Source organism: Mangifera indica, chromosome 16 (genome assembly GCF_011075055.1).
Source record: "Mangifera indica cultivar Alphonso chromosome 16, CATAS_Mindica_2.1, whole genome shotgun sequence".
In the NCBI taxonomy this organism is placed as follows: Eukaryota; Viridiplantae; Streptophyta; class Magnoliopsida; order Sapindales; family Anacardiaceae; genus Mangifera; species Mangifera indica.
The window spans coordinates 9,571,308-9,643,396 of NC_058152.1; the positions used below are offsets into that span (position 1 = coordinate 9,571,308).

Sequence of the window (72,089 nt, forward strand, 5' to 3'; positions counted from 1 at the left end):
ATCATTTTGTCTAATTTTCAAAATTGGTTAATCAAATCGAACCCATTTTTAAAAAATTGATAAAATATTAATAAAATAGCAAAAATATTTTTTAAAAATTAGAAAAAATAATAAAATGTGATAATTTTTTAAAATTCCGTTCAAAAACCAATTAATCAAAAATTTTGTTTGATAAATTGGTATTTTTTGTTCGGTTCAAAATCAATTAATCATTAAATCAATTTGGTTTTGGTTCATAATTTATTTCCAAACCGAAAATTTGATTCGGTTCAAAAAATTGGTAAACCGATTCGGTTAACCAGTTTTGAATACCCCTAAAGGTAAGGATTGACCTCATTCTTGTAAACAACTCATGTTTGAGTTGATTTAGATAATTAAGTTTTAATCAACTTCGATTGAATATAAAACTAAAAAAATTTTTAATTGAGTTTGAACTTTTTTTGGGGTAAGTTTTGAGTTTGAACTTTAATTTGTCAATCTTGAGTTGGGTCTTTAGATTCAAACTAAAATTAAGCCTCGTTTGAGCTCAATCTAGGTCAATACAACCTTTGTATGTTTACCATGTATCATTTTTATAAATTTTTCCAAGAAACAAAATTTACAAATTAATAAAAGTAGGAAATTATATTTGGGGTTTAGTTTATAAACAAACTTGGAAAAATGAAAATAAGAAATTGTATATGGCGTTTTCAAGATTTGATATATTTGTTTGTTATTATTTCTATTATAAAAACAAAAAAAACCAAAATTCAAAGATGATGTACTACTTGGGATGAAAAACTAAATTCTGAATTGGTACATGTAACATCATTGTAAAATAATTTTTCTTGAAATATGTAGCATGTTTCAAATTTTTTTTGAAAATCAAGATTTCATCTGTATTTATTAGACAAATAAATTTGAAACATAATAATTAGATTCATAACTATTACATTAGGTAAATTAAGATTTTATAAACGTGACAAAAACTCAAACTCAGACCTTCATATTGTAACATGTTTCATAAATTTTAATGCATGTTTTCTCTTAAAAATGTTTTAAATAATTTTTTATTCGAAAATTCAGAAAGCTCAAATTGGAAAAGAATTTTATTTTTATTTTTTTTAAACCACTTCATTATTTTGCAAGGAAGCTAATTGGGTCATAAATTTGGGAGAACTTTTCTTACACGGCCTCCAATTGAAAGCAACGATAGAAGTATTGAACATATGATTAAAATGTAACTTGCAAGACACTACCAATAATATAAAATGGGTATTGATAAATTATAAAAATAAATAATTTTGTGCTTTCTTTGGAATCATTGTAGAAATATATTGCTTTCTTTGGAAATTAAAATTAAATAAATAGAATTTCAACATTGAATAATAATCAACAACACTTTAGGTATCATGAAGATTTACAACAATCACTAAGTTGTTTGAACAAGTTAAAATTTGTGAAGAATACATGGCACAAATGAGACTGGAAAATATTTTTATTTATTTATTTATTTTATATTCAAGAGAAAAAGACCGATTAATGTATATAAGCAATTTATATGGTGATTTTCAATGGGTTTGTGGATTCAGAGGCACGACTCATTTAGGTTTTTTATAACCTTATTTTAATTATGTATTTAAATTAATCACTAATTTAGTATTCTATATTTTATGTGTAAACATAATTAAATCAAGTTTTAGTTTAATGTGTGATATTAGAGTAGAACACCATAGATAATATAGAGATATTAATTAAAATAGCCACTTTTTTGTCTTTTATACATATATAATTACATAAATATAGTCACTCTTTAATTTAATTTTGTCTTTAAAAGAAGAAAATCTAAGATTTGAGATTGGTTGGATGAGTTAGTCAGTCGACCATGGTTGACCAGCTAAACATATAATCAACTAATTTTTAAAAATAAATTAGTTGATTTGGTGTTTGATTGACTGACCAATCACCTAACCAACTAATTTTTTAAAAATAAATTAGTTGGCTGGGTGTTTGGTCCGCCCATCAACCATTAGACCAACCACCCGACCAACCTTCCCACCATCAAAGTCGTTGAAAAATTTTATATTTTTAACTCATATCTCAACCTTGATTGAGTGAATGTATGAGTTTTATGTCTTTATTGAGTGAGTTTATGTTTGATTGGATAAATATAAAACCTAACGATATTTTATATATTTTATGTTTTAAGCTATATATGTATAATAGGAATAAAAAATGGTTATATACATATGTAAAGGAAAAGAATAGACTATTTTAATTAGTATCCCAATAATATAATCTAAATTTTGGAACTATAATTAAGGTTTGAAATTTAATTTCAATTTTAGGGTTTTCAATTGGAAAATCAAATCCTAGAATTAAAAATCAATAATACAGAACTATACGAATTAGAAATCGAATTTCATAATAAGCATCAATTTCTAACTCAATTAAGCATCTATTGTGATTTCCCGACAACATTTGAGCTTTAGGATGGGCTATGATGTCGAAAAAATTGAATTGAAAATTTAATTAATGCTATTAGAAACAAATTAGTCACCGAAGATGTGGAACTAGACGTCAACATTTGGCAATGGCAAATTTTAGATTCTGACTAGAAGCAAATTTTAGAGAAGGAAGCGAGAATTGAGATTGTTATAGCTATGAATGATTTGGATATGACACTACTTCAAGATAATCCAATATATATTATTGATAAGAGTACCGTTAAAGAGAAAGATCTAATTGCTAAGTAAGAAAAAGATCAAACAGTTTATGTACGATGATCATAAAAAAGACTATAACTAAATATCTTTTCAATGACTGTTAGTTGATAGATTGCTAAAAAATCATTTATTGGGTTAGGAAAACTATTTCAAACCTCCAATAATGTTTAAGCTTCATTTCTTACGAGTGATTTGAATGGAATGAGGTATTTGGAGTCTGAAAATGTTAGGGATTACAAACTTAGGTTGATTTACCTTAAAAAAAAAATTAAAGAAACATTGCATCCCTTTACTTGACAGCTACATAGTTCAATCATACCTTTGATGGCTTGTCTCAATCCTTTTCCCAATTTTTTTTTTTAAAAAAAAAAACCTATAACACCATGGATGAGACCTAGACTAAATGTGTAGTCGGGGAGATTAAAATTAATAGAGAAAAGGGTGAGTTCGTTTTCTTTATTGTATAGCCAAAAGATGGTTTCAATAAGAAAATGAATAAGAAAGGTATTCGAAAAATCAATTATATATTTTTGAGTAAATGATATTTTTTATTTATACTAAAAACACTTTTTTACTTATTTAGTGTAAATAATAATTTTTTATTTAAAATCAAACTTTATTTTAAAAAAACTATAGATATAAAGGTAAAATATTAATTTTATCATCTATTAATTTTAAAAAAATAAAAAAAATAATTGTCTTCTAATAAGAATTATACGTTTTAAAAATGATAATTTAATCTTTAAAAAAGTTTAAAAACTCATAAATTAATTATTGAAATCTTTTCAAGCCCTCATATATTTTGAAAATACTATTATGGATTCAATAGTTTATAATATGATATTTACACCTCTAGTTTGTTGCATTTTGTTTAGTTTTTCGGAGGGTGTAACTATTATTTTTGAAACCTTTTAGGGGTATATTTAAATTTGAGCAATTTCAACTTTTTTTAAATGTTTGAAAACCCCCTAAAAATTTCATTAACACTTTTAATATTTTTAAAAATTACAATTTATTTTAAACATATAATTATATATCAGCGATTCCTCTATTTATAAGAAGAGAGCAAGAAGAAAGTGAGGACGAAAGGAAAGGAAAATAAATGTGTTATTATGTGATTTGACGATGAAAGGATTTATATACAAATCAATCATTGAAATGTATTAAAAACCCCATATATATTGTAAATACTATTATGGGCCTAATTGTTCTTAATATGCCTTTACATCCCTAATTTGTTGCATTTTGTTCAATTCTTTAAGGGGTATAATTATTATTTTTGAAACTATTAAAGGGTATATTAAAATTTTAAAAATTAAAAAACACCCTTGAACCTTTTTCTAAATTTCTAAAATCTCTTTTAAAATTTCATTAACACCTTTAATATTTTAAAAAATTATAATTTACCTTTAAATATACATTATTGACATCTTTATAAGGAGGGGTTGATGGTGAAAGGAAATGTAAATAAATGAGTTGTTATATAATTTGATTATTTAAAAGGGTTTATTTTACTTTTTTAATTTTGGAATTATATTATAATTTTGAAAAAAATAAATGAAATGAATAAGATTGTAATTTTACTTTTTAATACTATTTTTAATAAAAGACTTTAACTTTATTTTTTAAAAAAATGTTATTCATATCAACCATAAGAAGTGTTTTATGAGCAAACCTTGGATTGGAAAATATTATTTATTCTGAATTTTCTTTTTTTGGTCGGGAGAGATGAGGGTTTTTTCTTTTAACCAAAAAAAAGTTTATTTGTGTCAAATTATAATTAATTTTATAATTGTTTTATTAAAAAAGAAAAACTGTTTAATCATGAAATTATAAATGAGGGGGAATTGGAACTCCGTGGCTGCCACTGAAATTACCGGTGGGCGCACGAGGAGACTTTTAGTTTTAAGCTTAGAAAAAGAAGGCGAAAAGAGATTGAGTTGGTATATTTGCAGAGACGAAGATGAAGTCATAAACAGTATATTTGGTAAGTCAGAGATTTTCACAGTCATATCATCTGAAAAAGCCTGCTGCATCTGCAACATCAACATCAACATCAACATCCACACTTCTTCTCTAATTATTTTCCTTTCCGTCTGTTTTCTTCAATCAATAATATCACACCTCTCCTCTCCGATGTCTCTGCCACTTTCTAATTATGATAAACAACTATGGCCGATCAATCACTGTTTATCCTGTTATTTTAACGTCACACTTTGAATAAAAATCATTTAGTATTTTAATTAAAAAAAGCATATATATTTTTTATTTCCTATAAAATATGCATTGCATCATGGATATAATTTATTCATGTAATATTTTATATATATATCTATTTTTTGAATATATAAATAAATAAATATTTATATATTATTATATAATTAAATATTATTTTATCTTTAATTTAAAATTATCAAATCATATAATGATATGTATAAATATAAATCTATTTATATATTTAAAATAAATATATATAGTTTTATTGAATTTGTTTTATAGTATTTTTAGTGTGTATGGTTAGTACATATAGTTTTAGTTTAGTAGATATCATGTGACTAATAAAATTATATATATTTGTTTTAAATATTTGATTAATATTGAAATTATATATCATTATTTAATTATATAATTTTAAATTAAACATAAAATAATATTTAATTATATAATAATAAATTATTTAAATATATATTATTTATTCAAATTCAGTATACATAAGATTGTTCATATTAATAAAAGTATCATTATAAAAAATATTTTATCTTTTTAATTTATTGTAAACTTTAAATGGGAAATCAATAGCTTACCCAAAGTTGAGGGGTCAAAAAAAATTTACCCAAACTTTTTAAATTTAAACAGAAATGTCCTATTTTATTGTAAAGACAAAATTGCCCTTCATGACAAAAAGAAGAAAAAGACAAACTTTTCTCTTCCTAGCCACACATTTTCTCATATTTGGATGCACAAATTCATGACGCTCCGAAAAATTTTCTCAGGCAATTTTGGTGCGTTTCTAATAATGAAAATGGATGAAAAGGGTTAGTGAAACAATCTTTGTTATGTTTATATGCATTTTGGTTTATGATTTAGTTGATTTGCAACGGTATCTAGGTGTTTAAATTTAGGATTTTGATTTGAAACATTTGATGAAATCACTTGATTTGTTAGTGTTTTGGCTTAATTTTCTTAGGGTTTTTGTGCTAGATTAAGTGTAGAGTTGATTATTGATGAAATGAGATTTGAAAAACGAAGTTTGGGAGGTGAAAGCTTACTACATGAAATTGGTAGTGACCGCGTGAAATTAAAGAACACAATGACAAACTTTATATATAAAGTAACAAGTAAAATCACAAATTTTATATCAAAATGAATAAGTAAATAACAAATACAGTTATTTTTAGCATTTCTTTTTAGTTGTTGAACTTGATGGTACAAATCTAGGTATCAGAACAAGACTCTTGCAATTCTGTCTCATCTGCTGAAGTTTCTTACATCAGCTACAAATTAATTGTTCAACAACTTCACCTTATTAAGGACGCTTGTTTTTATTTGTTGGATGTCTCGTGTGATGATGATGGACGAATAATGGGTGGATAACGTGTGTCTTCTTTGCATGCAACCACTTTGGTTGACCCCCTAATGGATTAACAACCTCCAAGTAAACTGCACGGTAAAAGGCAGTGCTTTAGTAAGGATACACTCATTGAACATAAGTGGTGAGCTTTATATATCTTGTAACGGCGATGACATACGTGTAGGAAATCTGTGATAGTTAAAATTTTTAACATATACATGTCCGTTCTGCAAGGTCAACCACACTATCGCATTGGTCACTACCCAAAACCTCATATCGTTGAGATGTAATAGGATGCACCTCCAAGTTTGAAGACTTTTGCACACATTTGATAGTGCCTAAGGTGTTATCGGGTTGGTGCAAACATCTACAAATCATATAAATATAAACACATATGGTAAGTAATTAAGTATAAGTATATATAAACATATTTATAACATATTATATTATTGAATATATACTTGTATGATTTCTGCTTTCATAAAATCATCGTTGTAATGTATTTTAGATGAACTTGACAAGCATAGTAATGGGCAAACTCAAGTGTGTATGACAAGTGCATTAAATGACTCAGTGATATTGATAGTTATTATATTGTACTTATGGCCTAGGAAATATACTCTTGCCCATTGATTGTAACCCACTTCACATAGGTACGCTATTGCATCAGGGTGTATACGAGACAATGACTTCATTATCTCTTGAAATTCATACTCTGTGTATCCCTTAGCTACTTTCCAATACATCACGTGATTGTTGCATTCTTCTTGTATTTGAATTGCTTGTTACAGTGAAAATAATGACAACAACAACCATGGTGCACATCTAGAAAAACTTTAACCATTACAGAGAAGATATTGACATGATGATATGAAATTATTACTAAATGAGGTACCTCACCCAAACAATCCTTCAACTTTGTTAAAAACTAATACTATGTGTCATGATCTTTCTTAAGACTGATGCTAAAAGTAAATAGGTATATCTGATTATTACTATCCAATGCAACAACGATAAATAATTGGTCCAGATATCTACCCTTTAAGAAGGCAACGTCAATACAAATGACTGGACAAATATACTGTTGAAATGCACATATACTACAATCCAATGCCATGTGAAACTATTTAAATCGTTTCTGCTCATCCGTTAGTGTATGTGTCACAGTCCTCGGATTATAACGTACTAAATTGTAATAATACTCTGACAGCAATATAAACGACTTTTTTGCTATGCCCTATCGATGATTGAAGTACTCAATTTCTCACCCGCCATGTTGTGCATATGATATATCAATTTTTATTTCCTATAAAGTATGCATTATAACAACGCAACGAAGATATAAATAAGTGTATATTTATAATATTATTATATGATTAAATATTATTTTATCTTTAATTTAAAATTATCAAATCATATAATGACATATATAAATATATATTTATTTATGTATTTAAAATGAATATACATAATTTTATTGAATTTTTTTATAGTATTTTTAGTGTATATGCTTAGTACATATAGTTTTAGCTTAATAGATATTGTGTAACTAATAAAATTATATATACCAAGTTTTAAATATTCAATTAATATTAAAATTATATATCATTATTTAATTATATAATTTTAAATTAAGTATAAAATAATATCTCATTACATAATAATAAATTATTTAAATACATATTATTTATTCAGATTCAGTATACATAACATTGCTCATATTAATAAAAGTATCATTATAAACAATATTTTATTTTTCATTTATTGTAAACTTTAAATGGGAAATTAATTAACTTACCCAAATTGAGAGGTCAAAAAAAATTTACCCAGACTTTTTAAATTTAAACAAAATGCTTTATTTTATTGTGAAGACAAAACTACCCTTTATGAAAAAAACGAAGAAAAAGACAAACTTTTCTCTTCCCAGCCACATGTTTTCGCGTATTTGGGTGCATGGATTTGTGACACTTTGACCGATTTTCTCAGGCGATTTTGATGATGTTTCTGAGGACGAAAATATTAGTGAAACACTCTTTGTCATGTTTATATGCATTTTGGTTTATCATTTAATCGATTTGCAGTGGTATTTGGGTGTTTAAACTTAAGGTTTTGATTTGAAACATTTGATGAAATTGTTTAATTTGTTGGTGTTTTGACTTAATTTTCTTAGGGCTTTTGTGTTAGATTAAATATAAAGTTGATTATTGATGAAATGAGATTTAAAATATGAAGTTTGAGAGGTGAAATCTCACTACATGAAATCGGTAGTGACCACACGAAATTAAAAAACACAATGACAAACTTTATATATAAAGTAATAAGTACAATCATAAATTTTATATCAAAATGAACAAATTCAATCACACATGTAGCTATCTTCAGTCTTTTTTTTTTAGTTGTTAAACTTGATAGTACGGATCTAGGTATTAGAACAAAACTCTTGTAATTTTGTCTTGTATACCTAGGTTTCTAACATCGGTTATAAATTAGTTGTTTAACAATCTCACTTTATGTAAGACGTCTGTTTTTATTTGTTGGATGTCCCGTGTGATAATAATGGACGAATGATGGGTGGATAACGCGTGTCTCTTCTACATGCAACCACTCTAATTAATCCCCTTATAGATTGACAATCTTCATGTAAACTACACGGTAACAGATGGTGATGTAGTAAAGATGCACCTATTAAACACTGGTAGTGACCTTCATATATCTTGTAACAATGATGACATGTTTGTAGAGAATTTGTGATAGTTAAAATTTTTAATATGTACATGTCTGCTCTGTAATGTCAACCATACCATCGCATTGGCTATTACCCAAGATCTCGTATCGTTGAGATGTAATAGGGTGCATTTCCAAGTTTGAAGATTTTCGTACACATTTGACAATCTTCTTCTCTGTCTAAGGTGTTTTCGACTTGATATAAGCATCTACAAATCATATAAATATAAACACATATGGTAAATAATTAGGTATAAATATATATAAATACATTATAACATATTATATTATTGAATATAAACACATATGGTAAGTAATTCGCTATAATGTACCTTGGATGAACTTGACAAACATAGTAATAGCCCAACCCAAACGTGTTTGATAAGTGCATTAAACGACTTAGTGATATCGGCAGTCATTATATTGTACCTATGGCCTGAGAAATATGTCTTTCCCATCGATCATAACCCACCTCACATAAGTACGTTGTTGCATCATGGTGTATATGAGACAATGAATTTATTATATCTTAAAATTCATACTCTGTGTATGCTTTAAATGTTTTCCAATACATTCACGTGACTTTTGCATTCTTCTTTTACTTGGATCGTCTGTTACAGTTAAGGTGATGACAATAACAACCATGGTGCACATCTAAGAAGACTTCAATTATTGCAGAGAAGATACTAACATGTTGATATAAAATTATTACTAAATGAGGTATCTCACCTAGATAATCCTTCAACTTTGTTAAAAAGTAACACTATATGTTATGATCTTTTCTGAGATCGATGCAAAAAACCAATGGATATATTTGATTGTTACCATCCAATATAATAACGATAAATAATTGACCTAGATATTTATCCTTTAAAAGGACAACATCAATACAAATGACTAGACAAATATACTATTGAAATGCACGAATACTACGACCCAATGTCATGTAAAAATATTTATATCGTTCATGTTCATCCATTTGTGTATGTGTTATAGTCCCTAAATTACAACGTATTAAATTATAACAATACTCTAACAACAACATAAATGACTTTGCTGATATGCCCCTCAATGATTGAAGTGTTCAATTTCTCATCTGTCATGCTTGTGCATATGATATATTAATTTTATGTTAGTTGACGATGTCCACAATGATCTCCTTAGGTCAATACACACAATTAACCAATATAAATTTTGTGTTTAAAATTTATGCTAAAGCTCGAGCTCCCACTTATTTGTGATGAGGCAATATCTAATCTCTAAGACATATGTGTTGGCTATCCAAATAATGTAGTTTGAAACTGTCACTTTTTTCCACCTGTTTACCTGTGCACACCAATTACAATGTTGATTACGACATTTAACCTCTCATTTGATTGTGTCTGACTTATGCACTTTAAATTGATATCCCTTCTCAAGAGCATCTCAAGTTACTACATTAATGACATGTCGTTTACTTATAAATAATATACCAATTTTTGAAAAATCATTATCTATTTGCACTCTTCAGCTTGTGAATGTGGATGTGGATCGTTGGTCAGAAAATTTGGATAACCAACAAAATGCATTAATATGAACATTTTCGACATCAAAAATTGTTTGCGGGAAACTACTTGTACCTTCAATATCTTCATTAACATGTGTATTCTTTTTGAACTCCGCTTCCTCGATAGAAATATCATGCATAACCTTCCCATCAAATTTACTCCAATATGAAATTTTTTCTTCATTGCCACGAACAAAATCTTCTACATTATACAATACATCAACATGAGCATCATTTAAGTATGCAAAGTTTTTCTTATAAAACTCTTGTTTCAGATTAATCATGATATTTTGAACCCTTCCTAAACCAATCTCATGATCTTGTGGATAACAACTTGACTCACCACCTTGTAAATCCTTATTTACTTATTGAATCTCATTATTATCATTATTAAGTGTAGTTGTTACAAAAACTGTAACATATTTTTTAAAAAGGTTAAATAGAGTATTAAAAACTTTAACATCTTCATCATTTAAAATTTTAATAGAGATGTCATTGTCAAGATATCTTGGTCTCATGCTTATCTGAATGTTGTTCACTCTTCGATCTATGTTATACTTTTTACTCATCATTTGAATTAATCACTTGAATGTCATATGCTCTGTAATTTTAATCAATTTTCGATTACCTCCAATATATTTTATTACGTTATCATTCCTTTCTATCTATTCTCTCTGTCTAATTGAAACATATCTCGTTATTTGAATTAATCTTATAATGAAATATATAATCAACATAAATAATATGACCAAAAATACTATTTAAAAATTTATGTTACATTATTTTATTAATAAGTTTTAGTTTCATGATTTTAATTTTGTTGCATAATTACACCTATTCCATAATTCTACTACATATTGTGAATATACTTTGAATAATTTGATACTAATTTTTGAAAATATTACTTTACCCCTATATCATTAAATATCATTTTACCCCTAAATATTATTTAATATCTTTAACACTCTTTATTATAAAATATTATTTTACCCTCAAATATTATCTAATATCTCTAACATCCTTCACTATAAAATATCATTTTACCCTCAAATATTATTTAATATCTTTAACACTCTTTATTCTAAAATATTATTTCACCTCTTACTATTATAATTACAAAATACCCCCTATAATTTTTTATCATTTTATTTTTACACATAATTCTAAGTTATTATATAAGACACCACATATAATTGTATTATTAATAAAAATAATAATGATTGAAGTTATAGTATGTATAAATACCTTGATATTACGAATTTTTCTTCTCGCTCGAAATCATGATCACAAACTTTTTCCTCTCTCTGATAATGAGTAAAATTGTATTTGTTAATAGATAAAGAAAGAGATATGGTTTATATAAAATAAAGGAATGATAGTTTTGATCTGTTTTGGATATTTAGGAAATTTTTGTTTAACTCTTTTAAAATCTAAATATTTTTTTTAAGCCACAAAATTATTGATAAATTTTTTATAACCCCATGAAATATGGGTAATTTAATTAATTTCCTACTTTAAATCATTTGACCATAATTTAATAGATGAATTTGTAGTAGTTAGTTTGTCATGTAATACTTCAAATAAGGGTTAATTATATTCATCTACATAAATTATTACACACCCATGTAAAAATTTCCAAAACCCATAAAAGAATATAAAATAAAATTGATGAATTAAAAAATAATTATATAGGCAAGGGGATTTCTGCAGTTCTGGAAAATCTGGGAAAATCTTATGCAGGTAGGGGAGTTGTTTAAGTTTAAGAAATCAAACCTTATTATAAAACATTGTATTCTCTCTTTTATATCAATTTCTCAATACTATTCAATAATTCAATAGTGTTTCAATGAATTCTATAAAAATGGAAGAGTCAATTAAACTTTTTTCAATCTTACACCTACCACTGAAACGTCAATACCAATTAGGGCAAAACATTGAAAAATGAAACCAGGTTGTCATGTATAATTTATTTGTAATTCCAATTCCAATTCCAAATAAAGGTCAGTTTTTATCTAACTTTGGTAAAGCTATCTTTGAATTTTCCAGCAATGGGTTGAGTGTTCACGCAAGTCAGCAACCAAGAATTGAGTGGTGACTGAATTTCAGATTTTTTCTTTTTTTATAGAGGAAATAGAAAAAGGGAGTGGGGAAACCTGCCTGCAGTCAAGTCTATAAAACTTCATTATTTAAGGCTAAAGACTACTTTTCACCCTAGTCTCAGTGTAAAGACAAATATATGTAGTAAAGTTTTAAAAATCTTAACACCTATTTATAAATCAATTTATATTAAAATTTTTAGTTACGATAAAAGATAAAATTATAATTTTAATAATATTATTAAAAATATATAATTTATTATATATTTTTTTTAAGTTTTAAAAACTAATCATTTTATCTATGTTAAAATTTTTTTAATTTTAAAAAGTCGTATCCCCAAACCTAGGGTTTCATCTTTTTCTCATTTCAGCCTCCCAAACTTTTGAAAGCTTCGTTTAACCCCCCCTTCAACTTTAGATTACTTTGGTGACCTCTCCCTCCATCGATCAAGCCAATGCCGACCTTTGCTTCTCTCTAGTGCTCGAGCTATCTTTCGACAACAACACGGTGTGATGTCTCGAGACACACCCCAAAGATCTCAATAAAAAGATCTTCATGGTGTGTCTTTGTCATATCTCAGAAGCTAACCAACCATTTCGATAGTGAGAAACAACAGACTGAATAGAGGAAAAAGAGGAGTCACAAGAGACGGGTGGTGGTCAGATAGAGAAAAAAAAGAAAAATAAACACTTTTCAAAACTAGAAATGTTTATAAATAAGTAAAATTATTAGTTTTTAAAATCTTGGAAAAAAATAAAATAAAATAATATATATTTTAATAATATTATTAAAATAATAATTTTACTTTTAATCATAATAAAATTTTTTAACAAAATTTGACTTATAAATGAATATTTAGAGTTTTAAACCTTTATATGTGTATTAATATTTACTATAAAAGTTGGATAGGAAAAAGTTCGTTGGCCATTATTTAATGGAGTTTCTAGTACGAGTCTTTCTGGCCGTCATGCATTTATTTTATTTTTCTTGTGTTTGCGTATGGGAAGGTTGAAGAAAATTCAATTTGTCAAAATTTTCATTCATTATCATTTAAAGTTTCTTGGTGAGATGAATTTGGAAAATTATTATTCAATTCATAATGATGAAACAAAAATTAAAAAACCATTTAAATCTATCACTTATGTAAAAAAATCTTTATAAATTCTTCATTGTATAAGTGAATTATTAATTCGAAATAATTTAAGATATTAATTAATAATTAAGAATTCATTAAAATATATTGCACTTAAAATGGAAATTAAAAGGTTTGAGGCGTCATGAAATAGTAAGTAATTTTTGTTATAATATTTGAAATAATATTTTATTCTTTATTATTAAAGATATAAAATGTATGGTAATCAATTATGTATAATTTTTTGTGTTATATATTATGTATTATATGATATCATAAGATACGTTTATAAAAAAATAAAAATAAATTAAAGAATTAAAAAATTTAATTGATATGTTATCATTTTGAAATATATTATAAATATATCTGAAAATTTAAAACTTCTCATATATACTCTTATTATATATATATATATATATATTTTAAAAGGTATATCAATCTATATTGGTAATATATATTGTATCATATAATATATCTATAATATTATATTAATTTGATATATTTTAAAAAATATATCATATTTGTCTGTATTATATCATATCATATATAATAATATGCTAATAACTATGATAAAATAAATTCAATTCACTAATATGATAAAAAATATAATATATATCAAATAAAAAACATTTTTATTAGGGCAAAAGACTTATTCCCACCTAAGGTATAGTATAATTTCAAACTCACACCTACTAATTTTAAAAAGCCCAAAGTCTCATATATGAGCCAATTTATATTAAAATTTTTAGTTAGATTAAAGGTAAAATTGTTATTTAATAATAATATTTTAAAAAATATAATTTATTATATTTTTCCTCTCAGGTTTTAAAAATTAACAACTTCACCCCTAAAGTTTTTCAGTTTTGAAAAGTCACATTTTCTCTCCAAACTTAAGGTTTTTTTTCTTCACCTCTCCCCCTACTAGCAACCTCCAATTTCTACCCTAAATGGTTGATGTCGTCATCTCTTTCACCTTTCTGACAAGATCTCTTCATCGTTCGACTACCAAACTTGTTGTTCAAATGATTTTCATTTGGGTTCAATAAATCCAAATGAAAATCATCTGGACAACGAGTTAGTGGTAGAACAATAAAGAGATCTTACTAGAGAGAAGAAGAAACAGTGATGATGATGGTTTGGGGTGGAAATAGGAGGTCACTGGTGGTAGGTAGGGATAACAATTTGAACCCGACTTTAGAGGCCCCGATCATCTCCGACCCCAATGGAGAGGAGATTCCCCGATAAAAACGAGAAAAGGGGCGGGATGGGGAAGAAAAAAATCCCCGTAATCAGAGACGGGGATACATGTGTCCCTGCCCCGCCCCGCCCCATCCCTTCCCCACCCCACCCCACCCCTTAAACCTAATATATTAATATAATAATTTCTAAACTATTAAGTTTTAGAAATTTTTATATTATGATTTATTAAAATTATAACTTTAATTTTACTAATTTTTGAATTATCAATTATTGGCTTTTACTAATTTCTAAACTATTAATCTAATATATTAAAAAAACCCCAGAATCTCATTATCATAAAATACAAATGCACCAAATTAATTTTATTTCAACTTCAAAACTTAGTTAGTCAATCCACCAGGTTTTACACACAAAAAATAATAAATTATAAACTTGATAAAATCAATTGAAGTGAATGAAAAGTGTTAAATTTAATGTTATTATAAAATTTCCCTAAATCACATACATAAAGAGCTACTAATGAAGAGATTGATTATTGCATATTGTTAGATTTTATAAAAAATTTATATTTGAACTAAAATAACAAAAAATATTTTCTAACTCTTGTAGCAAGTGATATTTTGAGAAAATATGATTTATTTTATTTATTGAAATATATAAAAGAATTAAAATTTATATTTATGGGTATGGGGAGGGGATTTTTCCCCACGGGGATGGGGCGGGGATAGGGAGGGGATTTTTTCCCACGGGGACGGAGCGGTGATGGGGAGAGGATGGAGAGGGGATTTTTCTTCGCGAGGAGGGGACGAGGATTATTTTTTATGCTCGCAACGGGGACGGGGCGGGGACGGGGATTGATATCCCCTATGGGGGAGGGGACGGGGATTGATATCCCCTCCCCGCCCCTCCCCATTGCCATCCCTAGTGGTAGGAGAGATGAAAAAAAAAAACCCTTAGATTTGGGGAAAAAATATAATACTTTAAAACTGAAAAATTTTAGATAAAGGTAAAATTATTAATTTTAAAACCTGAGAAAAAATATAATAAATTATATATTTTTAATATTATTGTTAAAATGATAATTTTATTTTTATATCCAATTGAAAATTTTAACTAAATTTGATTTATAGATGAGACCTTAAATTTTTAAAAATTGGTATATATAAGTTGGAGTTTCATCAAATCCTGGGAGGGAACAGGTGTTTTGGCCTTTTTATAATAATATACAGAAAATAATTTAATGTTTATATTACTTTATATTGAAGACACTTGTTAATACAAATCAATGAAGTTTCCTAGCCTCAGTGAACGATGGACATGACAGGAGCCAAGAACAATCCTCTGACTCTCCTTCCCACACAAAACGAGAAACAGTGAAGTGACGAAGTTCATAAAAAAGGGTAATGAAAGAGAGACATTTAAGAATAAAATATTAAAGAGAGAGACTGGGAGCACCCTGGAAGAAATTAATCAACAGAATTCGTGCAGGGAGAAATAATTTCACTCACTGTTGCTTCGCCCCTAAATTAGGGCAAGGTAAGGCAAAACCCACCCCGAAACTGCACTTCACTGTATCTTATTCATTAAAAAAACACACCATCAAATCAGAATCAAATCATATCCAATCAAATCCCTAAAACTATAGGTCTTCTCACTTGAACAAGTTATCCTCTTTTAGCTCTCTAAAATAACAGTCTTGTTCCCACCATTTTATTTATTTTCTGTAGGACCAAGCACCCACCTAACCACCACAAAAGTTGATGCAAATTGAACACATTAAAAAATGTTGAAATTTTATCTCTTTCTCTTTCAATTTACAGAGACAAAGAGATAAACCATAAACCAACCCCTTTGAAAAACTTTATAGCTTTTCTTTTCTAAAGCTTTTCAACTTTCTGCTGCCTGCCTTCCTGCTTCTTCTTCAACCATAGCCATTCCTTGTAGAAACATCTGATTTCTCTTTTATATCTTCTTTCTCTCTCCTTCTCTTAAACTCAAACTCATAAGAATTCTTCATTGATTCTGATGGGTTGTTTATGTAGAAGGCATATGATAATTATATCCCTTTGGTTCTTCATGTTATTCATCTCACTTTTCGGCCATTGCCACGCCTCAAGAACCACAAATCTCTTCAACCCGAAACAGAATTCAAATTACACCGGCCATTTCTTCGGGTTCTTGCCGAGGCATTTCCCGATTCCGGCCTCCGGTCCTTCACGGAAACACAATGACATTGGCATACAAAACTGGAGATCACCATGAACGTCATACCTTCAAGGTCTCTCTGACTCCTTTTATATAATATACTTTTTCCCTTCTTCTTCTTCTTCCCCCCTTGCTGCTTTCTATTAATGTCGTTTTGATCATCAATTCATTTTTGGAGGTTTCATCTTCACCTTAATGGATCATGACAATGCTTTTGTATCAAAAATGTAATGGGGTTTGATCTTTATTTTATTTTATTTTAATTTTATTTTTGCTTGTTGTAGAGAAGAGACATGATAATCTCTCAGCATAATTGACAGAAGTTCCAAGTTCTAATTGTTAATTTTTATTTTATATTTTGTTTATTATATATATATATATATATATATATATATATATATATATATATATACACTTATCAAATATATATACCCTATTTTGGGTATAAATCTTGTGTGTAAAGAGCAGATAGCTATTAATACATGCAAAAATAAAATTGTTGTATAAATTAAATTTGCTCCTTTTTTCAAAATTTTCCCAGCGAATTTCAATTTCCAGGCTTTTCATTTTTTGTATCATTATTAATGTGAAACTGGCAAAAAAATAATGTAGATTGCCGCAAAGTCGAGGTTAGCTAAGGTGATCCCTGAAATATCAACTTAATTATTGAAATTATTTCTCATTTATTGAGGCATGAATTTAATGACATATCAAGTCAAATGTTATTAAATAAATTTGCCCATTTACCACGCAAGCTACAGAGAGATTTTCTTTAATAATATTCAACAAATCATAACTATAAATTAAAATTAAATAAAGGAGTTGAATTAATGATGAAATGATGAAGTCTTTTGATTATGGGGAACAAAGGCAAACTGATGCACAGTTTGGTGATGATTTGAGGCTCCATTGGATTCTTCTTAAAATTCAAGAGAAATATTCTTTTATTATTATTATTATTTTTAATTATATTAGAAGTATAGATTAAATTTATTTTTGTATTTAATACATAATGGGTGTTTTTATTATTCAACATTTACACTAAAAATATATACTAATAATTGCTTTTAATATAATTACATGTGTTTTAGGTCAAATACTTAGAAAATTTTTAAAGATTTTTTGTTGAGAAATAAACGTTCTAAATATTTAAATTTAACCCTTAATAAAAATACTTTTAAAACTCAATTTTCTTCTGAAAAATGTTTTGCTCACTTAAAATCTCGTTAGAAGATTTTTTTTCTCAGTTGGGATTGGATAAATTTTCTGATGAAGTCAAATTTAGAACAATTAAAGTCTTCATATCAACTAAAATTTTCTGGATCATCACGTGAGGGGATGTTGAGTTGTCTGTTAATTGAGTCATTATCATAAAATTAAGCATTTAACTAATTATTTATTTATTTAGTTTTAGCTTCGTCAACAAAATATTAATTTTTTTTTTCTAGTGTTCCATGTGATGGTCCAGAAAGTGTACAATTGAATTAGCAAATCAAGGCCCCCTTTTGTTCGAATTTTGATTATATCATATTAAAGAGAATTATTTTTTAGGGTTGTTTTTTCTTCATCTTTGACTAGAATTGTATTTTATTTTTTTCTATGAGAATTATAATTGAATTTGTTCCCTGATTTATGGATAAAGCTAAATATAAAAAACCCTGATGTTTGCCTAATTGATAAAACAATTGGCATTACAATGATGAGTCATGTTGGTCTAAAATTATTTAATTCGTATAAATATTTTTATTAATTAATCATAAGTTTAGAAACGTAAGAGGCTTACTTTAGTCATGTTTGTCAATTAAAGCACCAACAATAGTCATGGTTTAGGTAATTTATCGGATATGATGTTGAAAATTGGCTGAAGTATTTGGAAATTAGCTATTTATGTACGGAGAATATTACAATTATTAATTATTCTTATTAATTTATTTGTATATATTAATATATATTAAAATAATCAAATAATTGTTTATTGTTTCTCAATCTAATTATGTTAAAATATATCAGTTTATACGAATACGTTATTGATAAAAAGATTGTAAGTATAGTATTATTCTTTTTATAGTAGATTTTGTTTCGAAAAATTTGTCTACCCAAGTTTGTGAAACTCTACAAAGATTGTCAAACAAAATATCGATGAAAAATGAGTTTAGAAATCATCTAGTCATTTCTACGACAAATCTTTTTTGGACGCTATTAAATTTGTCATGATGAGATGTTGTGTTATTAATTGAAATACATAATTTTAAACTATGTGTAAGTTAAATTACAATAACAACGATAAAGATTTTGTAAGATATTTAGGGATTTCTACTTTGTAATATATGAAAAGTGGAAAGAAAGATAAAAGGTTACACAATTTTTAATAATAAAATTATGTGTATAATTTTTATACATAAATAACAATATGTTTTTATGTAATTGAATATTGTTTTATATTTAATATTTAATAATTTAATTATATAATAATACGTTATTATTTGTATGCATAATATTGTTTATTTTTAATATGATTTTGTATCTATGAGATAATTGTTGTTATTATGAAATGGCGTAGTTCGAAAGCGACTTGTTTTAAGTAAATAAATGTTGATTACTTATTTTATATTGAAGGGTCAATTATTCATAGATTAATATTAATATTAATCTATGTTAATTTGCTTAATTCTTCATACCTCACATATCTAATTGATTAATTAAGGAAAAATTGAATGCAAAAATTATAATGAAAATAATATTTAATGGGCATTAATTATTATCATGACTTGAGGATTTTCTACATACATAAGTTTAAAATTATTGATACATAAACATAGTATTATTAGCTAGAATGGTCCTCTCATCAAGACTTTAATCATCTAATCTTACTTTAAAAGAAAATAGGCTTTTATGAATAAACTTTTTTTTGTTATTTCCCTCTTCTATTATTTTTTTTAAAATCAAATAAAATTAATTAAAAAATTGGTCATATATATAGCTTATGCATCAAAATACCCTTCTTACAAACTTGATCACATGAAATTTCTCAGTTTTTTCTTCATCATAGAGTAATTCCAACATAGATATAAGTTCTTTTTTTCTTTTAAAATGAAATAAATATTTTAACAATAAAATTATGTGTATCTATTTTTGGTACACAATTTATGTACACAAATGAAGTGTTATCATGTGATTGAATGTTTCTTTATCATATGGTGACACATATTTTAAAATTACCTAATTACATTATGACACATCACTGTGTATATGAATTGTTTATAAAAAATGAGTACACATAACATTACTCATATTTTAATTGTGCACATATAAAAGTGCATTTGCATGATTTGGTGGAATATTAATGCAATTTGACTTCATAATGTAAATAAGATGACTTTTGAGTACACAAAAGAATACACACATGATGTTTCATTATGTGATTGAATGTTATTTTATCTTTAATTCAATTATATACTTATCTGTATAGTGACAGGCCCAAGGGACTCAAGGAAGGTCATCTAACCCCCTTTGAGTTTTAAACATTTATAGTTAACCCTTTAATATTAAAAAAGAGTATTTTAATATCCACTTACGTTTAAAAAATTATTAATTTAATATATTAAAAATATCAAAATAATTCTTAAAATTTCACACTAACTCTTCTTAAATTTTATGATTTCTTAATTAATCTCCTATATTTTTATTTTTAAATAATTTGATTATTCTATATTATATTTATAGATTTGTCATTGTATTTATATATTTAAAATAGATACACATAATTTTATTAAAATAAGTGTACTTAACATAATGAATAAAAATTTACCATCTTTTGTTGTATTAATTAAATTAATCAATTTTAAACACATTATGTCATTAGCTTATACTAATCAACCCATAAGTATAACATTACTTGATCATTCGACATTATTATGATTTTATTAGTGACAATTAAATTAAATGAATCTTAATCATTAATTAGATTATTTACTTTATCTAAAAATTATGTCTACCCATAAAAAGATCCAAAATTTCACCTTTAATAATTTGTAAAAATATGATTTCAAATGAATAATATATGACACATTGTTTATCAATTCAATTATCATAAATGATTAATACCATTTGTAATATGATATAAATCATGGTATATACACTTTGTGACATAATTATTTACAAAGCAATAAGCTCAAGAAAAAAATTGAAAGGTATAATTATATATATAATTATGTATACAAATACACTTATTGGGACAATTATAGCATAATTTCCACCGAATGAAATGAATAATTATATAGAAAAAAAAAAAGTAGCAAAAAATTTTTTATCATCTACCAAAAACTCAATATGATGTATGATGATTAATCTTATGGGAAAACAAAATAAAAAGTAGAAAATAAATAAAAAGAAAAAGACAAGAAAAGAAAAGAAAAGAGGGTAAAAATGCACGGTGTGAAATTATTATGTTGGGGAAATTATTTTACCATTAAAAGGGGAGTGAATTTGTGTTGAGAATTATTACATTAGGTGGAAAAAAGTATTTTCATTATTATACTTAAGTTATTTTTGTAAAATAAAAAATGGATTATAATTTCAATGATTATACGTGTATCTAATTTTAAATATTTAATTAGATACTCAAATGATGTGTCATTATGTAATTAAATAATCTTTTAATTAATAATATATATTAATAATTAATCACATAATAATACATTATTTTAATTAATTAAATACTAAAATGGGTACACGTAGTAATGATTTTATAATTTTTATATGAAAAGGAATGAAAAAAAACAAAAAGAAAGATTATTGGACATATGAAATCGATAATGTTATTAGATCAAGCTAAGAAGCAACTTTATTGAATACTTCAATTAAAATTATTATTTTCATAAAATTTGTTTATCACACAATCAATTAATTGGACAAATTTTTTACTTTTTATTTTGCATTTTTACAAGGGGATTCTTAAGTTACATAAAAGTTTTTCATAGTTAACAATTCATAATTTGTAATCCAATGGTGATTATTGCGTATAAATATAAATACTGACCATATGTAAATGCTTCATGAATTTGTTCAACACCCTTATTTTTTCAATAAAACTATTTTGGGTATACAAATATATACGCACTTATATGTATCATCACGTGATGAGATAAGTTTGAATTAAAAATAAAAAAATATCTAATCATGTAATGACATATATAAATGTGTACACAATTATGTATCAAAAATATATATACTCTTATTTTTTATTTGCCAATTATAATTTATATCATATATATAACTCAATTTTATGTTATTATTCTTTTAGTCAGAATGCCCTTAACAAGCCTTAATGAGAGTTGATATCACACATCAACTCTCCTTATTTGAGCTCAGGTTGTATATGTATAATGGAAATGGTGTCAATTCCTAGCTTACTCTTGCTATCTTACCCTCAAACAAATTGAGCTCAAGCTCAAGTTGTTCTCAAACCCTTCGTTGAAGGCTGATGTTTTTGTTGATATATACTTTTATTTAAAAAAAAAAAAAAGCGTTAATTTTTTTTCACTGTTTCTTAATTTTTATAAAAAATAATTTCGTCACTCTCATAAGTCTTATCACAAGGCATTCAAATTAAACTTTTTGAAGATTCTTATAGCAAGTTATAAACCTCTTTCTAATAAATTTTATAATGATTCACAAAATGTCTGTATATATATATATATATTTTAGTAAAAATAATATCTAATGTATTGTGAAATTAGAGGGAAGTGAAATATGAATAGAAAGAAATTAAGGATTATATTAGTACAAAATTTATAAAAAAAAAAAATACAAATGAAAATTTTGAATTATATATGTTAATCTGTTTATGTGATTAATATAATTTTGAAATATTTAGATTAAATTTTATGAAAAACGTCTAAATCATTTTTTAGTTTTATTATATGAAGTTTTATGATTGTATTTGAGAGTCGCTTTCCAAAATATATCAACTCAGCTATAATACTAAAAAGTAATATTAAATGTATTTACTTTGAAAATACAAATGAATATATATAATTATATATATCATTACGTAGTTTAATATTATTTTATTTTTAATTTAAAATTATTCAATCTAATGATATCACATATCAATTGTGTACTTATTTATGTGTTTAAAATGGATACACGTAATTTTGTCATAATACTTTAGAAAGTAGAGAGCTACCACTAAGTTTAGTGATGAGATGAAGATATCATTCTAGATTTTGTCCTAAATTTGAGGGCAAGATTTTATTTATTGGCATAACATATTGAAGCAAATATAATAAAAGAAATGAAATATAAAAATATTAAATTGACCTAATCACTCATAAAAAATGTCTCTTGTTTAATGGCAACAAGGGCTCTAGTTTTTTTTTTTAAACTATGAGATCAGAAAGTGCCCACTAATTCACGTCAATCATCCGATTATAATAATCAAGATGCAGATTAGATTATAGATGATAAGTGTTCATACATCTATAAATCTATGTGGGTCTGTGAAAGGTATTTATAATTCAATACAATTTAGGATAGAATAAGATAAATACTTGTGACAGACTCACTAGATCAACATGGTAAGATTCATTGTTCATAAATAATGCTATCAAAACGCTTGTTTGATAATTTTTTTTCCTGTTTTCTCTTCATGATCTAGCTGCCAAGCATTTTCTACATGTTCTATCTAATTCTATACAAAGCCCTAGTCAAACAATAGAGTAATATAATATCAAAAGACGGTGAAGAGGCATTACCTGTACCAGTCATGGTGGTTCTGGTGAAACGTTGATTGAATAATAGTATGCTATAATCTTGCCACTTGTTGCAGTTGCAAATTTAGTTGAAGAATGATTCTGGTATTGACCCAAGTCAATTCCTTCGGCAGCAGGGTTTTACTCTGCAACACTTGTTTTCTTCTGTGGATAAATGGATTGTCTGATTCTTAATGTGCTTCCAGGCTGGTGCAGCTTCTATTCTGGATGACCATGCGGAATATAATTTTTCGGCAGCTTGTGTTGACAAACCATTGTTGCTGAGATCCAACTGCTGCAACTGCTTTGCCATGCCGAGTGCAGTTGAAACTTTTTGAATGAATTGGTACTCCAGAGATGAATTCTTTTCACACGAGCTTGTGCAACAGTCATCATCAAATGCAGATGCAGCATTTTTTACCCTGTTCTGGTCGTCTAAGTCTTCACTATCAGCAACTTCGAGGTGATTGCAGTCAGTGTTCATTTGACATAAACCATCTTGATCGGGGTTTCCTTCGATGGACACAAACCCCTTGACTGAAAGTTCAGATGTATTGAGTTCAGGCTGCAAAACTTCTAGATTCACATTCTCTGTGGAATCATATTGTAGAGCTAATTGTTTATCCAGATTGGCATTATTAGCAAGATTGAGCTCCTCTAGAGTAATATTCTCTGCTTGAAACAATAAAAATCAATAATAGTGCTAATTAAAAAGCTAGTTTGAGGGAAATAAAATTAGGTTCTATGTTTCAAACCAGCTAGTGCCTGGATTAGTTGAAGAACTCCAGCAAGCCCCAGCTGACACTTGTTTAGTACCAAAACTCTAAGACAACATTGAGGATTCATAAGCAGTGATGCTAATGCACTGCTACCCTGTTTGTATAATTGTTCACATTAAGAAAATAAGACACGCTCGAGTAATAACAAGAAATTACGAATCAAATTTCCACTGAGACAAATATTGTCAAAACAGTTGATAAGTAACAAACCTCTTGCATAATAGGATTTCCTCCTAGGTTTAGTTCAACAATGCTACTTGCTAGACTGGCATCAGCATTTAGTCTGTCAGTGTACACTGATGTTATTCCACAATATGATAGGTCAACTTTCACAGGTTCTTGTGCCCCACTGACCAATGACTCAGTTAATTGCAGTGCATGATCCTGCATATGACATCAAGATGCAGTCACGAGGGGCTGAAACTTGCTAATGATGCATTCAAAGCTCGACAAATAAATAGGAAACATAAGTTGACAGTTTACTCACATTTCCTATACCAGTGCTCCCCAGCATAAGATTTGTCAAACATGAGGTACTAGCAAGTTGGCAAAGGCTAGTGACAACCAACTTGCTTAGCTTCAAACCACTTAGATTCAGCTCCGAAAGACTTCAAACAATCAATACTGAAATTTAGCACATGAAGCTCATGGATGCATCTAGTCCGAAATCAAATAATGGAAAACAAGAATATAGTTCCACATTCAAACCTTTTCAAAAGAGATAGTTTGGACAATAAGTTAATGATAGCATTGGCGGTTACAGGGTGGTTGTTTCCTGTCAAAAAGGTGAGAGACTTGGAGAACTTTGTATGCAACAAAAAGTAATATACTGATCGCTATTAACCCATCTGATAGTGTACCTATGCAAAGTTGGGCAACTATAGATTCAGCACCCAGTGCATCAGCAACCTTTTGGATTGTTCTAGATGTGATTGAACAATTTTCTATGTTCAAGCTGTACAGGGCTACAACACGAGCAGCAGGAAAAAGGATATCAATGGAATACAAGAACCCCACATCAAACATAAAGGCAGATACATTGATTGATATTAGACAATGATTTTAAAACCGGACGGGACCGACCAGTTGAACCGGGAACTGGCTCCAAGTCTGGTTAATATAAAAAAACAGTTTTTTCATTGACTTGGTTGACCGGATTTGACCAAAATTTTCAATTTTTTTGAAATTTTAATATTTTTTGAATAATTTGATTATTTTTTATTAGATTGGATGAATTTTTAAGGGTTTGAAAGAAAAAATAAGTTCAAAAATAAAATAAAAAAGAAAAAAAAAATCTCATATTTATTGAAATGTCTTCTATAAATAATAATTTATAGAATTATGTTTTTTTTTTGTATTATGAGATTGAGATTTTTTTTATTTTAATTGTTTCATTGAAATCAAATAAATAATTGTTACTTTTTAAAAAAGATATGTTCTAATGTCCATAGGTGTAGGTATCTTGATTGATTTTATTTTTTATAAATTTTTAAACAAAATCTATTCATTATAATTTGATAACAAATTAAACCAGTCGAACCATGAACCAGTGAGACAACCAGTTCGATCACTGACCCGGTTTTAAAAATATTGATATTAGATTACATCAACTGTGCAAAATTTATCCTAACTTGGTGCGCAACAGCCGTGGACCCAAGGAAAAACAGGAAGACAAATAAAATAAAATATGATGACAATCATTTGGCGTAGGCAAGAATCAGCATTCAAACCTTGACTCAAAATAGAAAGAATAGAATCAACTGACAAGTGGGGAAAATATTCACCTGTGCAATTTCTCAAGATTGCTGAAAGGTAAGATCCACATGCATCAGTAAGGCGATTTCCAGAGAGATTAAGCACTCCCAGTCGGGTGAATAGCACAGGACATTCACAAATCTGATAGTTTGGATTAAGACAAGCACATTAAGAAATCAAATGAAGGAATTGTTCACTGCATTTTGATAATAAAGAAGGAAAGAAGGTATTAAAAGCATTGAATCAGCATCTCTGAAGAATTTTGGTATTCTAAGTCGAATATATGCATTTAAATAGAATTTGCAAATAAAATTATTCCTTCAATCCAGCAATAAAACCTGTAGAGCATGTAAAAAAGGTGATAAAGGTACTTGAAATAAGGCCAAATCAAGAAATTTTCAAAAGAATATGGGGTTTGAATGATTCAATATATTAAAGAGGCTGAACATTTAAAACAATCAGTAGAAGACAGAAGCAAGGAATAGAACGGCCTTTTGCAGATGTAGAAACAAAGATGTCAGGACAGGATTACAAAACCTGAAATAAAGCAGTTGGACCAAAACGATTGCAATGCAAATCTAATGTTAAGTCGCCGTATTTTTGGCCAGAAGATGAAAAAAAATGTTGAAGTTTCTCCATTGTTCCATTTCCTAGAAAAAATTCAAACCATTAGACAGCTAGTATAGGCCATTAGATTGAAGGGTGAAGGAGTAATATTCTTTCCTTCAGAAAAATGAACTAACAGGAGCTGAAGACAGTATTTGTAAGAATGAGAATTAAAAGTGGAGTGGACACACAGCATGCAGTTCATAAACAACTCTAAACATAAAAACAGACTAATTAACAGATAAAGTGTCACCTAACAAGTTGTGAGAAAGGTCTAGCATGGCAACAGCTTTGTGGGTGTGCAGTGCATTCAACAATGGAGTTACTGAGATGTCTTGCAATTCACATTTTGACACTATGACTTCATCCTCCACCTGTTAAACAGATTCGTGAAAAAATGCATGAAACAATTCGAGCCTCCAAATGGGAGAATGTAATTAATTAGCCAGCATAAATTTGTACAACTGGGGGCAAGAAAAGAAGAACTTTTCAATAACTAGCCCCAATTGGATTTATATTCTTACCTCCGAAATGTATAGTTTTTTAAGCAACTTCATATTGGGAGTCTCGGATATCTCATTGCAGCAATCAATGTAAAGCTTCATCAAGCGCTTTTGAACCCACCCTGAAGGACAACAATAAATGAGACATATTATGAATATATGTGTAGTCTGTTTTTAATCTAACTTATAACTGGAAACTGAGATATACCTAACATCATCTAACCTAGTGGCAGGATAGAAGAAATCTTGGGAGTGGGGCCTTAGGTATAGCTCATATTATCAGAAAAAATTTAAGCTGAAAATATTAAATAAAATCAGTTCTGAATGGCCCAGAATCTTGTTCAATTTCATAAATTAACTTGAAACTGTTTAATTCAAGTACGCCCATACAAGGACAAAACATATTATTTTTAGCAAAATGGGTTGGATATATAAAAAGTGTCCTTGAATTGCAGTTTAATTAAAAAAAGAAAAGAAAAGGATTACTCTTCATACTACAGTGGTAGAGTAACTAGAAACAAACAGACAATGGGTTTTATCAGCAGACTTCTTGCAATTAAAAAGAATACATAAAGCATACCATCAATAAGGACTTCAACCAAATCTTTTCCTATTTGATCCTTGAGAGTTTCAAATGCTTCCAAGGATTCTAGAGCTCTTCCATCACAATTTATATGCTGAATTATGGGCAACAGGCCTAGGAAGACACAAATTGTATATTAGAAGATATTTAATTAAATTTGAAGAGAATTCCTGAAACAATAAGAAAATGAGCAGAGAATGAAAAATGAAGTGAAAATGATAATGAATCATGCATCAATCAAAAGACTCTTCAGCCCACAAAAATTCTTTCCTTTTGAGGTGATGCACACACTTTCTGTTCTCCAATTCTAAATATAAAATAATAATAATAATAATAATAACACTCCAATTAAACAACATGATTTGCAAAACACAAAAGTATCATTTTCCTTAAAATTTAATTCAAAATATGTTCATTATTTTTAAGAACAAGTTTTAGAAAACAAGCAAAACCCTTCTACTCCCTAAAATGTAGATACATGGTGCACTTCCATTGTTTCTGTTGTCAAAAAGTTGTTCCTGAACTATACAATCAGACATATTTATATCTTGAGTTTCTTGTTTCTAGTTCACAAAGTGGTTTTCAAAAACAATACTAAACGACAAGTAGGTCTCCCAACAAAATGCAATTTGCATGTGCTGCCATGATAGCTCACACTTAACACTTGTATGGCTGAACTGGGTGTGAAACATGAAAATTATATGCAACCCACAGTTAGACAGGTTTAGTCGACGCTAGAGATATCCTCAACCTGAAATGGGCCTTCATTGTCATGACCATTTTCATGACATTTATATGCCAACTTCAATGTTATTATACATGTGATGATAATGTCTATTATAACACTTCAGTCCTTGTATCATGCAATGTTTATGTTACTGCTACACATCATTCAGTGGCAACTAATTCATTTATCAACTAAAATTAGGTATCTTTCAAGCTAGGTAGATCATATGAGCAGAAAACGATCACCGGCATGCAGGATGTGGGTTTAAATTTCTACCTTTTGATCTCTTCTCCATAGGGAGCTGCAGATAGTATAAGCATGCCAGCTCAACCTTCAAAGACTCAATGTTAAACTTGTCACCATCAATTAATGAACGAACTTCCAAACGTATCAAATCACTGTCAATTTTAAATGTTATACATTCCTGCAATCAAGGCAACAAATAATGGGTTAGTAATACACAACAAAAATAATTGTATGACACAAATGAGATAAACTGTCAGTGCAGATAGACCATTTTTGTCGACTGGATGGACAGAATATCACGATATGAACTGACGAGAATGGATTTAAGACAATCAGATAAGTAGTAAATAAACCTTTAATGACAACAACATCACGATCAGGCCCAAACACAAATCAGATCCACTGTGACTTGAGAGACAGAGGATCCGGTTCACTAAGGCAAATGATCCAGATGCATTGGTGGATATTGTTTCTGAAGATAAATCAAGGGGTCTGCCAAAGGCACTCAAGTAGATGGATGATGTAGATTTTATGCATGATGAAACAGCAAAAATGGAGCCACTTATAAGGAATACTTTCTACTGATCATGCATATGTCACATGTCACCTATTCCACAATGGCAATGACAATAATGCAGTGCAACCATATATATGTGTGTAAGTGCCCTTTTACTCTGGCAAGAGATATCAATAACACTCACATTGTTATCATCATCAGGATTATGCAACTTTGAGTTAGATGGACTGTTGTTACACATTATATTCCTTGAGACATCAATATCATCATTGGAAACACTAGTAGCAAAATGAGACTCGGAAGGAACTTCTGCAGAGCATCTGATAGCATTTGCATTTGGAGTAGCTGGTTTAGGACTCATATATTTGTATGAACATGTGCTTTCTTCAACATTAATACGATTGCCAGAGCTGTTAGCACATTTGGAAGCCACTGCTGTGACACCCTGCTTAACCAAAAAGGATTAAGCACTTGGCCACCAACTTCAGAGTGAAAGCAATACACTTCAAGGATTGAAAAATTTGCCAGCATACCTGAAATATACGAGGACTAGGTAGACTACTCTTACTCTTAACTGCATTCAGGCAAAGAAAAAGCCTCTCACAACTAAGTTTTAATAACAACGACAATCTAAGATCAAATCAATTAAGAACTCACGTTCATCAGAAGTAGCAACATCTTCTACTGGACTCTTGTGAAATCTTCCTGCCAAGGATTCCACCTCAGCATGCATTTCACCTTCATCGTCTGAAAGAATTACTCGAACACGTTTACGACCAACACCTGTCTGCTGACTATCAGTTAATTTAGACAAACTTTTTGGAGATGCTTCAGTTGGCTTGTCAGTAGCATTTTGTTTTTGTACATAAGCTGTTTTCATTTTGGGTGATCTTTTGCTGGACCGAAGAATTGAAATTAGAGGAACATCATCCTTAAGCTCTTCTAAACCAGCTAAAGTTTTTGACTGAGAAGAACCAGATTTACTCCTCTTGGTAGAGCAACTTGCATAAGACCTACCATCTGAGAAATGATCATTCTCTTCTGTGTCAGTCTCAGAGCAGATATCCCCTGCCATTTCTTGTGCTTCAAGATTTGTATTTTTTGTATCTTTCAGCTTATCAATCGCAAGCTGCAACCTCCTAAAGAGAAGCAACTTTTTTTAGACAAATAATTAACAATTTTGTCCAGAAAAGAATTCAAAATTAATAAAATGTATATGTTACAGTATTCAAGTTAATTATTTGTGAAATATAATAATTAAGTTTTCGGCTTTCATCTTCAAGACTCCATATCTTAATCAGAGTTGGACATCACTAAGCCTAAATAGGTAACAGGTGACTAATAGACCCTATGGAAAGTAGAGTCTCTTTTCATCATCTCCATAATATATGAGACAAAATGTCTCATTAATCATATTTACCTGGCCTCTTCAATATTGTCAAATCTTATCATGTGACTGTAGTGCATATTCTCTAGTGCAGAAAGTTGAGTCGAAGGAAGATTAGCTTCAACAGCAATCCTGCAATAACAAATCAATACAATTTCACATAAACTGAGATCAATATATGCTTCAAAAAAGAGTGCATTTTCATGCAAGTCCAAGGAAACAAATTATCTAACATTTTTCATTGTTCATTATATTTTCTAGGTTGAAAGCTCTAGGGTTAGTGGACATGGTAAACGACCCTTGTCTTAAAAACATTACACTTACACACCACAAAAGAGGCATCAATCTTTTCAATGTAGTAATCTGATAGTAATGGCAAAAACTGCTACACGCAAATAAGGATGATGAATAAATTAGTTAAAATTGCAATAAAGAAATATTCCAGTTTAAAACTTGGGTTTGGAAAGCAAGTGCAGGGAATTCCAGATTTTTTCTAAAAAAAAATCTATTCCAAAAGAAAAAAGGAATCCAATTTCCAAACAAAAAAACCATTCCATTCCATGATTTTCCTATTTTTAAGTATCAATTTATTGAATGAATTAACCAAGATCAAGTGGATGCTTGGTTATGTATGTTATATTGCCATTTCTAAATGTTGGTAGAATACGATTTGTAGAAATTTGGAACTCAAATGTCTTTGAGCAAACTATTTTCAGAGTGTCCTCGGTTAAGCATTTAATTTGTATGCAGTCTCTATGGCTAGCAAAGAGCAGACTGATATAATAATTGTGACAGTGTTTAAAAGAACTGCACAATTAAGTGGGCAAACTAGTATTGAGCTCTAAGATTAGAAACACAGCCAATGAAAGACATCAATTCGCAGGGCCATGGTGATCAGACTTCATACCAACAATACATTTAAATTCAGTAATATAACTGTAGTATTATATTCCAAATTCTGCAGCTACAATTGTAGTTTGTTATTTATTACACTTTCTGGTAATTAAAAATAGCCTTCTTATATGTCCCATAGAGCGGTAAAATGTAGGCAATGCATATTAAACCCATATTAGTTGCATTTTAGGCATTAAAAAGGATTTGTTTCCCTGCAACATCAGCAAATAGGGTATCTTCAAGGAGCGTTCAGCTTGTCATGAAGTAAATCCCTCTTCAATGAAATTATGCAGCTTAAGAAGCCATTACTGATTCCATATTCCCAGTAATAATCTAGTTCACTAAGAAAGTTAAGAATGAAAAAAAGAAAGAATACCTATAGCCCTCTTCAAATGCATCAAGTGCTCCTGCCCAATCACCATCACAGTCCAAAACATCACCAATGTTAATTTTTGCTAATGCCTGACCCTGAAATAAATAGCTTTTCATGGTCAGTATTTTACCAAACACCAGAGATACAGCATGCCCATAAGCATAACAGCCACTATGAAATTCACATTCTCTAGAGAATAATACCATTCTGAACCTGAAAACTCCTACTGGGAAAGTGCCATGATGGTCAAGGACTAAAGGTAATGTATATATGCACAAATAGTAAGTATTCTACTTCCAAGGTTATAATATTTCTCTATTCAAATCAACATAATAAAAAAAATAGTAGATTAGATTGCCACCATCAAACTTACCTCCATATTGCCAATTGACTTGTATATTTCCCAACTCTTTGTGTACCATTTAATGGCTTTCTTGAAATTTCTGAGCTTCCGGTATGATTCTCCAATAACTAAAAATGAATCGCTTAGCTTTTCCTTGTCACAAAGTTCACTTGTTATTCTCTTCTTCCTTTTTGCAAACTCACGATGCTAAACAATGAGTTTTCACAGAAAAAAAGAAGGATATAAATTAGAGAGGACAAAAATAAAACAAATTCCCAACTGCATCAATCCCTTCTTAAGGCCTCTAAAATGAGCAGAGCAACCAAAATGTAAGGTTTAAATATAGAGGCAAGAAACAAATGCAATGTGTAGCCTATCTGTTAGCATCAATAGCATTCTGCAACTGGAATATTAGATATGAAACAAAAGCCGTATAACATATAAACTTCAACATGAGTGCAATAAAAAAAGAACAAATTCCAACATCTGCTTTGTGCAAACAGGCGCTTCCCTGGAAAACATAAATAAACAAATATATATATATTGAATTCATTTGATCTCAGCCACATTAAAAGGTTTCCAAGTAACTAAACTTATCTGTGAGATTTTTTCCTTACTTTTAGAGGTATGAGGAATCCAGTAAAATCAAGAAATGCTGAGCATGGGTTGTAGTTGTGGCACACGGTTTGTGTTTGGGATTTAGTTTAGGCATTATGGTACACTAGGTCTTTCATATTTTAAAATTAATTTATTAGTCAAATACTTACAAATTACTTAGCTCCAATATTGAATTTCATAGTCCTGTTAGAATAAGTATAGTGGGGCCTCAAATAGAGTAGACTAGCAAATAATAATTTAAGCCAATAGTTTTTTGAACTTCCAACCTCACAAAAACCATTCACCACCATGAACAACCATTATTCGTTTTCAAAACATGTAAATTTAGACATAACAGCATCACCCCTGAAACAAAGAAGCAAAATTCAAAATGGCATGAAAGCACCCAACTACAAAACAGCAGAATTGTGAATTATTCTAGACATTCTCATCTAGATATCTACAGGGAAAACAGATTTCAAAAGTGCAAAAGGAAAATTTACCAACGTTAGCAGAATGAGTGAAAAAAGCATATCTGACTTGTTGCTTGTAATGGATCAGAAGTGACTACATCCAATTTATAAATATTTAAAGGATTTTTGTCTAACTTGAAACCAACATATAACTATTTCATAAGATGAAGTGCAATTAATGATCCAGAAGATTGAAAGAGCAGAGATAGTGAGTGATCCACAAAAACAAACCTTTGTCCATGCAAAGATTATGCTTGATTTTTCAATGAGACGGTCAAGGGATGCATTCTGCTGCAGCAGACACTTCCTTTCACCAGACATGCCTTTTGCGTTGACCATATTTCTTGTTAGCTTCTTCAGATTTTGCTCTTCATTCTTCAACTCATCCATCACTTTCATAGCTTTCTTTACAGTTTCAATATTTTGGTCAATTTGGCTAGCCAAAGAATCTTCATCTTCCATGGATTTCGCCAAATTAAGTGCTTTATGGTAACAAAGAATGGCCTCCTCATACTTTTGAACCCTGTAATGCAGCTCACCAAGATTAATATACCCTTTTGCCTCCCCTTGGCAGTGTCCAATTCTCTTACAAATTATAATGTCCTTCTCAATGTGTTCCCGAGACTTATCCCACATTCTGAGCTCCATATAAACACTTCCGAGGTTGTGATGAAGCCTACTTCTTCCATCATCATCTTCGCTCACCTCTTCTTCATCACAGATCTCTAATCCTCTAGTAAGGAATTTTTTGGCAGATTCCAAATTGTCAAGGTCCATTTCAAGCATTCCAATATTGTTATGTGCATCAATATATTCTTTAAGGAAAGAAGATCTATTACTCGGTGGGTTCTCCTTCAGACTCTGAGCCAGTTTCATGGCAGATCTGAAGTACTTTTTGGCATTGCGAACTGAGTAGTGATCATCTTCGGTTCTTAAAAACATTTCATGGTATGTACGACCAAGTTGTGTGCTAGCTCTTTGCTGCTCAACAAGATCACCTGTATCCTTGGCAAGCTCCAAGTGCTTTTTCTATAAATCACAAAAACAATCATAAATAACATATAAGAATTTTCTCAATTACAAATTCCACATTGCACTAAAACCCTCCAACTATTGATTACACAAAGCAAGAACTGAACTACAAGTAGTGAAACAAAATCATATGAAAATCACAAAGTTAAATACGAATGTTCGGTGTCAATTAAAAAAAATCTATATGACGCAGTACAACTCCTATGCTTAATCCTTTAGCTAATAAATGCGCCAATACAATCAGAATCTAAAAATTTCGAACTCAACCCACAAACTCTCAGCCTCCAAACAACATCATTACAAGCAAATAAACTAGTACCTGATAAATCAAGGCGTCCTTAAAGTACTCGAGGCGTAAATAGACTTCACCAAGAGACTGACACGTGGGCAACAAGTGCTTTTCAGGCAAGTACTTGTTTGAAACGTCATAGTCGATCCGAAACCACTTGAGAGCCTCAACGTACTCTCCTCTATTCTTCAACATGTCACCAATTACATTCGCCCACCGCGCTTCCTCCTGCCGGTTCCCCTCCGCCTTCGCGCTCCGATAAGCGCGTTTCCCCGCATTCAATTGGACCTCATCTCGACCCATCGCAGCTGCGATTGCGATCAGATATGTGAAAATGAAAAGGGATTTTCTGTTTGTAATAAAACTTAGGGTTAAAATTTACCTTTGGTTGAGGAAACGAAAAGGGTTTTGTTTGTATGAAATAAATTTTAGTGCCAAAAATAAGAACTTTCCCGCCAAATGAATAACGAGGCCTGATTGAATGATATTGGGCCGAGTTTTTAAAGCTCATTCGTCAAATGGGCCCAGCTGAGCCCAAATATTTAATCACTTTTAACTTTTTTTTTTTCAAAAATAAAAAAAACCTTATTTGATGGAATGTATACAAAATTAGCCAAGACTTTAGACTTGGTTGCGGTCCATGAACCAATGGTTTTGATTCGAAATTGCCAATTTACAGTTCACAAAAATAGGAACTCTGAATTGGAATCATTATAAGACGGTTTGTAACCGATTCAGAACTGATAGTTTCAGTTCATAACCGTAGTTTGAAATTGACATTAAACCGTCGATTATAATTCATAACTTTAATTTACTTTTTTAATTAATAATTATAATAATTAAAAATTAAAAAAAACTTAGATTTAATTTTTTAATTAAGCTTCCTACGTATCCTTTTGTACTTAATTTTTTAATTTATTGAGATAAATTTTATAATTAATTATGAAATTGTATAATAGAAATATAATAATAATTAAATTATAGAAATTAAAATTGGAATTGATAAAAATAAAAAGAGAATTTAATTGAATTTGAGATAATTTGATTAAAAGATTGAGAGAATATTAAGAATTGAGAGAATGAGAAATAAGAGAATTGAAAGATTGAATAGTATTTATATGTAAAATTTTATATAAAAAATTAAAAAAAAACAGGGCTAAGCCTATAATGGGCATATTATTGTAGAGATGTCGAGGAGTCCCTTTCAAATGTTTTAGATTTGCAGGACATTTACAGGGAGTCCCTACAAATTATTTTTTTTAATTTAAAAAATAAAAGAACCGGTTCATGAATCTTTGAACTAGCAGTTCGATAGTTCAAAAAAATTAAATTCGAAAACGAACTGTTAGAATCTAGTTTCGGTTTTGGTTTAGGCCAGTTTTGGTTCTGATGGTTTCAGTCTGGTTCATGGGCCAAACCAGCTTGTGGCCAGAACTACAAGACTTCGATGGTTATACGGCTATAGTCACTAAAATGAGAATAGAAGATTTTGCCTCGGTATATAGAGAAATTTTTGACGAAAAAATACTCATATTCAAACTAGACCCTTGACAAAGTTAAAGAATTTCTGCCATGAAATCACTAATTTGTTAATGAAATTTTACTGGAAAATGGGTTCAAATTCTAATATAAAGTGTTTAATGTTTTCAGTTTTAGATTTTCTTTTGTATTTTTGTCATATTTATAGTAAGTGTTTGCATTTTTTCATTTTAAGTAGGAGTTTAGGATACATACATACACACACACACACACACACACACACACACACATATATATATATATATATATATATGTATATATTTTATGATGAATATTGTATTTTTTAAAGTTAAAATTGGTTCATTAGCTGGTGAAAAAATGATTTAAAAAGGTTTAAGTTGTGTTTAGAAAATTTAAGATTTGACATAAAAATAGTGAAAATCCTATTAATAGGTATGATATTATTTATTAGGTAAATCATGTCTCCATCCGAGATTTTGACAAAAATGAAAAAACAATAGTATTTAGGTACGCATTTTAGGGTGCAAAATAAAATTTTACTAAGGGACCGTTTGGTTCCAAAGATTTAAAGATTACGTTGGCAATCTATCTTTTATTGTTTATATTACATTGTTTGGTTTATCCATAATAAAATATTACAGTAATCTTTTATTACCAATACTTATATGACAGATAATATAAATGGTAATTCGATTATCATTTTCATTTTAAGCATTAAAAGATTATTAGAATAATATTTATTTTATTACAATTATATTATTATTTATTAATTTTTTGAGACAAAAATAAATTTATTTTTAAATAATATAACAAATAATATAAAAAATATTTAAATATAATTATATTCAAGAGCATTTAAGTAAAATAAATTATTAGTATTCTTTTATTTCTTTTAATCAAATATAATAATTATTTATACCTAGTAATCTTTTAAGTAATTTATCTATTTTAGGAATAAAGTGTTACCCAAATCAAACCCCTTAAGTGAATTAACACGTAAAGACTAAAGAGTAAATGATAATATATTGTAGGCAATACGAGAAGGTAAAATGATTTTTTATTAGACCCTAAAATCTAATAAGATTAATTAATATTTTACGATAAATGTTAGGTTGTTTACTGATGTTTTACTAAATTGTGCCACTTAGTGGGGTTGATATTTCCTATTAGTTGCATTTAGGTTGCAAGAGTGTTATTTTTAGCATGAAGAATTGGTTTTTTTTTTTTTTTTTAACAATATAGTGTTTTTATATAATTGTAATTTGATTTATATTTTGATGAATCCTGCTTCAATTAACAAAAGTTATAAATTTTTTTTAAAATAAAAAATGAATATTATGTTTATGGTGAAGTTGATCCATTGGGTTGGACCATCATCATGTATGACTTATATTGGGCATACATAATTGATGTTGATAGATTCACAAACTTCACGAAATGGTACACGAGTTACAATTTGATGATGGTGATCCAATCTTGCTAGTGTCCTAATTCAAGATGTCCATAAACATATGGAACCATTCACTTTGATTAGATGTGTTAATATGTCATAACATAGTCGAGATTTGAGTGACTACGAAATGCTCACTTTAAAATTTATTTGAGTCCCTAAGTTAGTGGCAACCATTTGATGATGGGAGACCAGGACATTCCAATCGTAATAAAAAAGGGATAAAATATTAAAAGAAAATATGTCAAAAGAAGATCAAGGGTAAGGTAAAGGTAGGATGAAAAAGGCAAATAAAAACATTGAAAAATTGAACCAAAGACAAAAGGAAAAATAGATAGATGATATGATAATCAAAGTTGATGTGACAATATATTTGAGGTGATATGACAAAATAATATGACTTACTTATATGGTATAAGATGGTGTATTTTTTAGTTATAGATAATTTAATTTAATTTAACTTATCTAATGTTGAATCTTTAATTTAAGGTTAGTTTTCAAGTATAATAAGTATTTAATAATTAAATAAAGTTGTCAAGATTTCTATTTTGAAAAAAAAGATAAGTTTGCTTATTACATTTTTCCCACCTAGAAAATAACTTTTACACTTGCGGTGAGAATTTTATGATGTAAAGATTCTGATTTTTCTTTACAGTAATTAAAAAAAAAAAAGCAAACAAATTAACAAACTCCTATAGAAAAGCATTAACAAACTGACTCTACTTTTTTGTTCCATGACTTTCTTGTCTGCAGGATAAGTTCATGTCTTTTCTGGGAGAGTTCTTGAACTCCTTCCTGGTACTGCTGTTCGATCATCCTCAGCCTCCTCCGTAACTCCTCATCTTCTTCCAGATTGAACAAATAAGACTCTTTGGTCGTATCACTTAAACTATCCACCACAGTGTTGCTGTCTATGTCCAAAATCTGATTCTTGTCATCAAGGGACTTGGCCAATCTCACTCTAGCAAGAGATTCGTTAAATCCGTCCATCAACCAATGTCCATCGAAGTCTACAAGTCCAGACTCTTCTGACAAAATATCTGAATTGATGGAGTACTTTTTATCAATCAAATCACTGGAGGCTGCCGATGCATATGACTTCTCAGAAGACCATTCATCCGTTACCGTTGAAACCTGGAAACTGTAATTGGAGCGAGATTTTCTCTCATCAAGCTTCACAAAATCAGGTCCTTGGCCTGTCGTTTGAATCGATTCTCCGGTAGAACTAGCATCCAGGACACTTGAAGACTTTGAATGATTGACAGACTCACAAGGACTAGGGCTCAACTCCACAGAATTGTCTATACTTTCTGGTGACAGAGCATTGCTCTTATGGTTGCTAGACTTTGGTAATTTATTCATAGGAATCAAATGATCAATAGGGACACAAGTTTTCCAACTGGGTATCAGATTCAGCAACAATAAATCAATCAACTCTGCGATGAATGTAACATTCTGATCTGCCAGTTCGAGCTGTTCCACCATTTCACTCGAAACTGTAAATGCGGTATCACCATCTAGGTAGAAAAGAAAATGTATATTCCTGAGACGGCCTGCATTTAAGGAATGGATTACAAAGTTTAAGTACAATAACGTAGATTATAAAGACTTCAATGATAATTAATTATGTAAACAATGATAAGTCAGAAAGAGAAGATATTTGTCACACTAGCAATAGACTAACCACTGCGATCTGCAATTCGAAGGATTAATGACACAGAGTACTTATCATTTAGCTCGCCTTTTAAGGAGAAAAAGTTTCCTCTTTTTGTCCTTTGAACCTCGTAGCTCCGAGAATAAGAATCCCCATCAACATAATGATTGAAAGAGGTTATAGTTGGCAGCTCAGTTTCACGTTCAAAATCCAAGGAGAGTCTATTCCGTGCATTAACTGGTCCTTCTGACAACAGACACCGTTCTCCAAAGGCTGCCATTTTGGGCAAAACAATATCAGGAAGTAGTGCAGCATGGTTTTTTCCTGATCCATTCACTTGAAGAAAAGCATCCATCAGAAGCTCCTTTGCTGACTGTCTTTGGGATGCAGGAACTAGACACTTCTCAATAAACAGCTTCACTTCTGGATCTCTTACCTTGGACAGGCTAGCGGGCTTTATTCCCTACATTGTTATAAAATTAATTTTATTAACCAACTTAGACCATACGAACTGCAAGTTAGATGAAATGAAGGAAAACATTCACAAATTGAACTGTTGCAAGGTAAAGAAAATGAAGGATATTATTCATAAATAACTTACAGATGAAACCTTCTTGTATATCTGAGCAGAGTTCCTGCATTCACTGTATGGGTATTCAAATGTCACCATCTCCAACATGCACATCCCGAAGGAATATATATCAGCCAGTTCATTGTAATTCTCTTCATACAACTCAGGAGCCATAAACTCGGGAGTTCCTGTAAAGATCACATCCATGGATCAATAGGATAGTTTCAACAGCAACCTAAGGTGATGTTGTATAAGGCTAAACATAATAGGCTGATACGAATTTTGAGATAACCACACCTCAAAAGCTAGCTATTGAGATGGGAGAGTTCAAGATCAAATAAACCCCACATTAGTTGTCCATACTTTCTAATGTGAGATCCAAGTTTCATACTTTGTACTTAAGATCTTAATATACTACCACGCTCCACAGTCCCAACACCCCTGCGTGTGAGCTCCCTACTAGCCTCGGGTGAACACTGCAATATCGATATTACCACCCGAGCTAGACAATGCAACTGAGAGACATGGTGATGACTTTGATACCAAATGATACGAACTTTGGAAGAACCACACCTCAAAACTAGTTATTGAGATGAGAGCGCCCAAGACCATAAAAACCCCACACTAGTTGTCCATATTTTTCAATATGGGATCTAAATCTTATACCTTGCATTTGGGATACAACCATAGGCACATTTGGAAAAAAAAAAAAACTGTAATAGAACTGATAAAACATATATGAAAGTTCTGAGAAAAAAATGCCTATCCTGTTTGATTTGTTTTACCCCAACACTACACTGACAAACCAAAGGAGAATGTGCATATGAAGTTAAGCATCAAAGTAGAGAAATATAAACTATACCTATAACACTTTTGGCATTAGCATGCTCCATGAAGGTGGCCAACCCAAGATCTCCAATTTTAACTTCTCCTTGGTGACCATTGATAAATATGTTGTCACACTTTAGATCCCTATGCATAATTGGTGGATTGTGACTGTGAAGGTAGTTCAAGCCAGACAAAATCTGTCTTGCCCAACCTTTCACTACCTTCATGTCAACCTTCCTGTGTTTCTTCCGATACCTACATTACAGATCACATCCACTAATCACAGGGCTGATTTCACCGTAAAACATAAAATGGGGAATTCACACAGAGATACAAGAAGAAGAACAAACATACTGCCTAAGGTTACCCGAGGTGAACAACTCAGTAATGATATTAACAGTCTTGTTCCTATCATCAATCCATGAATTATAAAACCTTATAATATTGCTATGGTTCAAAGATTTCAAGAGATGCACTTCAGAGTAGAGCCTCTCTAAGTCTTCAGGTGACTGCAACACATCGTCAATCCGAACTTGGCCCCATGCCACTTCAAGTCCATTGACTTCATCAAATGCCTTGTAACTAGTTGGTCATTGAATTAAGGAACACAAACAAGATAAATTTGAACTACAAAACTAAATCCAGTAACTTGTCAAATATTTGATATGTCCTAACAATTTGAGCAGCGAAAAAACAATACTAACATAGCACCTTTGATAAATAGAAGTACTAACATAACCAAGCATGTACAAAGAGCTTCAGTCAAAGAAAGAAATGAAAGATGATAAAGGATACACTGTCTTGAATGCCCCCTTACCAATCACTTCTTTGTACTGTAAGAACACAAATTTGCTAAGTTTCATCATTGTTAATGGAGGAAAGATAAGAAAATGAAAGAAAAAACACTCCACTGTACGTAATAAAACTTCAATTTTCTAAAGTTCTTTTTGCTGGTTTTCCCAAAACCCAAGACAAGCTTTACAACACACAAGATAATACTTCATTTTCCATACACATTCTGAATTTCCCCAGCAAATAGACTGGAGAAGATAAAAAATTAAAAAAAACCAGCCAAATACGATTACCCGCACATATCGACAAGTTGGATCACTCTCAATGATGTCAGGATCAGGAGGCTCCACATTCGCCGCACCATCTTCCAAACTTTCCATGTCAGTGGAACTCTACCGACTACACCACATCATATCCAAATAGATAAAATGAGTCAATATTTGAGAAACCAAATTAAACCCAAACCTTAGTTGGCTTTTAGCTAGCTCTAGCTTCCATTTAAGTACAAGAAATTCTCAAACTGTTTGATGGTTACATCATATGAAATTAACGTCAAATCAAATCCTAACCCAATTCCAATTTATCAAACAACAAATTCAAATTAAAAGAAAAAACCAAAATCCATAGAAAAAAATACCATAATTTCTAAATTTTGCTTCTTCTTCAGAATCTTGCATACAGCAAACGGAAATTCAATATTTTATTCCCAAATTAGTTAAAAATTACCTATACATCCATATGCATCAATAAATATAAAAACATAATAAGCCAATTAAGGATACAAGATCCTTAACCTCAATTCAGCTTAAACAAAGCATTTACTGCAATAATTTTAATATAAAAGGGGCATATTTAACAAAAAGATTATTTAAAAAATAAATAAAAATCAAGGAAATCAAAATGCAGAAAAGGCTTTCTTCTGTTTTTACCAAAAGAAAAAAAGGCTGCTTCTTTGGATTGGGTTGGCTTCTCTGCAACAATGAATGAAACAAAAAAATATTGTTAACATAAGATACAACACAACATAAGAAGAATATAATAAAAAAAACCCTAACCCTAATAGAAAAAATTTGAGATAGAAGAAGAAACAGATGTCGTCTTGAGGAATAAGAAATCTTCACCACCCGCGTTCAATGCGAATCAATTTCTCTCAGCCTACAAACAAACCAAAGCTTGCCATGCGATGGCACAATCTATATTTATACTTATCTGTTAAGATATTTTTATTTTTATAATATTAATTTTGTTTTTATTCTCTATTTTTGTTTTGTTTATTATTTATTAAATTTGTTTTTATTATCTATTTTTGTAATAAAAAATTATGTATTTAGAAAGAAAGAAATGACGGCAAATAGTATATACAGCTCAGTATTGAATATAAAGATATTTTTATTTTTATAATATTAATTTAGTTTTAATTGTTTTTATTTTTAGTAATTTTCTAAGGATATTTTTAAGAAAATGATGATGAAGGAAGTTTCAAGTTTAGAGAACACAAAATCAAATCTGTTGTTTTTATTTTGAGTGTTTATATAGTTTGAAAGTTGGTTCGATTCGATTTGACTTAGTTTGAAATTGTTTAGTTCAAATTTGAATAAAGTTTAAGTTAAAAGGTTTTGTTAGTTTTGAAATTGAATCGAATTCAAACTATAGAGTTCGGTTTGGTTTGATTGGTGAGTTAAATATATGACGTGATTTACTTCGAGTTTTATTTATGATTTGATTTGAATTATGTTAAATAATTATTAAATGATATTGTTTTATCAATGAGTTATGAATTCAAACTATGAATCTGAGTCACATATTTGACTTGTAGATTTAAATTCGAGTCAAACTCGAAGTATGTCATTTTCATTCGAACTAAACTTGAACTATTCTTAATGTTGGTTCGACAAATTCGAACTGAACTATTTTTTATTCGAATCGAATTTGAATAAGGGGTGTTCATGCTTGGTTCGGTTTATATCCACCTTTACATAGAATAATTAAAATATTTTACAAGGGTTACAAAAACATCATAATTTAGGGGCCAAAAGACTTGTTCCCATCTAAGGTATAGTGTAATCCCAAACTGATACCCACCAACTTTAAAAAACGCAAAATCCTATCCATAAGCTAATTTTTATTAGAGCAATACTATGTGTACCCACTTTGGTACACAAATGTATACACACTCCTATGTGTCATTATATGATTGGTTATTGTTTTATTTTTAATTCAAAATCATCCAATCACATGATGACACATATAAATGTGTACACATTTGTGTACCCAAAGTAGGTACATATAGTTTTATTGTTTTTATTAAAGTTTTCAATTAAGGTTAGGGGTAAAATAATCATTTTGACAATAATATTAAAAAAATATATTTTATTTATTTTCATTCCGAAGTTTTAAAAATTAACAATTTCATTTCTGGTTAAAATTTTTTACTTTTGAAAAGTCGCATTTCCCCTCTCAAAACCTAGGGTTTTCTTTCTTCTCCTCTCCGATGACATTTTCAGCCATGGACGACCTCCACAAAACTCTTTAACACATCTTTGGCCACCACCTTCGTCTAGATTCTTCTAGATTGGACAAATCTAGACGGTTTGAACGACGAAGAGTCAACTAGAAAATCTTCATCTAGATGACAAACATAGAGGGAAAATATAATGAACTATATATTTTTTAATATTATTTTTAAAATAACGATTTTACTTTTTATCCCAATTAAAAATTTTAACAGAAATTGACTCATAAGTGAGACTTTGAGTTTCTGAAAATTAGTAAGTATTAGTTTGAGATTACACTATACCTTGTGTGAGAATAAATCTTTTGACCTAATTTAGGCTGTCAAAAATTCATATTGAAGAAAATACTATTTAATTCTTAAGTATGTATTTAACACATAATTGTGGTTTATAAATGTTGGGTGCTTACTAAAAAATAATTAAATTTGAAATAAATCTAAATAATTATCACATTAATAATAACAAAAAATAAAGCATTTAAAAATTAATCAACCAAAATTCCATTGAATTAACTTGATGGGGAAACTTTATTAGTAACAATCTTCACTGTTCTCTAATCTTATTCTATGGCAATAAAAACCTTCTTTGTAACGGACCTGAGGGAGTTAAGAGTGGTCAGTTAACCTTTTTTTGAGTCTTAAAAATTATTAATTTATTTATATTAAAAATATCAATATACCACCTAAAATTATATATATATATATTTTTCATATTTTATTAATTTTTTATCCCCTATAGTTTTTTTTAATTCAATCTTAACCTCTTAAGTTTTTCTCTTGATTCTCCAATGTATGTTCTTATTTAAGAAATTGATTTATTTTGATAAAGACCATTTATTTAAAAAAATTTCTAGAAGAAACAAATTTATTGTGTTATTTTAGACGAAGATAAATGAATTTTTTTATCATTTTAATAAGACAACCAAAATTAAAATTAAAATATTTCGAAACATGTTTTCCTAAAATATTTTCTATAAGAAACTTATATAATTTTTATTTGGTTTTCAATTAAGAAAAAATTTATAAGATAAGGTTTGTTAAATATCGGTTGTATAGGGGAGAAATTTATGAATTAATAAATATGATTGAATTATAAACATTCAGGGACAAATGGTTAATGATAAAATGTTTGCAGATCTATGATGAAAGGTTTGTAGACCTATGATGAATATTAATACGATGAAAGGTTGCAAAGTTTGATAAATATGAATATAAATGATGAATTATAAAAGTTTGTGGATTTACAATGAATATAAATAAAAATACGATCGATTCATTGAAGATATAGTGACACTATATGATAAAAGCTAAGTATGAAATTTTTGTTTTTCGTATCTACGAGTAACATTAATAAATTGTTCAAAATTCTTTTATTAAATACGATAGATATTTCTTTTACTTACGGATTAATGAATTTGAAACTAAAGAAACTAGTATATAATACATGTTTTATTAAGAAGTTGATAGTTCACTTCTCGTCTTAAGGAGAAGATGAAATCGAGTAGAGTAGAAATGTCAAGGATCTTGATGTCTAGAGTTTATGATTAATGAATTATGTGATTATGGATGATTATAAATAAGACTTAGAAAATATTATCACAATAAATAAGAAGTTGATCATTTTATAGTTGAGATGTTATCATAATATATGACAATGGGTCTTTCTTGTTTGAAATGAACCTCCTCAAGGATATTTCGTAGCCAAATTGCTTGACAAGCACATGCTGTTGTAGCTACAAATTTCGCTTCTATGGTTGACAAAGTAACTATTGGTTGTTTCTTAGAAGACCATGAAACAACTCCTGATCCTAACATAAAAACATAATCTATCTTGCTTTTTTTGTCATTTGGATCTCCAACAGAATCACTGTCCATAAAATCAAATAAAATTAATTTTCACCTTTCTTGTAAAACAACCCATAATTAGTTGTACTTTACAAATATTTGTGTTGCAACCAAAAGATGCATTTCCTTGGGACATACAATGTATCTACTTATGAGACTTATTGCATACATGATATCAAGTTGTGTTGTAGTAAGATACATCAAGCTTCCCACAATTTGAGTGTTGTCCACCTTTCTTCCTTTTAGATCATTTAAAAGCTTCAGACTAAATTGAGTTGGTGTAGAGACAAAATTGCAATTCTTCATCTGAAACCTATCTAAAATCTATTGAATATATTTCTTTTGGGAAAAAAAGTCCCAACGCCAGATTGCACCACTTCAATTCTCAGAAAATAATGCAACATTCCAAGATTTGACATATCAAATTCAACCATCATGGATCTTTTAAAATTTTCAACATGTCCATATCATTTTCAGTGAAAATAAGATCATCCACATATATGCACACAATAAGCATCTTCCCATCATTACCTATTTTAATAATAGTATGTGTTGATATAAACATTTTTTAAAATCTTCCTTTAAAAAATAATCATCAATTTGGTTATACGAAGTGGGTAGAGCCCGTTTTAACCTATATAATGCCTTTTTCAATTTGCATACTTTATGTTCACTTCCATGCTTCACACAACCAGGGGGTTGATCAATAAATACTTGTACTTGTAGATCACCATGCAGGAAAGCTAATTTCCCAACCAATTAAAAAATAGGCTATGAATTTTGAGCTGCTAATGCAATCATCAATCTGATTGTATCATGTTAAGCAATCGGAGCAAAAACTTCTATATAATCCACACTAAGCTCTTGTTTATAGCCTTTTGCTACTATGCACGCCTTTTATTTGTCAACTTTCCCATGTTCATTCGATTTTGTCTTGTAAACCCGTTAGACACCAATTGTCTTGTGTCCTTTTGGAAGCTTAGTTAACTCCCAAGTGTTGTTTCTTTCTGGTTGCAATTTCTTCATCCATCGCCTTTTGCCATTTTAATTCTTTCACATTTTCTTCAAAATTTGTAGGATCACAATAAAAAAATGGAACAAAATATGTAAGTGGATCTTTAGACTGGCCAATTTTAGTTACTTCATAATCAGACATCATGCGGGTATTCTTCTAACACGTTGAGGTCTTTGTTCATTTTCTTCAACTATAAATGAACTTTGAACATTTTCTAGAATTGTTGTTTGCTGCATATTCTCTAAGCGTTGTTGACTTTTCTTATTATTGTTTTCATCAAAATCTATTAGAATATCTCCTCCAATGCTAGGTTTGATTTTCATAAAAAGAGACATCCCTACTAATAATAATTTTCTTGGTTATTGGATAGTAAAGCTTATAAGCTTTTGATTGCTCATTAATACCCTTAAAAAAACATTTCTCCCCCTTGTCATCTAATTTCTCCCTTTTCTGGTACAGAACATAGACATAAGCAATACGCCTAAAAATTTTGAAATGGTCCATCGCCAGTTTTCATCTACTCTACACTTTCTTTGGTGTCATATTTTGAACAGAAAATGTAGGGCTTCTATTCAAACTATGAATGTTTCAATTTATTGCTTCAAGCCATAAAATTTTTGGAACACCACTTTTATTCAAAATAGTATGATTCTTTTTTTTACAAACACCATTTTGTTGAGGCATATACGTTGTTGTAAGTTGTCTCTTGGTTCCATGAGACTCAAAAATTTGTAAATTCATGTGAGTTGTATTCTCCTCCACAGTTTGTACGAAAATTTTTATTAGGTTTTCAACTTCTTTATTAACAAGTGCTTTATAGCTTTTAAATGCTACAAGAACTTCAAATTTTTCTTGCAAAAAATAAACCTAACTTTTTTCAATTGTAATCATTGATAAAAATAATGAAATACCTTTTCCCCCTATTGGATGTAAGATTTATCGATCCATATATGTCAAAGTGAACAATTTCCAACTACTTTCTTGCCTTTTGTGATTTTCCTTTTGGGAATGGATCACAATTTTGTTTGCTAACAATGCATTCTTTACAAACTTCTGAGGGGCTAGCAAAAACTGGAATACCAGTAACCATATTTTTCTATTGAAGTGTCTTCAAACTACCAAAATTTAAATGAACATAGTGAAAATGCCACAACAAGCCATATCATTTAATTTTGTTGAAAAACACAAGTTAATTCTATTGACATAGAGAGGGAACATCCTATTTATAGTCATTTCAACTCAAGCAATTAAACCTAACTTGACATCTTGAATGCGATATACTCTATTTTTGATGAGAATCTCATAACTCATTATATATTGGCAAAACACAGTCAATTTTTGCCTTCTCATTTGCATCTCTTTTTTTAACTCATTATATATTGGAAATTATAAAGAAAAACTAGAGAAAATGTGTGTAACACCCTTAGACAAATTCTACATTGGCAAAATATAAGAGATGTTAGATTTGTATGTGTATCCTACATCACTTGGGATATTAAGATAAAACTAGTTAAATAGACTGTGAGCTCCTAAAACTATCAAAATATGCGTTTTGGATAAGACGTATCACATATATAAGATTGGTTAAATAGCCTTGGTTTTGCAAAGTCCAAAAATAAAATCATACTGAATTGTGTATCAAAAGTGGATAATATCTTAATAGTGAATTGGGTGAATTCGCCTATGAGCACTGTGAATCAATGTTTTTAAAATCGGATCCATGTTCGAACTGATTATCTCACTGTTTCATGTTTTAACTGGATAACAAACCGGTTCAACTAATTGCCAATTTATTATGTATTTCAAATAATATAAAATATTTATCACATTTTTGAAAAATAAAACATATGAATCATATAAAAAAAAATTTCAAATATGTTAATTAAATAATTGACACTCTATTAATTACAAATTTTATCATTAATTCAATTAACATTTTACAAATTATAACATTTTTAAGTTTAAATATAAAAAAAATATGTAATATTATGTAAATCTGGTTTTGTTAATTTTAAATAATTTTTTTGTTTTAATGGGTTTACCAAGTTTGATCAAATCTTAAATAAATTAATATTTATATATAGATCAGATCGAACTGTGAAATTAGAACAAATTATAGACTAATTCATGATTTAACCAGTTGAACTGACTAATCCAATATGGTTTTAGAAACGCTGCTGCGAATGTCAATCAATGAAATAATTTTTATCTTTTCGTTCCACTACATGTTCTCTCTTAGAAGCACTTGAAGGTTCCCACAAATTATTTTCAAAGAACTTCATGCCAGTTTCCCACTAATTGTTTGGTTTAAAATGGTTTCCAAGTTAAGATTATTTCGAATATTATATGTTAACAAAGAGCAGTATAAATAGCAAATCATTGATCATGTTATCTGTGCACATTTCCTTTAACATTGGTCTTTCCTTTTGGAGAAATCAAGTGAAGGAAATCATGAGAATAGTTGTTGTCTTTGTTTTCATCGCTACAGCGACCAACAACATAACCTTCTGCAACGGAAGCTCTGCTGTTGGTTGCCTCCAAAGTGAGAGACTAGCACTTTCAAGGTTTAACCAAGATCTTATTGATCTTGCCAATGAGATGAATGAATCAAAAAGTTTGATGCAAGTACTCATCCTTAGTAAAAACACTTTTCTGGGAAATTACCTGATTGTTGGATGAATTGGCAACACTCAGAAGTTATAAATTTAGGGAACAATAGATTTACCAGAAACCTTCCACCTTCTATTGGGACCTTAGCTTCTCCAGTTATTAAACATCCCAAAAACAAGTTTTTTAGGGAAACACCTTTGTCGCTTCAAAATTGTACAGAGATAGTTAAACTTTCAAAATGCATTTGTTGGAAATGTCCCTATGTGGATAGAATAAATATTTTCAAGGATAATGATTCTCATCCTTCGGTCAAATAAGTTTCATGGACTTACACCGAGGGAACTTTGCCACCTCGCTTCTTTACAAATCCTAGATTTGGGTGATAACAATTTATTTGGAAACATAACAAGGTGTATCAGTAACATTACTGCCATGATGAGAGAGAGTGAAATGAATGATGATACAAAGTGCGGGTCTAATGCAAATTTTTATTGAGCTTATATGGAGGATGCATTACTTGTGAATAAAGGTGAAATGGCTGAATATAATAGGATTCTGAAGTTTGTAAGAATAATAGATCTTTCAAAAAATAACTTCCCTAGAGAGATTTCTATGGAAGTGACAGACCTTTTAGCATTGTAGTCATTAAATCTATCTCACAGTTTTGTCACCCGGAGAATTCTAGAGAGCATTGGTCCTATGAGTTTTTTAGAGTCCATTGATTTTTCTGGAAATCAACTTTCCAGTGAAATCCCACAAAACATTTCAAAGCTGACGTTTTTGAGTGTCTTGAACTTATCTAGCAACAAACTTTCTGGAAAAATTCCTTTAAACACTCAACTACAAGGCTTAAATGGATCTTGTTTTACTGGCAATGAACTTTGTGGTCCTCCCCTTCCTAATTATAGTGCCATGAGTGTTCCAACATCCAGCAATCAAAACAGAGAAGAAAAAGATGGTAATGAAGATGAAGTAGACTGGTTTTTTGTAAGTATGGCTTTTGGATTTGTGGTGGGATTCTGGAGTGTAATAGGACCTCCATTCTTCAACAGGAGATGGAGGTGCATGTATTTCCCATTCCTGAATGGCCTCCAGGACAAACTGAGCAGTGTTGCAAGAAAATTTTACTAGACTTTTTGTGTTTCTCTTTTAATCTTTGGATGTTTGGAGCTTATGTGTTTTGCGTTTGCTACAAAAGGATGTGATTAGTGGTTATGATATTCGAGATCAATAAATCATATTCGTATTAATTTCCAATCAAGTTTGGCACTCAAAGTTGCAATATATGACATCAAATGATGGAATAATATTTTGATACGTGTATAAATGGTACAATTAGAACAGAGCAGAGAGCAGATGTAAGGATGAGCTTATGAAATCAATTATAAGAAAACTTCTGTGAAATTCTATTGTTACGATTCTTTTCAAATGTAATCTCTGCAAATCAGATTTTTGAGGATCTGTTCTACTCTACATTCATTTACTTATTAGTTTTTGTTCATTCTAGTGAAGCAATACTCTTGGTAGTGGGATGCTTGTAGCAATGAATAATTTGGATATCTAAGTAGGATGATAAAGATAACCTTGAATATGTAGTCTTAGTTGGAGCCTTAGAACATGTTCTTAATTCAAATGTGTCAGAAACCAACCAATCAATGGGAAAATTTCGTCTTACAATGCAAGGCGATGGAAATCTGGTGCAGTGCCTGGAGGATGCTCCATATGGAGGACCATATTCTTGATTTTCATCTTCTACGCGTCCATATGGTGATGATGTCAATGTGTCATTAAACCCCGATGTTAATGGCCATCACCAGGATATTCTACAGAAGAAGCAATCTATTTGATTAGAATTGACTCAGATGGGATCTTTAGATTGTATTTTTTACATTAAATCAGAGCAATATGTCAGTTACATGGGCTTCTTCGCCTGACCATTCTGAAATTTATTCAACAAGATTAATACATCATAGTAATGGCATAATTAGTTAACAGTAGGATATGGTGAAGCAGGAGTTGGTATAGAAACAATTCCTTCCATCATTAAAACAACTTGTTTCATCGTAGGCCTCGAAGCAAACTCAGCCTCCACACACAAGAATCCAATCTTCACCAATTTTTCTACTTCCTCAATGTCTATACCTTCTTCATTCACAAGTTTTCTCAGCTCTCCAGCCTCATAGCAATGATAAACCCAATCCATCAATATCATTTCTTCATCTTTAAGAGATATGTCCTTGTTCTTCCTGCAACAAATGATTTCCAGCAACATCACCCCAAAGCTATAAACGTCTGCTTTTACTGTGATCGGAGTGTTGTTGTTGTACCATTCTGGTGCTGCATATCCTCTCGTCCCTCTTGCCATTGTGTAAGTTCTTGTTTGATCAGGCTTTGATAGCTTGGACAATCCAAAATCAGATATTTTTGCATTCCAAGAGTCATCCATCTGGATGTTCTAAGGCTTTATGTTGCAATGGATGATTCCAGTTTCGCATTCTTTGTGTAGATAACGAAGCCCTTTCACAATCTCAAGGGAAATCCCTTGTCTTTCACTCCAACTCGGGGGTTTGTTTGCCTTGAAAAGAAGCTTTCCAAGGGAGCCATTCTTCATATATTCATACACAAGAAGCCTGTTGGTGTTGTGATGCTGAACCAAAAGACAGAATTAGATGCTGAACCAAGAAGAAGAAAAAACTGGAAGATTAGAATTTTTCAGAAGAACACAGAGCACAAAGCATGGAAGAAAAAACTGGTAATTTTTGTCATATTATCATAAAGGATTTTTATACATATACATTTTATAAGATACAAGCTTTTACACCATGCTTTAATAAATGTTAGCCATACTTGATATAGTAAAAAGCTTCCAAAATCCTTAAAAGCAGGATCATCACACATTTTAAACTAACACTATTGACTTGGATTATTTAACAAAAAAATATAAACAAGCTCAACTTGCTAACACTCCTCCTTTGAGCTGTTTGGAACAAGTCCAAGTCTCATCCTAAGTAACTCAAATTGAGCTTTAGGAAGTGCTTTAGTCATGATATCAACTAATTGTTCTTTAGAGCTGCAATGCATCAAAGTTATTTCTCCAAGTCTCACAGCCTCTTGGATTGCATGATATTTGACATTGATGTGCTTTGTTCTTCCATGAAGAACTGGATTTTTTGTGATAGAAAGGGCTACCTTGCTGTCTACATATATGGTGACACATTCTTGCTGATCTTGATTTAAATCAGTAAGTAATTTCATCAACCATTTGGCTTGGTTTGTTGCACTGCAAGCTGCTACATATTCTGCTTCAGCAGAAGATTGAGCAATAACATCTTGTTTCTTTGAATTCCAGCAAAACACAACACTTCCAAAAGAGAAACAATAGCCTGAAGTACTCTTAAAGTCTTCCAAGCTTCCAACCCAGTCACTGTCTGAGTATCCCAACAAATTTCTGCTTTCATGTGTTGAATACCAGAGGCCAAAATTTTCAGTTCCTTTTATGTATCTGAGAATTCTTTTAGTAGCACACATATGATTCTTTCCAGGTGATTGCATGAACCTTGACAGAAAAGATGTGGGAACATGATATCTGGCCTGGTAGAGCATAGGTACAACAAGGAACCAATTAGACTTCTATATACAGCAGCTTCAGTTTTCACATCTGAGTCAGCTTTTCTGAATTTTTCATTCACCACCAAAGGAGTAGAGACAGGTTTACAATGCTCCATGTGAAACCTTTTAAGAAGATCATGCACATATTTTCTTTGTGAAATGAAAATACCATTTATTTTCTGATCCACCTCCATGCCTAAAAAATATTTCATTTTACCTAGGTCAGTCATGTCAAACTCTATTTTCATGCATTCAGTAAATTTGGCTATTGAACTTAAGTCTCCTCTTGTCACTAGGATGTCATCAACATACAATAAAACAACCAACTCCAAGTGATTCCTTTTCTTCATCACATATAGGGTGGATTCATTCAAGCTACACTCAAATCCTTGATCCAGCAAATAAGAATGAATTTTGCAATACCAAGCCTTGAGGGCTTGCTTGAGACCATAAAGGGCCTTATGCAATTTGTATACTTTTTCTTCCTGACCTGATATTTTAAAGCCATCAGGTTGTTCAACAAAGATGTCTTCATTTAGAACCCCATTTAGGAATGTTGATTTAATGTCCAGGTGATAGATTTTCCATTCCATTTTTGTAGCCAAAGCAATTAGCATCCTAATTGTATCATACCTGGCCACAGGTGCAAATGTATCAAAGTAATCTATCCCAGATTGTTAAAGATATCCTTTTACAACTAATCCAGCTTTGAGTTTGTTTATGGAACCATTTGGATTGTACTTGGTTCTATAAATCCATTTTTCTCCTATGACTTTGTGATCTTCAGGTCTATCAACCAAGCTCCAAGTTGCATTCTTTTTAATCATTTCCAATTCTGATTCCATGGCTGCTTTCCACCATTTTTGATTTATAACATCATCAAAATAGGTAGGTTCAGCAACTGCCACATTGCACTTGCTGTAAACTTCATTTATAGATCTCCATCTAGCTGCTGGAATTTCTTCTTCATCACTTGAGCAGAATCCATCTCTTGTTTTCAAAGGTTCAAGTTCTGACTTAGCTGAATTTTCTTTATCACTTTTCCAGTTCCAAGAAGCCTCCTTCTTAAATTTAACATTCCTGCTGATTATCATCTTTTCAGTTGTTGTAGCCAACAAATATTCCAGATTCAGATTTGGCATCCAACTTAGTTCTTTTTTCCTTGGGTATGTGTACATAGCAAACACACCCGAAGACTTTTAAATGTTCAACTGATGGCTTAAAGCTATGCCATGCTCCAAAGGCTGTTTTATAATCCAAAGCTTTTGTAGGTAGCATGTTTAACAAATAAACTGAAGTATTTGTAGCTTCAGCCCAGAATATTTGAGGAAGTTTCTTTTCAATCATTAAACATCGAGTCATCTCCATAATTGTCCTGTTTTTCCTCTCACTTACTCGATTTTGCTGTGGAGTATAAGGAGTTGTCAATTGGTGCAAAATTCCCTCATCTTTGCAGAAGGAATTAAACTCATTGGAAGTGTACTCTGATCCATTGTCAGATCTGAGTACCTTTAACATGCAATCTGATTGCTTTTTAGCCTCTACCTTGAACACTTTGAACTTACTTAAAACTTCAGATTTTTGCTTCAGAAAGTAAATCCAGGTAAGCCTTGAATAGTCATCTATGAAAATCAGAAAATACTTGCTTCAATTCAAAGAAGGAGTGCTCATAGGGCCACACAAGTCTGAGTGAACTAGCTGAAGTTTTCCAGAAGCTTTAGAGGTGCTGCTTGAGAAAGGAAGTTTGGTTTGTTTTCCTAGTTGACAAACTTCACAAACTTTGTCACATTCACTCATAGCAGGTAAATTTTGAACTATATGTTGAAAATGCATCTTACTCAATGTAGTGTAATTAAAATGGCCGAGTCTTTTGTGCCAAAGAATGGAATTCACTTCATTGAGTTGATAAGCATTATAGCCAGTATGTCTCCAATTAATGCTGAAATTTTTATCATGCATTTTTACAGTCATTAATCTATTTCCTTCAGGATCAGCTATAACACATGCTTTATTTTCAAAATGCAATGCATAACCTTTCTCTAACATTTGAGCAACACTTAATAAATTATGATTGATTTAAGGAACATAAAGAACATCATTAATCACCTTAATGCCTGTTGGAGACTCAATGAGGACTACACCTTTTCCTTTTACATCTAGCAGCTCACCATTTCCGATCTTCACTTTGGAGGTGTAAGTGCAGTCAAGCTTCACCAATAGATCGCTGTCATATGTCATATGGTTTGAACATCCACTATCTATTAGCCAAGTGGAATGTTCTTCTGCCATGTCACAATTGGACACCATAAACAACTGCTCACTTGTTTCATTTTGCTTCTCCACTTCCTGGACTTGCTGACTTTGCTGAAATGGGCTGCTTTCTTTACTTTTGCAGACTTTATCAACATGTCCAAATTGGTTACAGATCCTACATTTAGCATTAGGTCTGTACCAACAAAAATTTGGAGAGTGGTATCTCCTTTTGCAATGAGGACATGACTGATACCTTCCTTTCTTATCTTCAAATTTCTAGCTCTCACTTCCAGCTTGTTTCCATTTTTCCTTTTTTTCACCAAAGAATTTTTTGTGAGGACTGTTGTTAAACTTCTTCTCATTTGTTTTAGCACTGAAAGCTCCTTCTATGGTTTCTTCTTGCCTTCTTAAAGCTCTTCTTTGGTCTTGAGCTTTCAAGGCATTAACCACTTTAGCTAAAGTTAACTCTGAAAAATTTTTGGAGTCTTCAAGAGAAGATATCTTGGCCTCATACCTTTCCGGAATGCTCACCAAGATTTTTTCAACAATCCTTTCATCAGATAACTTTTCTCCCATCAATCTAATCTGATTAACAATCTTCATGGTTCTGTCATCATATTCTTGTATGGATTCAGTCTCCTTCATCTTAAGTACTTTAAACTCTCTTCTAAGATTCAAGGCCATCATCTGCCTTGACCTTTCATTGCCCTGGGAGTCCTCTTGGAGCTTATCCCAGACCTCTTTGGCAGTTTCACAAGCAACAATCTTTGTGAATACTGCATCTGTTACACCTTGATGAAGAATGAACAGTGCTCTAGGAGCTTTGGTTGCCTCCTCTTCATGCAGTCTGATTTGATTTAGAGTAGGATTCGGCCCCAAAGGAGGAGGTTGTTTTTCCTCCTTAACATACTGCCACAATCCAACTCCTCTAAGGAAGGCTTTCATCTTTACTGCCCAAATATGATAGTTTTCTCCATTGTATACAGGTGGAGCCAAGGAAGAAGAGGATGAAGCCATCAAACTAATCAGTCTGTAAAAAACTTATCAAGAAATTTAATTTCAACCAACACAGCCCTTTAAGATCTAATTATGCTCTGATACCATGTTGTGATGCTGAACCAAAAGACAGAATTAGATGCTGAACCAAGAAGAAGAAAAAACTAGAAGATCAGAATTTTTCAGAAGAACACAGAGCACAGAGCATGGAAGAAAAAACTGGTAATTTTCGTCATATTATCATAAAGGATTTTTATACATATACATTTTATAAGATACAAGCTTTTACACCATGCTTTAATAAATGTTAGCCATACTTGATACAGTAAAAAGCTTTCAAAATCCTTAAAAGCAGGATCATCACACATTTTAAACTAACACTGCTGACTTGGATTATTTAACAAAAAAATATAAACACGCTCAACTTGCTAACAGTTGGATCCTTCACTGCAAAATCCTATTAAATGAACCAAGTACTTGTGGTGAGTTCTTCCAATTATCTTCAGCTCATTTTTCAACTCAGGCTCTCAATCTTCCACCATCATTCTCCAGCTTCTTCACCGCGATTTCCTTCTCACCATTCACCATGATCAAGAAGCCCTTGAAGACTCTCCCTGACGCCCCCATCCCAATTTCTTCTTTGAAATATCTGTGGCCACAAAAAGCTGGCTAAAGCTAAATGATTTCAAACTGATTTCTTCCATCACATCAGGTGAATTTGATTGAGTACTTGAGATGATCCTGAAGCTCCAAATTTGATGCGCGTAAATGAGATACCGAATGGACATTGAAAGTATCAGGGAGAAAGCAATGAGCACAACACCAACAATGAAAAATTCCTTTCCAACCTTTTTGATCATCTTACTGTCTTCACTGAACTCATTTCTCTTTTTTGAAGATTGCCGCCACCGATTCTATTCTTGATCAGAGTTTTAGAAACCGTTTTACTAGTTTTCCTTCCATATCTCAATGGAAGCTTGTGCTTAAAGCACAACTGGTTCCTGAACTCCGCCACCGCACGATTGCAGTCCTTCAAACAAGCTGCTTCGCTGACAGATTCCTTTCCATCAAACTCAGTGCGTTCCCAAGAAGTGTGTTCTAGAGAAGAATAAATGTAATATTCTTCGTTGTTTTTCTTGCTCTCAGAGCAATCATTTTCCATGGTGAAGTTCAGAAGGCAGCCCTTTTGAGGCTGCTTACCATCAACAAAATCGAAGGTAATATCAGCACGATTAAGAGTGCAGTAGCTATTCAAGCCACAAGCACCTTTCACCAAAAAACGATCTTCATCAACGAGCATTTCCCATGATGGCTTCGAGTTCAAGCTCCCATTAGTCCCAATTTGATGCTGGTATAGTCTTAGAACACCATCGACATCAAATGTAGCACGAAACAAGGTAGAAACATTAACTGAATTTCCACCTTCAGTTAAATTCCTTCACATCGGATCCTGTTGATGCATTTTGAAGAAACAAACGGCCGTCTTGGGCTAAATTTAGTGACACATTTCCTCCTGCACCGCGAATGTCTGTTGACCAGTACACATATTTGCCTTCAGGAATACTTTCTACTGGAAATGCATTGAGATTTCCATCTGTTTGCATTGATAGCTTAAACTTTCCAATGGATTGATCGGTTGCCGAGACACTTGAATATAGAGAGCTATCTTGAACTAGCTTTTGTCCCACCAAAAGGGTATCGGTGGGATGATCAAAACTGTTCCACACAAGTTCTGAATTCGAGTCATACAGTGCGAACTTACCTGAATCGAGCAAGGAAGCATATGATGCTTTCGGATTGTTTTCAATTATTGCCTGGACTTCACCGATGGCTCTATGAAGAAGGAGCTTTCCATCCATGGAGAAATTCAAGGTTGCACCGGATGAGATCTCTGGGACCTTTCTTAGTGCACTCCATATGATAGTGTTTGTTGGGGTGCCAACAAGCCATGTGCCAACCGTGAAGCGATTGCCAGAAGGGTAAAATCCAAAGGCGAAATGGCCGAAAGGAGAAGGCCAGAAGCTTGGAGCTGATGAGTTTGTGTAAAGAGTTGAGCCTATGGTGATGTTTGATGAAGAAGATTGAGCTCTTGATGCGGAGAATAGATGGACAAGCAAGAGTAGGAAGAACATTTTTTTATGCTTTAATTTTTGTTCCTTTTTTTTTAAGACTGTAAGGGCTTAGCTTTTGTATATAATGAGTAGAATTAAAAAGGCTTCAACTTAATTTCTTCTCTCTCTCTCTTTTTTTTTTTTTTTTTAAATTGGCAAGTGACTTCGTGGTTAGAAAATTTTGGTGATTTATACCAATTTGAATTTTCACACAAATCAAAGCTAGCTAAAGTACAACAATTTGGCCGGTCCACATTAACCCTTTACGTTATTAATTTGGAGTACTATTGTAGATTTTAGTTTTATAATGAAACTATGCCTACATATTTTTAAATATACAAACAAGTATATATATGATGTATCATAATATTATAGAGTAATTTTGTATTAAAAATAAAATAACATATAATTATATGATGACATATTATATATATATATTTATTTGTATATTCAAAAGTTTAACACATTCGTTAAACTTTAAAGAGTTAGAGGAAAAATTATAACATTTCTGATCTAATATCCTAACCTATTGTCAAGATATTATCTATTTTAAACTCATATTTCTTATCTGGAATTAACTTGAAACTATGTGCATATAATGCACCCTTTATTAAGATCAAGTAATGTAAACCTAGAGAAATGGCATGATGAACCAAAAAGTCTCTAGGACCTATTGTTAAGAATAGTAAATTACTATTCTCATTACTAACATTTAACCAGTCAGGCGACCATATGCTTTGACTTGCATTGAATGTTGGGCCAATATATTAACTTGCAAAACAAGTACATTTGCCACATTTGCAGTATGATTTAAGTCAAACTGAACTAGTTGAATCATACCATATTAGGTGCGATATCTATATGAATTTAACCATATGTAATTTGGCTAAATCGCACCATCTTTGGTGCAATTTGACCAAGCTCCAATATGTCAAGAGTTCCAATAAAGTGTTGATGAAACAATGAGTTTCAATTGTGATATATCATGTTTAGGATATGCGATTATTGATCATTTTGTTATTATCAACACTATAAAACGAGAGGATCAATATATAAAAATGCCTATATTCCCATCTGAGACTTTTCTCTTATACAAGAATCTGTGGTAATTAATCATCATTTACTGGTATTCTCTAAATTTTAGATCACGGAAAAATCTAACTCGACAAACAAATGGTCAAATGGTCATTACACAAGCGAACAATTGATGAAACCAAAATTTATGGTTTTATTTACTCTCTGAAATCCTGGTCTATGGAAATGGCAATATGGTTTCCCATTTCCACAAACCTAATAATAATTCAAAGAAGACAATATTTGGTCAAGTAAAACATGCCAAAATTTGGACCAAGTTTTAGATTCTCAATACGGATGCATGCATGCATACTTCAAAGGAGTCAACAAGGATATGATTTTACATCAATAGACAATGACGAGTAAAATCTAGGGTTGAATAATAACCACAATTAACATGCAATTTCTTTTTCTTCATTTTTCTCTTTTTAGTGCACCGAAAGTAGGTTTGTTGTTTAGTAGAAGAAATTTCATTTAAGTTTACACAACATTTTTGTTATTCAAAGAATTATTACCATGTATGTATTGACTTGACAAATACATAATAAGAGATTTATACTCTTGGTCTAAGTCTAACTAATGGAAAATAGGGTTTAGGAACTCCATAATTTAGAAATATTAGGTTTAGCTATGAAAAAAAACATCTCCATGGAATAGCACAATATAATACATAGTTTTAATTTTGTCCATCAACGTATATGATAGTGTTTTCTTTATCCGCAAAATTGATAGAGGATATACTCTGTTATTGTTATATGCAAAAATATGTTCATTATTGTAGACAATCTACAGTATGTATAATGCAGACTTGAAATATTTTATTAATAAACAATTCAAAATGAAATATCTTGGTCATTTACGTTATTTCCTTAGGTTGGAAGTCTCTTGTGACAATTCAATCTAATGTCACAAGAGACTTCAAAATGAAATATCTTGGTCATTTACGTTATTTCCTTAGGTTGGAAGTCTCTTGTGACAATTCAATCTAATGTCACAAGAGACTTCCAAACTATTGATTCTCCACAGGCTAATGACAAACAATTGGTTGAAAGTTTTATTTATTTGACTGCAACTTGACCAGACATAGTATATGTTTTTCATCTTATTACTCAATTTATGGTTGCTTCTCATACTATTCACTTTGCAACAATGATTCATATCTTTTAATATATCAAGAGTACCTTGTTTTATGGTCTTCATTTCTTTGCTAAGTTCTCACTTATATTAAGTTTATATTCTAATAATGACTAGGTAGGTGATCTAGTAGGTAGATGATTAACCACTAGTTATTGGTTTTTTTAAGAGAATCTCTCATCTTTTTGTGTAGTAAAAAGCAAACAATAGTTTCTTGTTCTAGTTTAAAAGCATAAATAAAACACTTATAGACACTACTTTTGAACTTTTTTTTGGTTATGGTGGTTGTTGTAGGATATGAGAGTCTCTTGATCTAATACTACAACATCTATTGTAATAGTTAAAGTGCTATTCATATTACCCATGCATAATGATGTTTTCATGAGTGTATTGAACACATTGAAATTCATTGTCTTTTTGTTTGTTGAAACACCCCAAAACCCTAATAAAACATACGACTTCAAAAGACTTGAAAATCTCCTAAATAAAACCAAGTCTTAAATACAAAGTTTTTCAACTACCAAAACATTAGAATAAAAAGTCTTTAAACCAAAACATACAACTAAATAGTTACTAATCTATTTTATTTTTCTTTTAACAGATTTTCCCGGCTAACTCCTCTTATTCTTTATTTTGCAAATGCTAAATAGAAACTCACACTCTATGAAATCTCTAATATGCAAAAACGTTAATGATGAGGGGTACGCTGTTAACTCGGTAAGCAGAAGCTAAACATTATATATGCATACTTAAACATTTAATTCAAATATTTATAAAGAAAATCAAATAAAAGAAGGTCAAACAGAAAGAGGTGCTTACACATATAAAACCATAAATAAATAGAAAATTTATTTCAGAGCCTTTCGAATTTACCAAACTTAAGTCAAAATTTATTTTAAACTCTTGTCATGTAGTTTCGCCTGTACTCCCGGTGACCCAACTAGAATTTTAGAATCAGATGTCACTTGTAATCTTGATGACCCAACCAGAATTTTAGAAATGTGCACAATAAAACAGATAATCCAGCTAGACCAAACTTATAGTTTCAGAGTTCAGAGTAGATATTTAGAGACTACGGACAATGAGTCAAAACCACATAAATATGTATATATAAAATTTCAGATCATAAATGTGCCATAAATAATATTATTAAATCAATGTCTAAGTAATTAAAATTTGGGTGAAACAAAAACACATACATAAATATTTTATAACTTCCAAAAGCCATTTTATACAAACAGAATGAAATATCATTTATATAACCTACGATCTATGTATGTGAACAAAAACAATTATATATAAATCAAAGAAATATCTATATTATATAAATAAAACATTTATAGAAATTTTTGGGTTTGATAGAAAACGTTTATAAAAAAATATTATATAACTTATGAAAACCAAATTTTTCAAATTTGACTGTAATTTCCAAACATATAACATTTACATGCATACAAAAAGAATCGTTTCTACCTTCCTCGATTAACAGCAAAAATCTACACAAACTTTTATATGATCCAAACTATCACATACAATCTATTTGGATCCTAGCCAAAACCAATGAATTCAAATTGTAATAATACTCTTAGTAATATCCTAAAATCCCGCTGAAAATCCTTAATTCCAAAACTAATTTCATAGATTCTGTGAGTGTCTAAGATGAACAATACTAGACCTAACTAACAAATGTCTATACTATACAACCTTTGTTCCATGAATTTTATAAATTTCTACACAAATCGAAACATTACAAAACTTTGTAAGGACAAAGAAGACATATAGATGACTTATAAAAAATTATTCAACTTTAAGAAATATATATTAAACTTCTCAAAAATTACTTCCTTCCATAACTCATGAACACAAACAACAGTTTTCAGATTTGACAGTTCAAGCTTCCAACAATTTTATAAAATTCTATATAACTCAAAAATTTACAAAATTTTGCAGATATAAACTTAACATATTGACATTTTCATTAAAAAATATGAACCTGAAAATATTTAAAAAGCCATGTAAAACGAAATTTTTTATCATAAACCATTAACACTGCTAAAAATATTCCAGATTGGACATATAATTTTGTAATAATTTTAATAGATAATATATAATTTATAAAATTTTGAAAACTTCCATAATTAAACTATGCATGCTAATTTAATTATAAAAAAATTCAAGTAACAATTAATTGAAAAAAAAAAAACTAAGACATATTGATTTATATGAAAAAAAATATTTAAATTGAAAATGATTAAAAAAATATAAAAATAAATAAATTCTTTTATAGGTATGAACTTCATCAAAAATTGTAGGTTTATCATTTAAAAATTCTAGGTACTTCTATGAAATTTTTATAACTTAGGAAATCATAAAATTTCATAAAATAGTTAATAACTCTTTGTAATATCTTAAATAAAACTTTTTTACAATTTTTCAAATACTATCAACACTCTATTTAAATTTACAAAGTTAAGATACTAGCAATTTACTAAAAATCCCTGGTTTTTTATAAAATGAAATTAATATATAAAATAAAATAAAATAAAATCAAATGTATATAAATTTTCTTTTGTTTTTAGTTAATTTAGAAGCTAATATAAAATTATCATCAAACAAATTGAATTGAATTCTTAAAAAAAGAAACCCTAATCTTCAAATCATAAAACACCTATATACCCAAACAAATGAAAATGTTGACACATATCTTAATGCAATAAACTTATATCAACAACACTGCTTCATTATTCTAGTCTCCTTCTCAATAGTTCTTCTCTTCCTAAAACCAATACTCAAAACATTCCTCTTTGTTTTGAAAGAAAAGAAAATCCTTTCTCTCCCTTTATTAATATTTATTTATTTTTAAACATAAGTTTTAAAATAAATCTATATTTATTACAAATAAATATATCTCCTCTCTTTATGACAAATTTGACTATTATCTTGCTTTTACCTAATAAAATATTTTTAAAATTTAAACTTACCTTATCCCCTAAAATTTAAACCTTATCTTATTTAAATAATAATAATAATAATTAAAAAGTGAATATTACATTTGCCATCATCTTCTTAGTGCCACCTTATTGAGCAAAAGTGGTAATTATAAAACTATAATTTTATTAATATTGGGTAATTACAAAACCACACATTTAATACTTCTCTACACTCACTCACACAAAAAATACTCACTTAAAAATAATTCACAGCTCAATACTTTAGCACTCACAACACTTATTAACACTTACACCATTAACTTACACTTATTATTTTTTTGGATATACTCTTGGCTAAGACATGGTCCATATTTATATTGCTTTGTTGTTGGTTAAGTAATCGACTTTGAACATTCCTCATTCTTCTTAGAGAGTTGGTAGCAAGTTGTGAGGTTAGAGCACACTTTGTTTGCTTGGTGGAAGAATCTAGAGAGGTGGTCTACATGCTTCTTGCTTTTAGATAGGTGGTTGCAATGGTTGGATTATAACAACACTTTTTTTGGAATCTTGTGGAGATAGATCTCTAGAGAGAGGTGGTCGTTAATTTAACACTCCCATTCACCGACTACTCTCATGTACTGTTGATTTTGTGGTCATATCGAGTTTTCTTCAAAATTCTTCAAACTTTGTAATGCCAAGTCCTTTAGTAAATATATCAGTAAATTGATTTCTTGTCTTTATATATTTCATTTCAATTTCTCTATCTAACACCTTTTCGTGTATAAAGGGATGGTGCAACCTTTATAAACTTAGTTCTTGCATGAAAGATAGATTTTCTGCTAGTTGTATTGCTGATTTCTTTAGATACCATTGTCGCTGCCTTATACTTAGCTTTTATGGTTGATAGAGACACTATTGGTTGTCTCTTATTACACTATGACACTACTGTAGACCCAAGACTAAACATGTGCCCAAGTGTTGATTGTCTTGTGTCATGATCTCTAACAAAGTTGACATACAACAATGCCTAACTACCTTACATGATACTAATTTCTTATACAAAAGTCCAGAGTCAAAGGTTCCTTTCACATACCTGAGTATGCATCTAATTAGTACATCTAAGTGGGGCTCGCGTGGCTTCTACATATATTGGTTTGCCACTCCTAGTGTGAAGGCAATGTATGGACATACTATTGTAAGATAAATAAGACTCCTTACATGTCATCTGTATATGGTCGAATCTTTTAATTCTTGACCTTCCTCAGTACATAATTTTAAATTCCTATCAATGGGTGGAGACATGGACTTGCAATCCACCATGCCAAACTTGTTTAGTAGATCTCACACATATTTTTGTTGGCATAAGAATATCCTATTCTTTGTTCTCTTAACTTCAAGCCCTAGAAAATGTTTCAAATCTCCAAGCTCTTTCATTGAAATCAAACTTAAAGTTGGCTTTGATTTGATGAATCTCGTTTTCATTATCTCCAATGATGATCAAATCATCCATATAGATTAATACTATTATAAGTTTTCCATTATTATCCTTGATAAATAAGCTTGAGTTTGATGGTGCTACTGAGTAGCCACTGTACACTAAGAATTTTGGAATCTTCCCATATGTTGCTCTTAGGGCTTGTTTGAGGCCATAAAGTGCTTTTTTCAACTTATAAACATAATCATGATGAGTCTTACTTTGGAAACCATCAAGTTGTTCATGTATTCTTCTTGAACCAACTCTCATAATGTAAGAAAACATTCTTGACATCTATATATTAGAACTTTTAAGACTTGTTTATTGCAAGTACTAGTAATACTCGAACTGTAATATTTTTTTATACCAGGTTGAAGGTCTCATCATAATCAAGACCATACTTTTGAAAGAATCCTTAGGTAACCAATCATGCCTTTTTCTTTCAATTGACCTATTTAGTAAGGTTTTAATTTGTAAACCCATTTATGTTATATGAGGCTTATCTTTTAAGGCCTTGGCACCAATCCTAGGTCTTATTTTGTTTTGATGCTTAGATTTCTTCTTCTATGGTCTTTTTTCTAGTTTAAGCATTGTAAGGCTTCTTCGTATATTGTTGGTTATACTATTTCAATATCTTCTATTAGTGATGCACTAGCATATTTGGGATTTGGTATGTTGTTGCTTAGCATACCAAAGTGATGTAAGATGCACACACATGTCCAACATCTCTTTAGTGCTTTGTTGATGCGAGATTTACTTAAAGGTCTCACAATCACCCCTTTTTATAGGACTCAACATCTTTGGTAAGGTTTGCCCTACTGTTGCTTAAGAGGATATATCAAGTGGTTCTGATGCCATTTGTAATATACTTGGTCCAATAGCCTAATACACTATCAAAATATTGTCTAATTTAGACATATAATCCATCATAGTTTTGTTTTTGGGCTTTACAAATCAAAATATGTTTTGATAACTTAAGAAACTCACAGACCATTTAACTAGTTACATCTTAGCATTCCCAAGTGATGTGGGATACACACAGATACCAACTTCTTTCCCATGTTTTATTGATGTGGGATTTGCCTAGAAGTCTCACAATATGTAGACAAAACGAATAGTTTATCTTCATTTTTATATCATAGTTTATTATATAAACACTTTCAATATAAATAAAATTCATTACACATTATGTAAGTTTCCCGTTGTTGAGAGCTCTTTCTATCAAATTGCTTTTGTCAATCTTCTTGACTTTTTCTTGGTCTATTATTTTCAAATTTTCCTATATTTTCCTTTTATCCTTTTACCCTCTTTTATTACTAAAGAGAACACTCTCATTATCTTTAACTAAAACCTTAGACATTTGTTTATCTAAGGTTTCTTGATGGGATAATATATTCTCCAACTTTACCAATGTTTGCTCTTTTGCTCATCCATGGGTGGTCGTAACTATCTTATTATTCTCTAGCCTTAACAAATGATAATTCTCATCTTTTTTGTCTCGATGATCATATTTTGAGGATCTAACTTGGAAATTTTATCGCAAAAAGATTTAACTTTACAGAAATATTGACTTATTGTCATGTCTTATTATGAGATTGATAAGAGTTTTTCTCCAAACATTTTAACTCTATGTCATTCATCCTTGTGAATACTAGTACTAGTGCGTCCCAAGCCTTCTTTGGGGTTTTCACATTCTTGATATGTTATAGCTATTTATATTCAACCGTGACAATAATAAGATATAGAGCCTTACTAGTTTTAATCTTCTTATAACATCCCTGGTCTAATAGCTCAACCAACTGTCAGGATATTGTTCGCTTTGGATACATAGTTTATTATGGTTTTGCCTTTGAGTTTTACAACTCAAAATGTGTGTTGACAATTTAGGGAGCTCATATGTATTTAACTAGTCAAATCCTCTCACCTTTAATCGATGTGGGATATACAGACAATTTCTTGTACTTTGTCAATGTGAGATTTGCCTAAGAGTATCAAATGCACTCCTTTATGGGACTTAGTGGCCTTGCTAAGATTTGCCCCAACATCATTCAAGAGGATATGTTAAATTGCTTTGATACTATTTGTAACATCCTTGATCCAATAGCTTGACCTATAGTTAGGGTATTATCCACTTGTACACATAGTCTATCATAGTTTTGCTTTTGGGTTGCCTTTTACAACCCAAAATGCATCTTAACAATTTAAGGACCTCACAGGTATTTAATCAGTCAAATTCTCTCACCCCTAACTGATGTGGAATACACAGACAAATTATGGACAAACTTAGCATTTCTTTCATGCTTTGTCAATGTAAGATTTGCCTAAGGGTATCACACTTCTACTCTTTTAACTCTTCAACATTAGTGGGTAATGTGGTATTTCTATCACCAATTATATCTTATGAATCTTAACCCAACAAATAAAACTGAATGTAGGTACTCCAATTATTGTAATTAAAGTTATTAAGCTTTTTAATTCCGTTGACTTAACTTGGAAAATCTACTGTAATGACTTGGTAATAATGCCTGGTAATATATACCAAGTAAGCTTAGTCCTTGACCAATCAACTTCATAATCCCAAACTATATACTAGTAGAGTTTTAATGTGACTCACCTCTTAATCGTTGATCCACTTGCTATGGTCCCTAACCGCTTTCAAAACCGTCATGATCGCAATATTGACTTCTTTCAGAACTCACAGTCCTTGACTACCTCCTCTTATACCAATTATTTAGCAAAAATGGTAATTATAAAAAAAAAATATTAATATTGAACAATTACAAACTACACTTTTAATGCTTCTTTACAATCACTTACACAAAAAATACTCATTTACTTAACAATAACTTACAGCTCAATACTTTTGCACTCACAACACTTGCTAAAACTTACACCACTAACTCATACTTACTATTGTTTGCACACACTCTTGGCTGCGATGTGGTCCCTATTTATACTGCTTTGTTATCAATTAAGTAACCTACTTTTAAAATTCCTTATTCTTTTTGGAGATTCACAGGAAGTTGTGAGGCTGGAGCATATTTTGGTTGCCTGGTTGAAGAATCTAGAAAGGTAGTCTGCATGCTTCTTGCTTCTAGATAGGCAGTTGCAATGGTTGGATTGTAGATACATTTTTCTAGAATTTTATGGAGAGAGATTTCTAGAGAGAGGCAGTGGTTAATTTAACACACCCTTCCTCTTACTTTAGTAGTATCTCTTGATCAAATAGTTGACATTTTCACTAAATCCTACCCTATAGAGTGGTTTTATGACTTATATTACAAACTCAAATTATCAAACTCTTTGCCTACTCGAGTTTGCTAGGAATGTTAGAATATATTTGATCTTTGATGCTTAATTATAGTGATTTGATCTATAATTGTATTGATTTGTCTAAAGTCCACACTTTACTCATTTGTATTTGTATAAATAAACCCTCCTCAATGTACAATATTAGTTGTATTGCTCTAATTTAGTGATTATAATTAGCTCTAATTTAGGCTTTAATTTAGTGATTGTAATTAGGCTTTAATTTATAATATTTATTTTATTTCTTAGTTGTGCATATTTCTTTAGACTATAAATATTAGGTTGCATATTGATATAAAAACACAATAAAGACATACAATTTCTTTCTTATTCAATCTCTATTATCAAAGTTATCATGATATTATAGCTTGTGTAAAACCACTTCAGTAAAAAACATCTCATTTCTTTAGTCATCAAATTTTTTTTTGTCCCCACTTGATTTACTTGTTGCTAATTCATAGGATTTATTAGTAAACTTGTGTTCTAATATTTCTTTATTACCTTTGAAATCATGTCTACTACTGAAGAATGATATGAGGTATCTAGACCTTTTAATATTCTTTTGAATTGCACAAATTCTGTCACTTAGTCTCAAAGCTATTTCTAGTTTTCTAAAGGGTTGGAAATTGTGGGGAATTGTTACTGGGGATATAAAAGCCCCTAATCGGGGTCAAGAGGAAATTGATGTTACATATGGGAAACGTCTTGAAGATTGGGATTACAAAAACCATCAAATCATTACTTGGTTTTGAAATACATCAATTCCTACAATTTATGAAGAATTTGGTTATTATGAATCTGCAAAGGAAATTTTGCACATGTTGAGAAAGCATTATGTAACAAATGATTTGACTTTTTGATATCACCTTCGAAGTGTTTTACACTGCATGACTTAAGAGCCAAGTTAGTTTGTCTAGGATTTTTATGCTTAGATGTATTCCATTTGGGATCAAATTGCTATGCTAGAAATTGTTTGAGACATCATTGAAGATGCACAAAAATTTCAAAATAATAGGAATAAAGACTGATTGATTCAATTTTTAATGACTTTATGAAGTGAATTTGAGCATACACAAGGCTTCTGGTTGCACATGGTACCCTTACCAACATTTGATTAAGTAGTTACTCAATTAGTTTTAAAAGAAACTCGTCTTGGGTCCCCATATTCCCGATGTGGGGTGACTTGGTTATGGTGGTTTCTTATGTTCATTTTACTCCAATGGTTGTTACAGTTGCACTTGTACCTAAGATTAGATTTAATGGCTCTAATAAGGGTCATTTTTGTAAAAGAACCTAATCATCATATTTTAGAGTGTCGAAAGTTTGCTAAAATACAATCCTCTAATTCTACCACTTTTCAAGCTAGATCTCCATAGTTTTGAAATAATCCATGTTTTGCTGTTTCTATTACTATTGCCAATTTTGATACTTTTCTTGTATCTACTATTGTTATCAATTCCTCACCATTTAACATGTCATTTTCTATGCATGATTTTCAAGCCTTTTTAAATCATCATTCTTTCTCTTCTAGTAACCATTTATCTTTTGCTATGTCTATTATACCAAGTAAATCTTCTTGGTTTTTTATACTGCATGTTGTAACCATATGACATCTGATCTTATCTTGTTTGAGTCTAAAGTCTTTGCATCTCATATTCTTGACATTCATACTGTTGATGGTTCATCCATGTTAATTACCCATGTTGATTGTGTTTCTACTCCTAAATTATCTATTGTTAACACTTATCTTATTCCTAAAGCTAGTCTTAACTTGTTATCAGTTGGTCATTTGTGTAACATGGGTCTTGATATTCTCTTTTCTTCTTCTACTTGTATTATTCAGGATCTACAAATAAAATAGACTATTGAGATAGGGTGTAAAATTAGATGATTTTTTGAGCTTATTTATTTTTGAGCTAATTTTTTATCAATAGTTGTTGTTTCATTTACCTTAATTCCTTTGAATGTTTGACATTATTGATTAGGTCATGTTTCTTTTAGTTGTTTACATTCTTTAGTTTTCTATGGAAAATTAGGTCTGGTTAAAGATGAACATATGGAATGTGAGTCATGTCAACTTGCAAAACAAGTACATCTGCCACATTTGCCTTTTCCTATTATAAATTCTATATTTTTGAACCATTTAATTTAGTTCATTTTAACATTTTGCAACTTTTGGTGGTTCTAGTTATTTTGTTATCTTTGTTATAATTTTTTTTTTTATTTATATGGATTTTTTTAATGCTTAATCATTTTGAACTACCTAAGTTATATTTTACCTCTGCACACATGGTTCAAAATAAATTCTCATGCACCATTAAAGTACTTAGGATTGATTTCCATGGAATACAAGAAATACAATCATCTCTAGTTTCTTAAAGCAGAAGGTACTATTTTACCAATGTTTTTAAAACTAGACCAGTGATCGAATCGATTATCTCACTGTTCATGGTTTGACCGGTTCGACTGATTCAACCAGAGATTGACCAATTCAACTTATTATCAAATTATAATAAATAGATTTTGCTTAAAAATTTGTTAAAAATAAAATCAATCAAAATATCCACACATATGAAGATTAGAACATATCTTTTTTAAAAAGTAATAATTATTTATTTGCTTTCAATGAAACAATTAAAATAAAAAAAAGTCTCAATCTCACGATATAGAAAAAAACATAATTATGTAAATTATTGTCTATAGAATACATTTCAATGGATATGAGATTTTTTTTCCTTTTTATTTTATTTTTGAACTTATTTTTCTTTAAAAACCTTTAAAAATTTATCCAATCTAATAAAAAATAATCAAATTACTCAAAAATAATTAAAATTTAAAAAAATTCAAAAGTCAAACCCAATTTTGATCGATTCATCTAGTCAAACCCAGCTTTTGATTGAGTTTGACCGAGTCAATAGCAAAACCAGTTTTTTATATTAACCGAACCATAGTTGGAGCCAGTTCCTGGCTCAATCAGTTGAACCAATCGGTCTGGTCCAGTTTTCAAATCATTGTATTTTACAACACTCTTATGTTGGCACCTCACGACAAAATGGTAAGGTTGAACGAAAACATAACACATTTTAGAGACCATTTCCTCCTCTTATCTTGAACAATTCTAGGGAGAAGTTGCTCTTACAATTGTCCACAATATAAATCGCATTCCTTCTATTATTAACAATCAATCCTTTTATGCACATCTTTTTGATTGCTCTTCGAATTATAATCTGCTCTAATTTATTTATTATGTTTGTTTTGTTCATTTGCAACCACACAAGTACAACAATTTAGATTCTTGGTCTAGACTATGTTTTTCTCTTGGATATTTACTACACCTAAAGGTTATAGGTGTTCGGATCGTATCTCAAAATGCTTGTGTATTTCTT

The 72,089-nt window shown here is 30.3% G+C and overlaps 3 protein-coding genes across 8 annotated transcripts; all 3 read right to left on the reverse strand.

Moving 5' to 3' along the window:
- Positions 1-23,591: 23,591 nt before the first annotated feature.
- Positions 23,592-35,433, reverse strand: LOC123199150 (protein TONSOKU). Its single transcript, XM_044614024.1, has 20 exons — positions 35,067-35,433; positions 33,947-34,744; positions 32,676-32,852; positions 32,306-32,397; positions 31,069-31,167; positions 30,306-30,787; positions 30,182-30,222; positions 29,833-30,093; positions 29,162-29,309; positions 28,156-28,272; positions 27,597-27,697; positions 27,326-27,446; positions 27,004-27,116; positions 26,496-26,607; positions 25,572-25,676; positions 25,420-25,486; positions 25,199-25,319; positions 24,922-25,095; positions 24,688-24,805; positions 23,592-24,604 (listed from the first exon to the last, which is right to left on the reverse strand). Exons 1-20 carry the CDS (start codon positions 35,337-35,339, stop codon positions 24,051-24,053), a joined length of 4,074 nt encoding a protein of 1,357 aa, XP_044469959.1. The 5' UTR covers positions 35,340-35,433; the 3' UTR covers positions 23,592-24,050.
- Positions 35,434-38,507: 3,074 nt separating this feature from the next.
- Positions 38,508-43,016, reverse strand: LOC123199151 (probable serine/threonine-protein kinase WNK7). Of its 6 annotated transcripts, none has more exons than XM_044614028.1 (9): positions 42,887-43,016; positions 42,761-42,802; positions 42,125-42,230; positions 41,835-41,872; positions 41,394-41,621; positions 41,074-41,294; positions 40,242-40,399; positions 39,716-40,103; positions 38,508-39,539 (listed from the first exon to the last, which is right to left on the reverse strand). In XM_044614028.1, exons 3-9 carry the CDS (start codon positions 42,209-42,211, stop codon positions 38,692-38,694), a joined length of 1,968 nt encoding a protein of 655 aa, XP_044469963.1. In that variant the 5' UTR covers positions 42,212-42,230; positions 42,761-42,802; positions 42,887-43,016; the 3' UTR covers positions 38,508-38,691. The 6 variants fall into 6 exon arrangements, with proteins under 6 accessions (XP_044469963.1, XP_044469960.1, XP_044469961.1 ...); XM_044614025.1 differs by having other exon boundaries at positions 39,671-40,103; XM_044614026.1 differs by having other exon boundaries at positions 39,671-40,103; positions 42,953-42,980.
- Positions 43,017-57,527: 14,511 nt separating this feature from the next.
- LOC123198916 (G-type lectin S-receptor-like serine/threonine-protein kinase LECRK1) lies at positions 57,528-58,803 on the reverse strand. The gene is made up of 2 exons (XM_044613724.1): positions 58,149-58,803; positions 57,528-58,081 (listed from the first exon to the last, which is right to left on the reverse strand). The coding sequence occupies exons 1-2, from the start codon at positions 58,801-58,803 to the stop codon at positions 57,528-57,530; spliced, it is 1,209 nt and encodes a 402-aa protein (XP_044469659.1).
- Between the last annotated feature and the right edge of the window lie 13,286 nt (positions 58,804-72,089).

Excerpts from the sequence above, each read along its gene's own strand:
- LOC123199150 (XM_044614024.1), bottom strand. The coding sequence starts at position 35,339 with ATGGGTCGAGATGAGGTCCAATTGAATGCGGGGAAACGCGCTTATCGG. Across the intron at positions 32,853-33,946 it reads TAATCTTTGCATGGACAAAG|CATCGTGAGTTTGCAAAAAG; the intron begins GTTTGTTTTTGT and ends CTCATTGTTTAG. Across the intron at positions 29,310-29,832 it reads ATCCTGATGATGATAACAAT|GAATGTATAACATTTAAAAT; the intron begins GTGAGTGTTATT and ends CCTTGATTGCAG.
- LOC123198916 (XM_044613724.1), bottom strand. The coding sequence starts at position 58,803 with ATGTTCTTCCTACTCTTGCTTGTCCATCTATTCTCCGCATCAAGAGCT. Across the intron at positions 58,082-58,148 it reads AAATTTAGCCCAAGACGGCC|TTAATGTTTCTACCTTGTTT; the intron begins GTTTGTTTCTTC and ends GTGGAAATTCAG.
- LOC123199151 (XM_044614025.1), bottom strand. The coding sequence starts at position 42,211 with ATGGAAAGTTTGGAAGATGGTGCGGCGAATGTGGAGCCTCCTGATCCT. Across the intron at positions 41,295-41,393 it reads ACCTCGGGTAACCTTAGGCA|GTATCGGAAGAAACACAGGA; the intron begins GTATGTTTGTTC and ends TCTGTAATGTAG. Across the intron at positions 40,104-40,241 it reads TATACAAGAAGGTTTCATCT|GGAATAAAGCCCGCTAGCCT; the intron begins GTAAGTTATTTA and ends ATAACAATGTAG.